This window comes from Ictidomys tridecemlineatus, chromosome 14 (genome assembly GCF_052094955.1).
Source record: "Ictidomys tridecemlineatus isolate mIctTri1 chromosome 14, mIctTri1.hap1, whole genome shotgun sequence".
Lineage (NCBI taxonomy): Eukaryota > Metazoa > Chordata > Mammalia > Rodentia > Sciuridae > Ictidomys > Ictidomys tridecemlineatus.
In genome coordinates, this window is record NC_135490.1 from 35,454,410 (window position 1) to 35,520,785 (window position 66,376).

At 38.0% G+C, this 66,376-nt stretch overlaps 1 protein-coding gene across 1 annotated transcript; it reads right to left on the minus strand.

Moving 5' to 3' along the window:
• Positions 1-17,877: 17,877 nt before the first annotated feature.
• Mtnr1a (melatonin receptor 1A) lies at positions 17,878-51,668 on the minus strand. Its single transcript, XM_005329190.4, has 2 exons — positions 51,146-51,668; positions 17,878-21,399 (listed from the first exon to the last, which is right to left on the minus strand). The coding sequence occupies exons 1-2, from the start codon at positions 51,336-51,338 to the stop codon at positions 20,531-20,533; spliced, it is 1,062 nt and encodes a 353-aa protein (XP_005329247.1). The 5' UTR covers positions 51,339-51,668; the 3' UTR covers positions 17,878-20,530.
• Positions 51,669-66,376: the final 14,708 nt, after the last annotated feature.

Genomic DNA, 66,376 nt, shown 5'->3' on the forward strand with positions numbered 1-66,376 from the left:
TGGTCTGTGGGCAAATATCGGCATGGTTAGGTCCCAGGAAGACAGATGAGGCACTGAGGTCATCTGCGTCATGTCTACGTTGCTCTAATCATTGTTGCTTCTTCATAGTAAAAGCTGGTCACAATTTCTTGGAAGGAAGAAAGAGAGGGAAGGAGGGAGGAAAGAGGAAAGATAGAAGGAAAGAAAGAGATGGAGTGAGAGAGAAGGAAAGGAGAGAGGAAGAAAGGGAGGAAAGAAAGGAGAAAGGGAAAGCTGGGTGCCGTGGCTCACACCTGTAATCCCAGCAACTTGGGAGGCTGAGACAGGAGGATTTCAAGTTCCAGCCTCAGCAACTCAGGGAGACCCTCTCTCTAATAAAATATATAAAAAGGGCTAGGGATGTGCCGCAGTCTGGCTGGGCACAAAATCACGAGCCACTCAAGCAGGAACAAACTTTATTTTTGAAACTGCAGCCAATGCCCCGAACGTTCCCGGGAAAATTGCCCACCGACACACGCAGTGTTCTCCCGGACCCCAACAGGAAGTCCCTCCTCCGGAAATTCCCTCCTACCTCACTTCCCCAACCAATGGGAACTCTCCAGGAGTTCCTTAGCAGGCCGAGGTAGACAGCAGGGGTCTAATATCCATAAGAATGCAGATCTTAACATAATCATATCATCTCAATGGCTTGCTGGCTTCACCTATCAACCAAAAATGCCATGCATCATACTACTTGGCTGTGGCTCTTAGCAGGAATGTGGCTCAGTGGCTAAGTGCCCTGGGTTCCATCCCTGGCACTTAAGAGAGGGGGAGAGAGAGAGAGAGAAAGGAAAGGAAGCAAGAAAAAAAGGAAATAAAGGAGGGAGAGGAGGAGGAAAGGAGGAAGGGAAGAAAGGAAGGAAGAAGGGAGTGAAGAAGAAAGTTGAAGATCAAGGTGTAAGCACATTTGGTTTCTTGTGAGGTTTCCCTTTGGCCTGCGGATGGCCACCTTCTTACTGTGTCCTCATAAGAGCCACCCTCTGTGTGTGTTGTCTGTATCCTATCAGCTCTCTTTATAAGAACGCTAAGTATAATAGATTACGGCCCAGCCAATGGCTCCATTTTACTCTAATTACCTCTTTTAATAACCTCGTGTTCTGAGGCACTGAAGAATTAGATTCAACGCAGGAATCTAGGAAGGGACACAATTCAGCCCCTAAGGAGGTGATCCCAATACTCTGTCTTTGATGGCCGTTTCTGAGTGATGTGGTTTGCCTCGAGGAGAAATCCTTGGTGCAGAGATGTCACCCAGTATCCTGTGCCAGTGACTCTGGGACACTGTAAAAATTGGACAGGGCAGGCCAAGACACACAGCTGGGGAAGGCACGCCTGGAACACATTTCAATGCCAGCGGGGAAGAAGAACGCCGCTTGGAATTAAAAGCTTCCAGAGTGATCATGTTGACGCTGCATGGTTGGCTTGTGTCTTTGAGGGTCAGGACCCTAGAGGAAGCTCAGTACTGACTCGGGATTGAGGAGTGTGACTTTCAGCAGTGAATTAGCCTGGGGAGAGGGAGCCTCTGCCGTTAATCAGTCTCATCCAGAGACTCTACTCCTGCCAGGGTTCCTAAGTTCACTGTGCAGCACTAGGGTGGTGCAAGCACAAGCTACTTCCTTTCCAGTCCAGGGGGGTTGTTCAGGGCTTCCTGTGCTTCCTTTGAACGTGATGTGGAAAACAACACTCTGCCTGCCTTGGGCTGACTCTCCTCCCACAAGTCTCTTTCCCAGATTAAGATCTTGAGATCTTAATCCTTCCTCTTAAACATCCAGCTAAAATGTTGGAAGTTTTTCCAGTATCAAATTTAGACTAGTCTCTGGCCACTTCTCCTCTTACATGAAGTTCATGACCAAATGCATGTTTGAATCCTGCTCACCCAGAGCACTGTTCCTGCTCATTGCCTTTCAGTGTCTTAAACAAAAGTTAAAGGGGACTGTGGCTTGGGCTAGGCTCCTGGACTGGGCCTGACAGACCACACTAAAAATCAAAACGGGTCATCACGCCTAGCTTCACATCCCCAAACTAAATTCCCCAACCTTCCTGAGAAATCAGGAAAGAGATAGCAGCCAAATATCCCAACAAGCCAGATTCAACTGGCACGGTCATGGAGTTCCTTCTGTTTAATCCTTACCAAAAAGGGTAATAGGAAGTAAGTGGATATTAACTAGTTTTTATTTGGGGAACCAGACTAGATCTAAGCACCCTACTCCAGGTATATCCAAATAGTTTGTAGGTTGTACTGATTTCTAAGAATCTATGAACCTAGAGGTGAAAAATTTCAAAAAAATAAAAAACTCAAACACTCTTTGAAATGGAGCTATATCAGTAATGTATAATAATTCATTATTTCTAAATTTAATCCAAGAAAAATATATAACTTGAAGGATATAGAATGCTTATGTCCTTCCTCTTTAATTTCAGAGTTCCGTCATCTCTATTCCATGGAGACAGGAGCAAAGGGGAGAGGTAGTCAGCAGAGATAGTAAATGCTCAGAATGGGAAGATGAGGGCTGATTATCAAAGAAGAGGAAGTCGGTTGCTAGCAACTAGCCTACAGGGTTGTACTTTGGAGGTGGGGCATGAGTTGCTAACACTTCCTGAAGCATTCCCACCCTCACCTCCAAATGGTTGCTAACACCTGGGGAGATCACACTTCTCCAGTGATTACCCACTGGGCTGCTCCTTCCTGCCCTTAGGAGAAGAAAAAGCAGGTGGGAGATTCTGTGGGGTCTATAAAAAAGCAAGTCACACCCACTCCTGCAGGCACCCAGCTCTGGGGGCTTTTCTCCAGAGAAGTCTGCTACCTCTGTTTTGTCTCTTTCTTAAATAAAACTTGCTTTCTACCTTGCCTGGTGTTTCCTCCACATGGTGGAAATGATTCTGACTTCCAATACTGGTATCACTGTCTCCAAACTGAACTCACTGCTTATAGCGTCCTTTCCAATAAACCTTGTTGCAACTGAAGGAAAATAAATAAGATAAATAAGTCACTCTGACTTGCACTCTTGGCTTAGATGTTACTCCTGAAATCTTCCTTGATTTCCACAATATCTTCTAGTCTTCATCTTGCTGACAAAATTGCAATTTCAAGGATAATAATTTCATATTCTCTTTCAGTCATTTCACTAAACCATAAACTCCTAGAATGGAGAAGGAATATATTATTTGCTTCTATGTCTCTAGCATCTGGCTCAGATAGGTTATAAATAATTTGTATTTCTTAAAATATTTATAAATCTTTAGTTTTAAATCATAGTTCTTATGTTTAGTTTTTAAAGTCAACTGAAAAACATGAAGTGATATAAAAGGTCCAATTATGACTATTTCTGAAGAGATTAAAAAATGCTCTATTAACTAGAAGCAAAAATGAAAAAGCTTTCAAAAGATAAAATTGTCTTTTTCTAAATCAGATCACACATATTTGCATTTATTTACTTACACAGTAAGCATGCTTTTTAGACATGTTTATTACCAATAATTCTTAGAAAGAAGAAAATTTCTTGTCTTGCATTCTTATTAGCTTATTCATCTGTTTTTATTTTTATCCATATGATCACTCATGGCTTTTAAATTCTCTTACAATCTGAAAAAACTAGATGAAGATAATGAGTCTTAATAGAAAAGACTCTGGAAATACACAGCAGCTCATCAGGGGATCTTTGTAACTTAGCAACCACCAATAACACTCTCAAAGTTCCTTAATAACCTTATAGTTTTGACAAATAATTTTGTGGTAGGGCAAATGTGTGTGATGATGTGTGTTTCGTATTTTCTTGTGTTGGGAGGACGATTCAACAGTGCTTTAAAAAGCACTCCTATTTCTGTGTGAGCCTCTATCCATCATGGAGACACACTGACTTCTTAAAGTCTCACCTTCGAAGGGAGTGATGCTTTTATGGAAATTACTTATCGTGCTCCATTTTTTCTCACACTTGCAGTATTGCTTATTGGGGAAAGCACGAGATCAGAAGCCAGAGGACCTGGAACATCTTGAGCTGTCTGGCCTACAAAATGTCAAGCTGCCTCACCTGCCTAAGGACTGTCCAGAGTGTTAATTGAGAGATGTATGAAAATGTATCAGGAAAGCACTGATACCGCTGGTTATCGGTTCTGCTCCCTCACATGTGAAAGTTTGAACATTAGAGAAGCACACCAAGGCAAGCATATAAAGCAGGGTTTATTTAAAAATGGGTAACATAGACTTCTCCCCAGAGGGAGAAGGGGACCATAGCTGGTATCTTAGTACCCCAAGAAGCATTCTGCCTTTTTCATATGTCTTAGCTTTAGGCTTCCTTTGTTCTGCTCTCTTCCCCTGATCTCTCTTCTTCCTGTGTAAGTAACCAGGCCTAGGAAATGCAGGCTGGGAGAGCCAAAAGGTGGGAAACCGGTGGGCTGAAGGGGGAAGGGCAGGATGGTGCAGCCCAGGGCAACCTTATAGCTCCCTGTAGGGAGAGGCAATTCCTGGGACAGGTTACCTTAGCAACAGGTTGGAGCTGGGGCTGGGTATCTTGATGGAGTGGAGGAAGGGCTCTGGAGGAATTCACATTTCAATCCCTCAGGGGACAGTCTCCAACTTCCCAACTCACAATTGGCCTCCCAGATCGGATCTGGACTTGATTTGATTTTCCAATCTATACTGACTGCCTGTCTAATTCTGGCTTCAGCACCAAGTATTGAAATGTGAAGGAGCATTGCTATTATTTTCAAGTTTTAAACCATGTTTTCATTCTGCTGGACAAAAACGATTCAAGTAGCTTTTTTTTTTTTTTTTTTTTTTTCTGCTAATGAAGCCAGATTTACAGATAGGCAGTTAGTATAGTTAGGTAAATTGGCTCTAATATTGAGTAAGATAAATAAAATGGAGACCATTACAGAGAATGGAGTCCAGGAAACCACTTGGGGAAAGTGAAATGTTAATGTCCCCAAGGCCAGAGCCCATCCTAAGGAAATGTTAATGAAGCAGCTCCCAGCACACAAGGAGGTGCTAATCAAAAACTGCCCCAGATTACTCCTTCAGTCCACCTATCTCCAGCCTTTTGGGCCTTCCCACCTGCATTCTATCACTGAAAGATAAAAGGAAACAAAAGACAGGAGCGTGGGAAAACTGAAAGAAGACCTTAGCTACAAAAAAGGGAAGACCTCCCCCTTCCACGGATTCCTCCTGTTGGGTCCCCTTCTTCCTCCAGGAGAAGTCTTTTCTTCTGTCCTTTAATAAAGCTTCCACTTTACACTCTACACTTGCCTCAGCTGCTTCTCTACTGTTGTACTTCAGCATTCGGGAAGCAAGGACTCACTCTCCAAGTGGTAACACTAGGAGATGCTGTATCAAGTTTTCTACTTAAAGAAAATGCCTTGTGTTGAGAGCCACAGCCCAGTCAGAATGACGCCTGGCATTTGCCAGAGGGAATGGTTGAAAGGTGACCCCAGCGAACCATTGAGATGATGATTTGAATTAAGCTACATATAATTGCTGTGATGCTGGATTGACTGAATTGTATATTTGACCTTTACTGTGGGGCTATAGGGCGGCTCGGGTGCCGCTACTTTGGAGTTCCCGTGAGTTCTCTTGCGGGGGTCGGTGAGATTGGACAGAGCCCCGTGGAGGGAGTGTGTCCCTGGGTGGTGTGTGCAGTGCCAGTGAGAGTAGGGGAATAAAGAGTTGCTGTTTGAATCTACAAGACTTTGTGGCGGCTTGGTTATTTGTGCCCAGCCAGACTGCCGGCAGCCTTGTTTAACCACAGGAACTTACATTGCTCTGATATTGTGTTCTCAAAAAATAGGCTCCCATTTTAATTAGTCATTTTTGCTTGTCCCTTTCAAAGTCCCAGAGTTGGAAGTGCCCTTTGATAATAAGCATATTTTAAAAAGTGTCAAAGATACATAAAATACCCCAAGACCCATTCTAGTCTCAAGAATCATCAAAACCAAGAATAAGACCTTAAAGTGACATGTGGGCCATCCCTGGATAGACAGGCAAGGTTGCTATGCCTCTGTCTGTGTCTCCCATCCTTCATCTTTGTTCTAGCATCTTGGCAGGTTTCCCAGTCTTTATAAAAAGGTGACCAAGGGAATAAGAAGGAAAGTAGGCAGGACAGGAAATAAATATGGTGAATGACAAAATAAATATATAGAGAGATTTGTGGTGGGTGTTTGACCTCATTTATGATCTTCTAAGTTGATTCTGGGTTAAAATAAAAAAAAAAAAAAGTGGGGGCAGAGCTTCCCTTGGGCATGGTACAGGAAGCCACAGATGCCTGAAGCCTTAGGCATAGATTATCATTCAAAGTGAAAGGTTGTGACAAAATAGACAATCAATAAAAATAATAACTAACACTTGCTTTGGCAGCAGGCACCTTAAACAAGCAGCTTACAGATAGTGACTTTCACCTGCCTGCTGTCATTTACTTCTCAAAATAACCATATGAGGTAGGTGCTAAATTTTTTTTTTTAAATCATTTTCCATGTGAGGAAAGTGAGGTCCAGAAATTGAAGTAACTTCCCTGTGTTCACACAACTGGTTAAGTAAAGGAGCAGGGAATGAAATAGGGCTGTCAGACTCCTGAATCCTGCCCATATTTTGCTAATCTGAGCTTCGAACTCTTCCTGTCACTGACGAGGGCACTGAGGATTTGGGGGCCGAGTGGTCAAATGTTCAGTGGCACAAACAGCAACTATAATATGAAGTCAAAAGAATGATGCATCATTGGCTGTGTGTCGACCTGAATAGGACTGCTTTATACAGACGATGTCCAAGGGGCTAAAAGGATTTTAAATGATGGCTCAGTGAAGTAACTGCTCCACAATGTGGGTCACAGCTAGTTCAATCAATTGTTTATCATTTTCCTGTCCATGGAGCCTTTTCAAGGTCCCATCATTCTGTGATGTCCACTTGACCGAGAATAAGACTGCTCTTGCCTTGGGCATCTCACAATCTACTAGAAGCAGCAGGACTTTAAATTGTTTTTATTTTTAATTGTCACATAATAATTGCACATGTTTATGGAGGCACAGTGTGATATTCTGGTACACGTATACAATGTGTAGTGATCAAATCAGGGTAATTTGTAAATCCATCACCTCAAACATTTGTCATTTCTTGATGTTGGAAGCGCTCAAAAGCCTTTCTTGTAGCTTTTTAAAAATATGAAATAAATTTTTGTTAACTGTAGTCACCCTATTGTGCTATAGAATGCTGAACTTATTTTCCTATCTAACTGCATTTTTGCATCAAATAACCAATTGTTTTAGGCAGGTTTTGCGTCACAGTGACCAAAATACCTGACAAGAACAACTTAGAGGGAGAAAAGTTTATTTCGAGTCATGGGATCAGAAGCCTCCGTCTGTGGTCACCGACTCCACTGCGCTGGTCCCCAAGGGGAGGTAACCCCTAATGGGAGAAGGGCCTGGTGGAGGGATGCTGATTCCCTCTTGGCAGCCTGGAAGCAGAGAGAGCAGGGGAAGAGGGGGAAAGGGCTGCAGGGGATGTGATGCTTCCAGGGCACACCCCAGGGACCCACCTCCTCCAGCCAGCCATTCCCCCCTGCCTACAGTTACCACCTGGTCACTCCTTTCAAGGTAGTATAAACTGATGGTTTACAGCTCTCATAATCCAACTGTTTTACCTCTCCGTATTCCTGCATTAACACGGAAGCTTTGGGGGGACACCTCACATCCTGACCTTAATACCCATCTGCCCCCATTCCTCAATCTACCCAAACTCTATTCAACTCTATTGAACAGTCTTTCTTCCTCATTCCCCAGGTCAGCTACTCCAGGTGTTCTGCTGATCCACTTGCCTATAACCCTGCCTATCACCATGGTAGTGGGGCTTGTTAGACTGTTCCTTCTCTCTCTCTGCACGTCTAGGGTATTCTTCAAGGGTGAGTTCAGGATCCACCTCCCATCTGGCCACACAGGCTCATAATGACCTCTTTTTAACAGAAAGACCACAGCTTGACTGGAACTCCCATTTGGTGCTTGTCTTGGTTTGCTACCACAAATTGGATGGCGGAAACAAGAGACACTTCTTGTTTCAAAGTCCTGGAGGCCAGAGGTCCAAGATCTAGCTGTGGATTACAGGTTAATAGAAGTCTGAACACATTTCTCAAAGCATATCAACTCAACCAAACATGACTTTTTTTTTCTTTATGTGCAAGTTAGCTTACATCATTCTCTAGAAGAATACAGCGCATTCATGTCAGCTTGACCTTCTCAGGGATTTACATGAAGCACTTCATTTTTCCATAATGATAACCAGGATTTACTTCCAAGTTGCTTTTAAGGTAACCAATTTTTTCACAGTATCCAGGTGCAATTATTCCTAGAGCTAAGAGTTCAAAAGACAGCCTTCTGAGATCTTTACACTAAAAAGCAAAATGATGGTAAATAACTTAATTTTATATACATATAAAAAAAAGTTGAACAGCTTTTAGAAACCTAAATATCACTTTTTCTTATTAAGATATAAACATGAACCACATGAGGTTAAGTATTGAAGTCGTTGGTACTTCAATAACCGAGCTAGTTTTGCCATGCCTTACTTGTTACGTTTCCTTTCTTCCCTACTGTGTATGCACTTTTTTATGCTCTGCCTGCAAGCATAATATACTTCTTATGTAAATTAGAGATTCTTCCAAGAGAAAAACTTCTGTCATAAAATTCGGAAGTTGTAAGACTGGCAACAGAAATTTTGGTAACTAAATAGGGTTGGTCAGCTTTTTATCACCATGACCAAAATACCTGACAAGAACAATTTAGAGAAAGAAGAGTTTATTTGGGGCTCACAATTTCAGAGATTCAGTTCATGGTCAAGGTGACCCCATTGTTTGGAGTCCCAGGTGAGGCAGAACATCATGGAGGAAGGGTGTGGCCCAGGAAAGCTATTCAGGCCCCAGCAACCAGGAAGGGGGTAGGGGGAGAAAGAAAGGGAGAGAGAGAAGCCTGGGACAAGAAATAAACCCCAGTGACCTACTTGCTCTAATCATGCCCCATGGGCCTACATGGGCTGATCCATTGATCAGGTCCCAGTCCTCATGATCTCATCATTTCACCTCTGAACATTCCCATGTTGTCATTAGAAGCTTTTCAGAGGACACCTCATATTCAAATCATAACACTATACTTCTAACCATTTTCATTTCTGACATTTTCTCAGACATTTAAAAAGTATTTTGTTTAGTTCTCATAATAATCTTTGGAGATTGGTAGGGTTTTTTTGTTTTGTTTTGTTTTGTTGTTCCTTTTTTTTTTTTCTTACATGTATCATAAGGTATTTCTCCTTAAAATCCAAATAGCAATAAATGTCATTTTTTTTTTTCAGGAAACAGCCAGGTAATTCCACTTCCATGCAATTTTCAAACATAATTCCTGTGAATTTTGTGGCATACAAATCCATCTCCTGACCCATACTTGGTTGGGCATCCTTTAGGTTTTCAAGACTTCCAATAATCTCTATTGTTTCGTTCAGGGTGTGATAGTGTTTTCATTTAAGATTTTGGCAGGAACAAGGAGGCGTATGGGCAAGGTCAGATGTTTCAGATCTTTCCATTTGTCTCTCCCCGCTGTGAGAGTTCTTACCGCACTAGCCAAGGTACGAATGTTGGGGTTCTATTGATTACAGAGTAGTCCATTCTAGGTACACAAGCTGGGACAAGTGCAATGACCATCAGGTAGTTCTGTAAGTCCCAATAGGTTCATGGTGAAACAGAATTGAGGCCTTTACCGAACCCTCATACACCTACAATCGAGAAAGAGAGGTATAAATGTCAACCAGGATCTGGTTTTGGTTCACCAAATGTTTGTATATTTTCCCTTTTCCCAGGGTACCATTGACTGAGGGAATAGTGATAGGTTCTTCTGGAAAAAAAAATAAATAATGGCAGAATCATTACCAGTTCTGTCATTACAGAACTGTCAGTCATGACACAGGACTTCATACATGAATATGAATGGATATGCTGAGAATCCCAGTAATGCCCTCTCCCTGTGAATTACTTATGGCTTCAGCATGTAAAATTTCCTTGACTGGGTACCAATGGGCATGGTCATCTGGTTGGTCTCCTGTTGTCTTAGTCATCTCAGGTTACTACAACAAGATATCATAGGCTGAGTGGTCTTAGCAACAGAAGTTTATTTCTCATGGTTCTGAGGGGCTTGGAAATCCAATAGGAAGGTGACAGCCCATTTGGTTCCTGGGGAGGACCCTCTCCTGGTTTCCAGACAGCCATCTTCTTGCTGTGTCCTCACGAGGAAGAAAGAGAGATGGTCTCATTTTCATATGAGAGTACTGATTCCATCGTGGGACCCTTACCCTCATGAGCTCATCTAAACCACTTTCAAAAGATCTCATCTCTAAATACCATCACATTGAGGAACATGGTTTTAAATATGATATCTGTCCACATTTCTCCTTTTTGTAAGATACCAGTCATATTGTATTACAGCCCACCCTAACAAACTCAACTAGTTAAATCTGCAATGACCTTATTTCCAAACAAGATAGCATTCTAAGACACTGGGGATTAGAATCTCAACATATGAATTCTGGGGAAATACAATTCAACCTATATCAGCAATATATAATTCAAAAGAAGTTCAAAACTTTAGTAACCTTTCCATAAAATCCAATAAAAATCTTTCTATACTCTATGTATTTTTTTTTACTTATTTATTTATTTATTTAAGAATGAGTGAGAGAGAGGGGGACAGAGAGAGAGAGAGAGAGAGAGAAAAAATTTTAACATTTATTTATTTTTTCTTAGTTCTCGGCGGACACAACATCTTTGTTGGTATGTGGTGCTGCTGAGGATCGAACCCGGGCCGCACGCATGCTAGGCGAGCGCGCTACCGCTTGAGCCACATCCCCAGCCCCTCTATGTATTTTTTTATCTGAACAATATTTCTAACTATTTATATATGTTTGTGGTATATACATATATATATATCCTATTTTTTACTGATATATATTTTCCCATGTATTTTTAAAGCAGATGTGATGATTATCATATCAATGTAGTCAATATCATACCTTTCCAGATTTGTCTTTAATAAATCTGTATTTCCTACTGATACATATAGATATATAGATAGATTATATATTTATATATAATAAATATATTAAATAAATACACATACTTATTTTCTACTGATATATATCTTACCTACTGATACACATCAGTAGAAAATAGGAATAGAATTGATGCCAATTCCTGCCAATTTTAGCAATAGGAACAAGCACCAGTTTTCAAGAACTTCAAAAGAAATACATATCACTAAAGTTTTTATTTAATAAGTATCAATAGTTTATATTCATTCAGTTTTGATTAACTACATACTACTGATAATCATAATCTGAGTTTGTCAAAGTGTGTTTTATATTTCCTACCCATATTTTTACAGAAGAATAGAATATTTGATTTATGGAGCTGAGGTGGTGGTTCAGTGGTAGAGCGCTTGCCTACCACGTGTGAGGCACTGGGTTTAATTCTCAGCACCACGTATAGATAAATAAAATAAAGGTCCATTGACAACTCAAAAAAATTTTAAAAAAGAACATTTGATTTAAGAAAAAAAACTTTACAACATTAGAAAATACATTTATTTGAGAAAATTATTTAGGGAAAAGGAATATATATTTGAAATTTTTTTAAATGAGGTAAAATTACCAAATATAAAGGGAAGCTTTTCCATGTTTTCTTTGAGATTTTCTATTTCTTCATGACGAGTCTTAATAGGTTGTGTTTTTAGAAGTTTGTTCACTTAATCTAGTCCTCTCAATTTGTTGGCATGCAATTTTTCATAGTACTCTTATAATCCTTTCGATTTCTATAAAATTTGTTTTGATATCTTCTCTTTCATTTCTGATTTTAGTTATTTTAATCTTCTTTTTTTATATTCTTCATTCTAACTCAAGGTTTTTCAGTTTTGTTGATTTTTTTTCAAATACAAAAGGATGTATTTTACCCTTATAAAAACAGACCAAGGCTGGATTTCATTGATTTTCTCTATTGCTCTTCTTTTCTCCATTTAGTCTTTCCTCCAGTATTTATTATTTACCTTGCCTGCTAGCCTTAGGTTTATATTGTCATTCTTTTAATTTCTTAAAATGTGAATTTAGGGCATTGATTTGAGAAGTTTTTTCTTTTTTTAAAATTTATTTATTTATTTTTAATTAGTTGCTCAAGACAATACAATGATCTTGACATATCATACATTTGATTCAAATAGGGTATGAATTATCATTTTTCCACGTGTACAGATTGCAGGATCACATTGGTTATACATCCATGTGTACACATACAGCAATACTAGTGTCAGTTGTATTCTGCTGCCCTCCCTATCCCCCCTCCCCTCCCCTCTCCTTCCATCACCTCTCTCTACCTATTCTACTGTGACACTTATCTCTCTCTCTTTTTTTCCCTTCCCCCTCACACCATCATATATGTATTTTGTGAACCCATGAGGGTCTCCTTCCATCTTCCGTGCAATTCCCCTTCTCCCTCCCGTTCCCTCCCACCTCTTTTCCTTGTTCCGTGGTAATCTTCTTCTCATGCTCTTCCTCCCTACTTTGTTTTGAGTCACCTCCCTTATATCAGAGAAGACATTCGGCATTTGTTTTTTAGGGATTGGCTAACTTCACTTATCATAATCTGCTCTAATGCCCTCCATTTCCCTGCAAATGCCATGATTTTGTTATTTTTTAGTGCTGAGTAATATTCCATTGTGTATAAATGCCACATTTTTTTTATTCATTCATCTGTTGAAGGGCATCTAGATTGGTTCCACAACTATAAATTTCCCTCTGAGCAAGGCTTTTGTTGCATCTCTTGAGTCTGGTATATTTTCTAATTTCCCCTTGTTTTTTCTTCTTTGACCTTTATTTATAGTTTTTCCTAACTTCCACACGTTTGTGTGCTTTTCAATTTGCCTTCTGCTATTGATGTCTAGTTTCATTCTATCATAGTTTGAATCATTTCAATCTTTTTAAAGTTCTTAAGACTTATTTTGTAGCCTAACATAAGGTCTGTCCTGAAGATGCCTAAAGTTTGTCCTGGAAAATGCTCCATGAATCCTAAAAAAAAAAAAAAAATTATGAGTTCTGCTGTTTGGGGGGTTTCATGTATTTTTAAAATAGATGGAGTGATAATCATATCAATATTGCCAATGTCATACTTTTCCAGATTTATGTATTTAACCTATCTGTATTTTTATATGATGGGAAGAAGAAATATAAATTAATTTTTATAGTTAATTTCTTCTACATTATACACAAAAATAAAAAATGAATAAAGGACATTATTTTTCATCACTACAATGAAGTATCACCCATAACCTACACCAAATTCCTCTTCAGACATGGTCTGTTTTTAAGTTCTCTATTCTACTTTATTGATCAATTTTCCTGTTTGGTTTAGTATGGTTCTGCAGCATGCCTTCATATGTGCTAGAATACATCCTCTAGAGACTTGGATCATTCCCTCTCTCCATCTTCTAAATAATTTATGCTTTTCATACAAATTTCAAAGTGCACTTTTTAAATTCTTCAAAACTATTTTCTGGAGATATGGTATGTATACACAAAGGAGTCTTACTCAGCCATAAAGAAAAATGAATTTATGTTATTTGCTGGTAGATGGATGGAACTGTAGAACTAAGCGAAATAAGCCAGACTTGAAAGTCAAAGGTGACTTCTTTGATATAAGGAGAGCAACTAAGAACAGAGCAGGGAGGAAGAGCATGAGAAGAAGATTAACATTAAACAGGGACAAGAGGTGGGAGGGAAAGGGGGAGAGAAGGGAAATTGCATGGAAACGGAAGGAGACCCTCACTGTTATACAAAATTACATATAAGAGGAAGTGAGGGGAAAAGGAAAAAAAACAAGGGAGAGAAATGAATTCCAGTAGATGGGGTAGAGAGAGAAGATGGGAGGGGAGGGACGGGAGGGGATAGTAGAGGATAGGAAAGGCAGCAGAATACAACAGACACTAGTATGGCATTATGTAAAAACGTGGATGTGTAACCGATGTGATTCTGCAATATGTATATGGGGTAAAAATGGGAGTTCATAACCCACTTGAATCAAATGTATGAAATATGATATGTCAAGAGCTATGTAATGTTTTGAACAACTAATAATAAAAATTTTTTAAAAAGAAAGTCAAGGGTGAAATATTTTCTCTCATACACAAAAGTTAGAGAGAGAAAGAAAGGAATAAATACAGAGATCTCCAAAAATAGAAGGGAGACCAATGGAGTAGAGGAAGGTGATCAAGAAGGAGGGAGGTAGGGTGTAGGGAATTGCTGGGGCATGAAATGTACCAAATTATGCTATGTCCATGTACAGATATAAATCCTGTATATATATATATATATATATATATATATATATATATATATATATATAATGCACTAGTTAAAATAATTATTAGAAGGGAAATCAGTAGCGTAGGACAAGTAGATCAGAGGTAGAGAGGATCGGAGATAAATGAAAGGTCCTGGGAATTAAATTGATCAAATTATGTGCATGTATGAATAATGGCATAATGAATTCCATTATTATTTATAATTATAATGCACTAACAGCAAATTTTAAAAATATGAACTGAAACGCAGAAAAGTCAATTTTAACAACTTTTAATAACTGATATGAAGAGACTAGGCCTTTGCGCACAATTATTTGGGGTAAGAAACTCCTTATTAAAAGACAATGGAAACTTCCTATATATTTAGAAATTAATCAAAACATTCCTAAATAATCTATAGGTTAAGAAAAAATACTATGTAAATAGAAATATTTTTATTAAGTTCTAATGAACATTCTGCATATCAAAACTTATAAGTATAGTAAAACTATGCTTAGAGGAAGATAGTAATGAATTTAAAATTAATAAAATGTATTGATAGGAAAGAAAAGTTTAAAAAATTAATAATTTAAGCATTCATTTCAAAAATTTAGACACAGGGGAGTAAACTAAACTCCTTTCTCTAAAATGCAAAGAAATAGCAAAACCAGGAGCAGAAATAAATGAAATAAATAAGCAAATATATTACAAAGAAATCAACAAAGTCAAAAGGTATTTTTTTTAGGGAAAAGAGAAACTATCAATTTGATAAAACCCCTGCAATAATGATCAAGAAACAAAAAGGCACAGATTAACAAAATCAGGACTGAAAAATGGGTAGCAATATATACCCTATGGGCACTAAAAAATAATGCTAAGGTGTAAGAATAGCACCTTGGTAATTTCATGATTTAGATGAAATGGATTCATTCTAATGAAAATACTACTTTAAAAAATCCTAACGCATGAACATTACTGGATGATTCTATATATTTTGAAAAATGAAAACATTATCATTATTATTCCTACAATTGAAAATAGTCCTAGAGGGCTTCATTATTGATTGGTGAATTCTGCCACACATTTAAAGAAAACTGACATTAACCTTACACAACCCACTGCAGAGAATAAAAAAAAGAGAGAGAACATTGCCAATTCACTTTATAAGGTCATTAAGTCCTTGATACCAAACCTAAAGAGATCATTCTAGAAGAAAAAATTATTGAAACTATCTTTTTCAAGAGCATAGATACTAATAGGCTAAAAATACAGTAACAAACTAAGTTCTAGAATGTGAAAAAGTCCAAGTTGGTTCTATCATAGGAAAGTTAACTAGATATTTGAAAATCCATCATTACAATTAACAGAATAAAGGAGAAAATCTACATGGTCATTTTAAAACCTAATTATGGTTAAGAAAGAAATTTAGCAAACTTTGAAAGAGTGGGGTCCCTCCTTTATCTAATATGGAAAATCTACAAAATTGTCTTCAAGAATACCCACAACGAACATGTTAACACCTGTTTAGTAATTGGAAATGAGATAAAAATGCCTCTAAGACCACTCCATTTCATGTTGCAATGGAAAGTCCAGTGTCATGAGACAATAAAGAAAAAGCATAAATAAAAGTTTTCTGTCAGGCAAAAAAAAAAAAGCATAAAAATTTAAAATATAAAACTATCATCCAAGATAATATAAATGCACTTATAATAAAAAAGAATCTAAATCTGTGAATTTTAAATTTACTTTCAAAATACAAAATATAAGAATCCATTATATTTCTATATTCTAGAAACAAATGATTAGAAGATGAAATTTTATAATATCATAACATTACTTGAAACATATCTATGAATACATATATGAATAATTTTCTAGTTTTGGTTTTGAGACAGGATCTTGCTGCACTGCCCAGACTGGTCTCAAATTTGAAGACTTCCCAAGTAGCTGAGATTACAGGAACACATCATTTTGCCTATCATAAACAATCTCTAATATTTTTTTAAAATTTTTAGTTGTAGTTGGACACAATACCTTTGTTTTATTTATTCATTTTTATGTGGTGCTGAGAATCAAACCCAGGGCCTTGCACACGTTAGGCGAGCACTCTACCGCTCAGCCACCCAACCCTAATCTCTAATCTTATATTCAGGGAAAAAAATAGATATTACCAAATGGAAGGTCATATCATGATATGGATCATAAGACTTAGCATTAAGATGACAATTTGCTTCATATCAGTCTATTAGAAGAAATGCAATACCAGTTGTTCAGGAAAAACTGTCCAAAACAGGAAACTGGAAAAAAAAGGATAATTGTGGAACTTTAAATATCATACTAGAATATTTTTCAATAAGCTGAAGTCATCTGACTTTGAATTAAAAATAGACATGTTTAAACTAAGTTTTTTTGTTTGTTTGTTTGTTCTAAATGAGAATCTTGAAGTTGACAATTTTATTGCTCCATAGATCATTAATGTGATGTGTAGTTAATGTAACAATCTTACTTCCATATTCCTTTCTCCAGTGACTATTTAAGTCTTAGTTCTTCATTTCATCTTTGAATGGTCCCTGTCACTCTTCAGGTCTTCTCATTAATGAATTAAATGAAGCTTAACTACCAGTTTCCTATGTATTTGTCTGAGAATTAGGGACTAAACAATTGAAAATGATAATCTTACTTTAGAGAGGTCCCACTGATATGTGTTGGATCAAGATCCTTGACACCATGTCTTTTGGGATTCTTTGTTTCCCTCTCCTTCTCTTACTGCTGAATGCAGCAAAAACTAGGTTCTACTCAGGGTTCTCATGTGTCAAAGTCAGATGGTCATTTATATGTCTGTGTTCTCAATAAGATGTTGTCTTTAAATCTTAGGAAGAGAAAAGAGGTTTCTATAGGATATGACTTCATACAGTTGGAAGCTGGTTTTTCCTCCAGGAATGGTAGTTTATGAAAAATAAAGGTGTCCAATATTTTCTAAATTTTTAACAAACTCAGGAGCTCATGGTTCAGTCTCATCTCTTCTGCTAACTTTAGTAGATCATTAACAGGACAATGTTTAATGAATCTCATCTTCATGGTTTGTAAAAATGAGAGAAATAGCTTGAACCTACCCTTTAAGTTCCCTTTAATGATTTTATGACAAAGGTCAATATAATAGGCTGTCTTTCCCCCAATTAAATTCTAGAAATGAAAGGAGTCCATTCTGTGCATGTGTACTGAGCAAGAAATAATGATTTCTGGGGGAAAAAAAAAGAGAAGAGAAACACATTTGTTAAATAGTGCAATAAGTCTGTATTTGGAATAGAACATAGCTTGTTGATTGCATATATCAAGGTGGGGCAAACAAAGTTCAGTTAAACTCAGTTCCCTTCCATGATGAACATGAATATATGAATATGTATGATATAGATGCATGATAGATGAACACACGTGAATAACCGAGTCATTGAAACTCTGCTGAGAAAAATGCCAAAACCAGAAAAATAAGCTTATTTTCCATAAACGGGTACACATCTTAAATAATTATCAAACCACCTTTTATTCTTAACCAATGTTTAATTCCCCCAAATAACATAAAAACTAAACACCTTGAAAATCGTAAGAAATCATATTCACCTTCATATATACACATGCACATGTATACATACATAATTTATCAAAACAATATATACAAGTAAAATCCCCACTGAAGTTCATCCTTGGCAGTAACAAGGTACATACATGGTAAAAAGAAGTAAAATAATACAAGTATACTCTATCATGGCTTTGTTTTCAAAAATATAAAATTAAACTGTCTTTTGGAAAAACAGACTTCCTACAGTTTTATACACATTTATACCCAGGCTGCAAGAAAATAGTGACAAGCAGAAAATAATGTCAGGATTGAGGTTAACATCTTATACTTAACTACTTTGAATTGTGTAAACATTGTCTATGCAAACATTTATTCTGTAGCTCAGTGGTCACAGAATTAATGAAGGTACTATAGTTCTCTAGGCAGAAATTCTATCAGCTCTTTTACTGGGTAAACCAAATAGCTAAACTGATTCTTAGTCCCACATCCTGAGCATGGAGGCTTATTTAGTATTTATTAGGGTGGTGCTCAGTGGATCATCACTTGCCCCTTTGCATACCAAAATTCAAGAGTTCTCCAAGGTGTTGAACATCATAGAAACTAAAAATAACATTCATTTTATTTTATTCCAAACTGGATATGTTTTCATTGCACACTGCAAAGTAACAGTTCTGCTAGCAATTAGAGAACCAGGCTACCTCAAGAAAAGAAAGGCCCAGTATCTATTCTCTAGATGAAATAGCAATCAACTGGGTTTTCAATGGGCATATGAATCATAAACCTGTAATCAGAATGAAGAAATGTGTCCTCATAATAAAGGAATACAGCATAGTCTTATTACTACTAATATAACACACACCTAAATCATCTTTTGACTTTACAGAGCCATAGAAGCTGTTCTTATTTCCTCAGAGCTAACTGGCCTGTGCACACAGTATACATGCCAACACACGTGCACAACCATACACAGGCACTTTCTCCCCATGGTAAACTCTATAATATACAAAAAATTCCTAAGTGGTTATTTCTATTAACTTAAAATGTCTGCTTCAGAGATAGAAAATAGAATAACATATGATTAAGGTTTGTGCTTCTAAAATCATTCTGTTTCTATATTCATGTGTGATTGCTTTTCCATACCTAAATTCAATTTTTTCCTCAGCACTATGAAGCAAGGTGATTGCACAATGACTCCATTATCCTTCTGGTGACAGATAAGCATAAGCTAAACCCAATTAGGGCATGTCCCAACATTTTAGAAATTTGATGGCAAGAGCATTCTCCAGGTACTAGCTTAGTTTGTTATTAAATTTTTATCCCACTTGTTATTGTTACATTATGGATACACTAAAACTTTGGTTAAATATCTGTCCCTTTTGGCCTTTTCCTATATTTTACAAATTTAGTTTATGTTCAGTCTTTGGTCTTCTGAAAGAGCTTCAGTAAAATAAGTACTCACCATTAACATAAATATTGAACAGCACTAAAATAACTTTGTTATTCTCTAAATTTTGACCCCCACACAGTCATAGGAGATTTCCCAAAACCTGTAATCAATATTGCAAAGCTGGTTTTACATTGAATTGTACATGATTTTTTTCCCAAATGAAGATGATTTATTTTCAAGCATAAAAAAAAGCATAGAAAAAAAGTAGTGGGGACTGGTGGCACAAGCCTGTCATCCCTGCTACCCAAGAGGCCGAGGCAAGAGGAACTCAAGTTCCTGGCCAGCCTCAGTAACTTAGCCAGACCCTGTATGTTATTTTTAAAATACAAATGGCTAGGTGGGGGTGGCTCAGTATGGTGGTGGTAATGGTTGTTGCCACTGCCACTCAGTCATTCCGTAATGAGTCACTCGTCTCGCTTCTCCTTTTTGTTCCATTTACTCACTTATAAATCAAATGTTCTTTTCGTTTCCCCATTAGAAATATTTTAACAAGTGAGGGGGAAAACAATTATACTCATCCCTCAAAATCTTTGAGCCCCCAAGAATATAAAAATTTGTTGACCCTTATATAAAATGATACAGTATTTGCTTATGACCTATACATATCTTCACATTTACAGTGTTTTGAATCACCTGCAGGTTACTTGCAAAACCCATAGCAAGGCAAATGCTATGCAAATGGCTATTATACTACATTCTTCAGGGAGGAAAAAGAATAAAAGTACATACATGTTCAGTACAGATGCAATGTTTTTTTTAAAATGTTTTCAATTCATGGTTGACTGAATCCAAGGATGGAGAACCCACGGAAAAGGAGGGATAACTGTGCTGCATTTTTGAAACCTATTTATGGTAAAATAAATGTTTTCACAGTATTTCTTCCCTTAAATTCATCCAGTATTTTACTTTAACCCCCTACTCCTGAAACATACTCTTCAACTAACATGATTCTCTGTATGTTCTGGATTTCTCTTGATAAGCAGAATTAGACACTTTGCCCCAGGGCATACTAGCTCAGAAACTTCGGGTGACCTCTTAAGAGCTTCCTTTTCTCAACTACTGTTTTCAAGACATCCATCCAGAGCAAAGCAGACAGGAAAAGGAGTATGATCTGAGCAGTATGGACACCGTGCCAGAAGTGTTTTGCTTTTCTAAACAGAGTCCACCTGGATTAAATTCTTGTTGGCTATTAATGGAGAGGGTTTACATTTAACCTTATCTGCTACATCATTCGAGCTATCCACAAAGAACATCTTGGCTGTACACAGTGAAACTATAATTCTTCTGTATTCCTTTCTGAAATTTTGGTTCAGAAGTCCATATATAATTGCATTGAGGCAGCTGTTGAAATATGCCATGTAGTAACTAGCCACAAACAGCCACTCGGGTATCCTGGGCACCATGCTGGCAGGGTCTGTGGCCACAACAAGACCAATGAAGTTGAGAGGAGCCCAGCAAATTGCAAAAAGGACGAAAACCACAAACATGGTGACAAAGTTCCGGAAGTCCTGTGGTTTCAGTTTGGGTTTGTTGTCAGATTTCACCCTCCGTCTGACCTGAAGAACCAGGATCCATATTCTTAGGTAACAGAAGATGACGATGACCATCGGGACTATGAAGTGGAAAACCACCACAGCTATCGTGTAGGCTGAACTGACTGACTGTGAAAACGTACAGGAATAGATCCTGGGGTCATACTGGAGCGTTTCTGTTCTCAAGTTGGGCACAATGGCCACTAGCGTCAGCATCCATATCAGGAACACGTAGCAGAGGGAATTCTTGTTACTGTACAGCTTGTCGTACTTGAGACTGTGGCAGATGTAGCAGTAGCGATTAATGGCGATCCCAGTGATATTGAATATGGAGCCAATGACACTCAAGCCCATCAGGAAACCACTAATTTGACAGTGCAGAGATCCCAGGTTCCAGCCATTGTTAAAGATCGATGTCAGCACCAAGGGGTAGGGATAAATGGCTACCACCAGGTCTGCAACTGCTAGGCTCACCACAAATATATTTCCTAAAAGAGAGAGATTTATAAGATATAAGTCAATACCAGTATTGCAGGAGTTGTAGTTTCTTCTTTTCACAATTAAAGAGCTGGTTAATATTTCCACAACTTGGTTGATCTGACATCATAGCTACTGTCCACACTATAAATGAAGTAGAGGCCATTTTCACCAGGAAGTAAGCCTGTTGTCACTCCTGTAAAATCAAGTCCCCTCTTCATAACTTTCCACGTTACCACAACAAGGTATATTCTATATCCCAGACTGTTGTCTTTAAAACTAGTTCCTCTTTAAAAAAAAAAAAAAGTCCCAAGTTTATTATATCTGTATTGCTTCTTTTGCTTTGGAACCATCTATATTAACTGAGAAATCTCATATTTTGTTATTCTCAAGTCAGCCGTGATTTCTTTAAATTCCAGGTCTTCTATCCTCTTTAGTTCTTCAACAGTTCTCAAATGAACCGCTAGCTTCTGTTGTTGAGAGCAATGGATCTTTGTCCACAGCACAACAAATTCAGGCAGAAAGGACTCTGTCACCTGTCTGGAGTAGAACACCAGCCTCATGCCTACCAGCTATGTAACTGGGACAAATGACTTCACCTTGCCAAGCTTCAGCTTCCTCTCTGAGAGGGGGGGATAACATTTTTAATGTATAGAAAAATAACTCAAATTTCATAAGATGTTCTACAAAGTATATTCTTTTCTTTTGTGGCTTTTTTTTTTCTTTTTCTTCTTGTAGTGCTAGTAATTGAATCCAGGGCCTCAATGTATGCTAAGCAAATGCTCCACCACTGAGCTACCCAGACCCACTTTTTGTTTTTATCTTTGTTTCTTACTATTCCTTCTGCCTCAAATGACTCTGCTCCATCTTTTAAAATGCCACCCATTTTTCTATGTCCATCCTAAATGGAGGAGACCAAAGGCCTTTGCTTATTTGACCAATCAGAAGTAAGCATTTCCTTCTTGAAAGGCTCCTAAGTCACTTTATACCACTTTTAATGTGGATTAAATTGTAGTAAATTCTGTTCAATAAAAATTTATTAAGTACATACACTAGATGCTGGGGAAACAGGAATGAAGAGACAGGAAAACTCAGAAACACAAAAGCACATAGTCAGAAGCACCAGAGTATGTAACAGAAAGAGGAAATGAGGAGGTTGTTAGGCAGGGATGAGAAGGGGCATTCTAGGACCTTCTACAGATGCAAATATTTAGATGTCTATTTGTGAACTTTGCTTTCCTACACTCCTCGACTGTAGCCCCTCAGGTTACGTCCGTCTTCCTCATTTTTATGTCTTACTAGAATCTCTAGTACAATGACTTTTGCTCATGTTTGATGATGTAATTAATTTGTCCCTTCCCAACATTTGAAATAAAATAGTCTCTGTACTTTATGTTTCTAATTCACTAATTTTATTCCCCCAAGAAATTGTTACAAAAAAAAAAAATGAAGTAAAACAGCAGTCATGAAATGAAACAAGAAAAGCAAAGCTTGCATCATTTATGAATTTCAGATAAACTGTTATAAAGCGAATTACTTAAAATTGGTTATATTGGGGCTGAGGATATAGTTCAGTTGGTAGACTGCTTGCCTTGCATGTATAAGGCCCTGGGTTTGATCCCCAGGACGTGCGCACGCGCGCGCGCACACACACACACACACACACACACACATACAAATTGGTTACACAGTTCAAGTTAAAGGTGATGGAAAACTAATTTTTCCCCACAAATACATTTCAATTACCAATGTAATATTTAAATTCCAAAGTCAGCATATGTTAATGAATTTTAACTGAAACTATTTAACACTTGAAAAATACGAACAATATGTGAAATTCAACTACAAATTAAAATGTCATCAAAACAATACCCTAGAATGTCACAATGACAAACTGGCTTAATATAGATTTATTTTTAAGGAACTTAAAATCATCTTTTATGGCTTTCATTCTGTGCTCTATTTATTTTATAGCAATTATGCTTCATTACTGTTCAAGTAATTATATTAATTAAATTGTTGGTTTAATTTTCTTTGAATTAATTTCATCTTACAAATGTTTGGAGAAAAAACTTAAGTTACAAACTGTATGGAGATGTAGATATCAGGTAGTTTAGCTTGAAAATTTATCACATCTGCTCATTTTGAAAGGTGTGAGTGTTGGGTGGGGAGGATGGAAAAGGAACTTTTTTCATTTAACTCATTCATTCTTGCAATTAAATCAATAATAATTACTCACACCAGAAGGTCATGTATTCTATTCTCAGTTCTGTGCTACTCCAGAAATTAGCAATCTACCCATTTTTACAGATATCAACACAGTAAAGAATTCTGAAGTTTAATATCTGTTGATGGTTAAAAATTTCTTTTTCATTGTATTTAGCTCCAATCCTCACTGTGGGGGAATTCTGGAATGATCCAGTTGTTATGGTGTAGAAGTGGTAGCCCTTGAAAGCTCACATGTGAGACAATGCAAGAAGATTTGGAGGAGAAATGGTTGGATTATAGCCTTAGCCTGATCGGTGAATTAATCCCTGATAGGATTAACTGAAGTGGTGAGGTGTGGTTGGGGAGACAGGAACTGGGGCATGGCTTTGGGGTATATGTTTCTATCTGGTGAGTGGAGTCTCTCTCTTTGCCTTCTGATCTCATGTGAGCTGCTGCCTTCTGTCACACACTCCACCATGATTCAGCCTCACCTCAAGCCCCAAAGAATGGAGCTGGCCTTCTATGAACTAAAACCTGTGAGCCCTCAAATAAACTCCTCCTCCCCTATAGCTGTTCTGGTCAGATTCTGTAGTCAGAGCAGCGAAATAGCTGACTAAACCACCAGTCAATATTGAAAGGTATATACTACTAGTGACCATCTTGTACCTTCCTACAAGACAAGAAAAGCAGAAATACTGAGTTACATTCGATGAAGTCACAAAACTAGTGAGAGCTGAGGGTACAACATGGTTTATTTGTTAGTTTTGCTGAAGTGCATTTCCCTAAAGAAGTTCCTGTGCTCCTACAGAGATCCAAGGATTATGACCTCTACGGGCATCATTCTTTAAAAGCTAGATCTAGAAAATTATAGAGATGAAGGGGGAAGAGAAACCACTTCGAGGTCACTTTACTAGGAACAGGAAAAAACACAGCCTCACAATGATTAAATGCACAAACTATAAAAATGCAGAGAAGTTTTTTATAATAAATAAAATTTTAAATTAGAAACAAAATAGAGCCCAGATATGCAGAAATTAAGAGACAACTACAGAGCCGCCTTGTCTAACTGCCTCCCTCAGAACGAGTCCTGTGACTTTCCTCTGAATGATCCGACTGGCAGTGCTTTTCCACCTGTGACAATGACTTCTTCACCTTCTGCTATCTCCCCACAGCTCATGTCATCCAATTCACCAGGGCAGTGCCTGTCCTAGACGTCACCCTGCTGCCACCACACTTTGAACAGTACCTGGCACTGAGTTACTTATAGTGAGTTCACATTGTGTTGACATAGCAAGGCTAAAAAGACACTTCCTTGTATAGCTCCAGGTTGGTATTCCCCACAAGAGACAATTTGTCGCGAGATTTTATTAAAAAGTGAAAATGAAGTGGTAGCCCTATTCTCTTTACACTCATAAGTTTTTCATAAAGCATGAGGTGCCACAGCTCTGGCCCTTGAGTCTCATCAACTGGCCTCTGGTGGTGGTTGAGGGGCAGTGGCATGTCCATAGCTTCTCCAGCTCCTGCTGAACTCCACTTGGAGAAACTGGGAGACTGACCCACCGAGGTGAGTTCAGTTCATCTTCTTGGGTTCCAGCCATTCCTCCAAAGTTCTGGTTCCCTGTGACCCCTCTTGACATCTATCTTGCCATTTCAACTACCTTTTCTGTGGACTTTAGGCTCCAAAACCAGAATTAGAAGCAATAGCCCTAATAAATTACTTTATCAATTCCCACAAAATCTAGAGATTTTGCTTCTTGAATTGACTGAATCTTGACTAATGCAGAATTTGGTAGTGGAAGTGAACTAAGAGAACCTTAAAGATGGTTAAACTGTATTGGTTCTGGGTTCTATGACAGGACCAGACTGAAAGTATTAAAAACCCTATTTCCAATAGCAAAAGGGGACACTGGTAGTTCATGACATTCAGTAGCAATAGTTACTTAAATTGTCACCTGTATCATCTTCTAAGGTAAAGAAAAAGTTGCTGTATTGCCCTGTTACCAACTGAAGAAAAATAGAAAAAACTATATGCACCTTCCTTTGACATACTACATAAAACTATGTACTGAGTAAACTCAAACATGACAGATTTTATGGAGCAAGAAAAAGCTATGAAAGGCTGCTCTTCCACTTGATCCATCGTATCCAATAGCTCTAGTCTGAAGGTACCCCCACAAATTCCTATCTTGAAATTTAATCACCAATATGATAGTATTGAGGTGAGGCTTTGAGGAAGTGATTAAGTCATGAGGATGGGCCTTATAAAACAGGTATGGAGGGGTGTTCATCCATTCTGCCCCTTCCACCATAGAAGGATGCAGCATATGTCCCCTCTAAAGGATGCATTGAGAAGGCACCATATTGGAAGCAGAGAATAGTGCTCGACAGACACCAATTTGCCTGCCAGTTTCTTGATCTTGTACTTCCTGGTCTCCATATCTATGAAAAATAAATGTTAATTATTTATAATTACCCAGTCTAAGGTGTTTTGTTGCAGCAGCATGAGTTAACTAAGATACCAATAGTGCTTGAATTATTTACAGTAGATCATGAGGCTGTAGGGAGACTTCAGCAGGCACATATAAGTGATTTATGACACAGACTCAGGATTTTCTTCAAAATCCTGAATCAGTACATACTGTCCTCTGCAGATAAGTATGCGCTTTTGAGACAGAGTTGACTTGCTACTCAGTAGAGTCTTAACACTTGACCATGAAAAACTAAGTGACCATGTGATTTGAAAGGTCCCTTATTGACAGGTATTTTCTGACCCACCACATCATAAGATTCTGCATGTACAACATCAAACAGAAGTGGTGTGTATTTATGGTTTGAGCAGGTCCCGGAAGGCAAAGTAGGTTACACAGATACCCATGTCCCATATTCCTGCCACAAAACCCCCTTCTCTCAGTGTGTACCTATGGCTTTGTAGGGATTTCCCTTTGACCAGTTAAATAAGAAATAAAGAATTTCTGGCCTAGTTTATGAAGAACTTAATAGTTCTTCATTATATACTGGCATTCCTGAAACTGAATGGTTGTAGCACTGCTGACCAAATCCAGAGTTGCTTTCAAGGACAAGAGCAAAGGAAAACACTCCTAGTAAATAAAACTTTGGTGCTTCAAATTGAATTTCAGACTGGTCATTCATTCTTCTTGGAGGGAGATATGGCCACAGACTACATTGATTCATAATGGCTATTGGTACAGCTAGATGGTCAAGAACTTGGAAGAAAGGGGATTAGAAAATTGGTGGCACAGAGATTTTGAAACCCTTAGTATGAAGATGTTTGTATCCCACATGAATGTTAACAGGAGGAGCTCAATGATGCAACTTGTGGACATCAGTTAATCCTTAGCCATGACTGTCCTTGACCAATGGGCTCAAAATTATCATAGAAGCAAGAATGGAAGTTATTCATGGGCTCAGTAACATAGTTAGTAAAGATCAATACATGAATATTGATCTGGCAATAGCCACTATTGTATTGATGAATGTTCAACCAACATTGGAGAGCAACATTAATATGGTTCCATTTCCTAGAAAAATCAGTCAATCACTTGTAGTAGGCTGACATAAGACCACTCACTCCCATCATCAAAAGGGGGAGCACACTGTTCTGACTGGAACAGAAGCTCACTCTGGACATGAAGTTGCCTTTCTTACCCTTTAATACCTTTAATTCTTCTACCAACCTAACATCCATGTACTTAAAAGGACCTTTGTTCACCATGATGGTATTCCTCCCAGCATTGCTTCTGACTAAGAAATTAACTTTAAAACAAATGGAGTATAACAATGGGGTCGTGCTTCTGGAAGTCATAAGACTTTCCATGTTTCCCATCTTAGAAGAGATGATTGATAAATTAATGGAGTGGTTTTAAAGATTCTGTTTCTCCACCACGGGTGAGTATAGGATACCATTCCCCAGGACGTGGTATGTGCCTTTAAAAAGTGACTAACATAAAGTGTTGTTTATCCCATAGTCATGATTCATGAATCAGAAAATCAAGGCTGGAAATGGATTTTCCTTTTACAAGTACACTAGCAAAAGGCTCCCAGTCCCCTGGCCCTGAAACTAGGGGGGTTTTTGCTTGTTTGTTTGTTTGGTTTTTGTTTAGTTTTTTTTGTGCGTGTGTTTTGTTTTTATTTTGGGGGTTTTTTGTTGTTGTTGGTGTTGTTGTTTTGTTTTGTTTTTTGGTCTAAAGGAAGAAAGGCTTCCATCAGGAGACATACCAATGATTTCATTAAGCTGGAAGTCAGGACTGCCACCTGGCTACTTTGGGCTACTCATGTAATTAATTAATTTAAAAAGAAAGGAATTACTATCCTGACCAGGGTGATTAGTCTTGATTATCAAGAGTAAATCAGGTTGTTATTATACAATAAGAGCAAGGAATTATGTCTTGAATGCAAGAAATCCCTATAATGTCTTATTACTCCCATGCCCTGTGATTAAAGTCAATAGAAAACTGAAATAACCCAATTATAGGCAGGTATATGCCAGAGATTTATGAATAAAGGTTTCAGCTACTTGAACAGGCAAGGAATTACAATGAGTGTAAGGCAGAGGGAATGGAGGATGGAAAAGGTAATTATAAATACCCATTATGACCATGTGACCAGCTGCAGAGATGAAGATTAAAATAATATCGACATTTCTTCTTTTCTATGATTAAATAAATGGTGAATCTTTTCCCCTCCGCTATTCTTTCCATCTAATATGATTAGAAGTGAACCATATATTTCAGTATTTAGGCTACAGTATATCAAATGTGGAATGTGACTCAGCGAGACAAATAATGAAAATCATGCAAAGGTGGACAAAAAGACTATATTGTCTTTTTGAGAAAATGGTTAATGTATTTTCACTTTTATGTTAATAAAATAACATTGCATTATGTTACATAAAAACATAACTTTGATGTTTTCTTTACTTGGATATATGTCAAGATGTCAAGGAGTGAACTGCATTGGATTTGTACTGTGTTAACTTGCTAAAATTGATTCCCAGAATTCCCTTTCTTGCACATCGATGGATTAGCATCATCCATGAAAGAATTTTGCATAAGATTCAGAAGGTGGAACTGCCCAGAGAATTCAAGAAGGGAACTAGATACTACAGCAGCTCTGTCATTAACTAGTAAAAGTCTTAGACAGATGCTTTAAGAATGACCTATTGTTGAGCTAAACTATAGAACCAACCTAGATGCCCTTCAACAGATGAATGAATAAAGAAACTGTGGTATATATACACAATGGAATATTATTCAGCCTTAAGAAGAATGAAATTATGGCATTTGCCAGTAAATGGATGGAACTGGAGAATATTATGCTAAGTGAAATAAGCCAATCCCAAAGAACCAAAGGCCGAATGTTTTCTCTGATATGTGGATGCTAATTCACAATAAGGGATGGGGGAGAAGAGAGGTGTTTTGGACTAGATGAAGGGGAGTGAAGGAATGGGAGGGGAAAGAGAGGTAGGAGTGATAGTAGCATTACCCTATGTGCATATACAACTATATGACCTGTGTAACTCTACATCATGTAAAACCAGATGAATGAGAAGTTATACTCCATTTATGTTTGATGTGTCAAAATGCATTCTCTCATGTGTAACTAGTTTAAAACAAATAAAAATATATAATCAATCAATCAATAGAAGATGGGCCATGTTACTCTGAATCACTTTGCTTTTATGTGAATTATTAAGAAATTTGTCTCCCTGACATAGCAAAGTTTGGGCCTTGAATTTAAGGTTTTAATCAACGTTGTTTCTATAGCACTAGGCATCTTGTTCTAATTTGATAAAATAATTGAAACTCTGCAAGGATGAAACCTAAGGATGATTAATTTCCTTCTGTGTGCTCTCTTTAACATACTGACTATAGGAACCCATTACTAAATATGCTTGGTCTTTAGCCTGCTTCAGCAAATCCTCTTTGTTCCATAGGCCTGCAGTAGATGCTGCTAGTGCCTGTCCCAGGTCCCCTTTTCTAAGCTGAGTTACTTATCCACAAGGTTTCTGAGTGCTGGATGCTTCCATTTGGCTTCTATTGCATCCTTCTCCAGAGATTGCCCTTGGTGACCAATCGAATGGCTAACTCTGGAATACAGAAGGCCAGTTACCTTGCCTCAAGTTACCTTGGCAATTTTTTGGATGGATTTATGTCCAGATACCCCAACTTTTGGATCAAGCCAAGTCTAGGTTTTACCTGAGGTTCCATTCTTGTTTATCTTTTCATCTATGCACTACTTTGCTTTCCTCACTGCTTACAAGTTCCTCTTGAGAGTAGATCTCAACAGCCTGAGAGCCAAGTCTGTCTCAGGTTCTGTTTCTAGAAATTTTAATATAGATCTTGCTGGACATGGTGGAGCATGCCTGTAATCTTAGGTTCTCAGGAAGCTGAAGTAGGAGGATCCCAAGTTTGAAGCCAGCCTGGGCAACTGAGCAAAATCCTTTTTCAAAATAAAATGTTTTAAAAAGGTGGCGGGAGGGCAGGTTCTGGGGAAATACCTCAGTGCTACCGCACTTGCCTAGCATGTGCAAGACCCTTGGTTCTATTCCAGTACCATAAGGAAAAAAAAAAAAAAAAGGAGACACTTTCAGCTCTGCGATGAAATCAGGTGGTTTTCTAAGGAGATCACCGGTTGGGCTTCCTGGTAGAAAAGGAGGAACTAGTTACTATGATACCTAACAGAAACAAAGCTTACTGAGAAGATACCAGTTCTAAAGGTTTCCCAGCAATGCTCTTCAATCTCTTTATCCTCACTGTGTGTAGATATATTTCCCATCAAAGCAACACAAAACCACAAAACCACACACATTTGCATAAGTGTCTGTCTCCCTTCAAAGGGCTAAGATCCTGGGGTGTAGGTCTGAATATTTATATTATCACTGTGAGCACAGAACTTGGCAGATGGTAGGTGCTCAAGAATAGTCTGCTGGGATGAATTAACTCTCCTAAGTCTCAAAGAGTCACCAATACAGAAGCAGAAATTAGTTGCAATTTTGAGGACTGAACCCGAGGTCTCACACATGATAGGTTAAGCATTCTGTAACTGAGCTATACCCCCTGACTGGCTGCTCTTTTGCTCTCATCTACCAGGATGTTGGTTTTCTCAATAGGTCCTATTCATTCCTTTTTTCACTTATCCTGTACTTTAACTATGTAGAAAGCAAGAGTAGTGACCCACTAAATTATTGTTTATAAGAATTAAACAAACAAATAAAAAAACAACTACTTGAATTCATCAAAGTGATAAAGACCAGTTTTAGTTGGGGAAAAAAAATGTACCTTAAACACTCTTGGAACCATGTTTCATTAGTTTTACATAGCAAATCCATGGATTCAGAGCTAAGAAGTCTGGCATAATTAAGAATTCATTTATAGAGACACCCCCCCCCCCAGCTCAGGTCCAGCCTTGATCTGACTGCGCTCACCTGCATGAGACCCTGGTCCATCCTTCCACCAACAGACACCCAACAGAGCTCAGGCTCCGGCACAGGACCGCATTCGCCAACCTGTGTGGGACCCAAGCCCAGGATAGGTGCAAGTCTGCCATCCTACCCACCTGGGAGCCCAGGCCTAACCCTATTCCATCGTGGGACACTGCAGATATCGCCATAGCCTTCCCCACGCAGTAGCCACTACCTTTTGACAACAGACAGGGCCTAGAAGCAGCTGCATCTCGGAGCAGGCATTCCAAAGACAGTTCAGCCCAACCGTTCAGCCCTATCTCTGAAAGACATTGCATTCATCTTGGGGAACCTCCACTGCTATCTCAAGATACCTCCACTATTGCTGCCACAACCTTTAGTTGCTGTAGCATACATCAAGGGACACCTGCAGGGTCTGGAAGCCCAACATCAAAGTGAGGAAAAGATAATCTTCACAGGTACTACAAGATTATAGGATAGAAGCTGTAATATCTCAGGTCCACACTGCAAGAAAGGAAGACACATAGACATCATGAAAAAACAAGGGAGGAAAGTGCCCCAAACTGGAATACTACAACAATAGAACCTATGGACAGAGCAATTGATGAAATGTCAGAGAAGGAGTTCAGAATGTTCATAATTAAAATGATCTGTGAATTAAAGAATGACCTAAATGAGCAAATACAGGCAAAAATTGATCACTCCAGATATAAAAGAGCAAATACAGGTAGCAAAATATTATTTTTAAAAAGAGAGAATTTACAAAAAAAAAAAAAACAGAAATCCCTGAAATGAAGGAAACAATAAAACAAAAAACTCAATAGAAAGCATCACCAACAGACTAGATCACTTGGAAGAAAGAATGTCAGATAATGAAGACAAAGTATACAATCTGGAAAATAAAGTTGACACACAGTGAATACAGAAACCATGGACAGAACATCTGAGAATTATGGGACAGCATCAAAAGACCAAATCTAAGAGTTACTGGGATGAGAAAGGTAAAGAGTTTCAAACCAAAGAAATACACAATCTCTTCACTGAGATAATATCAGAAAATTTCCCAAGCATAAAGAATGAATTGGAAAACCAAACACAAGAGGCTTATAGGACACCAAATGTACAAAATTACAACAGATATACACTAAGACACATTATAATGAAAATGTCTAGCATACAGAATAAGGATAGAATCTTAAAGACCTCAAGAGAGAGGAATCAGATCACATATAGGGGAGACTAATTTGTATCTCAGCAGATTTTTCAACCCAGACCTTCAAAGCCAGGAGATCCTGGAACAACATATACCAAGCTCTGAAAGACAATGGATGCCAACCAGGAACCTTATATCCAGCAAAATTAAGCTTTATATTTAATGATGAAATTAAAACTTTCCATGATAAGCAAAAGTTAAAAGAATTTACAACTAGAAAGCCTGCACCACAGAACATCCTTGGCAAAATATTCCATGAAGAAGACATGAAAAACAATAATGAAAATCAGCACAAGGAGGTATTACACTAAGGCAAAAACCAATCAAAGGAGAAACCAAGTCAAGTTAAATACCAAAAATGGCTGGGAATAAAAATTATGTCTCAATAATATCCCTGAATGTTAATGGCTTAAACTCACCAATCAAAAGACACAGACTGGCAGATTGGATTAAAAAAAAAAGACCCCAAAATATGCTGCCTCCAAGAGACTCATCTCATAGGAAAAGACATCCACAGTCTGAAGGTTAGAGGTTAGGTAGCTTTTATTTTTGAAATCATACCACTCATACGGACTGTGGAAGCAAGCAGGGGTTTCCATCCTCATACAAAATAAAGTAGACTTCAAGCTAAAGTTAATTAAAAGGGATAAAGGAGGACACATATACTGCTTAAGAGAACCACACACCAACAGGATGTAACAGTTATAAATATATATCCCCCAAACAGTGGAACATCTACATTCATCAACAAGCTCTTCTCAAGTTCAAGAGTCAAACAGACCACAACATAATAATTCTGGGTGACTTTAACACACCTCTTTCACCATTGGATACATCTTCCAAACAAAAGCTGAACAAATAAACTACAGAACTGAATAATACAATCAATAACTTAGACTTAACTGACATATATAGAAAATTTCATCCTTCAATGAGTGAATATATATTCTTCTCAGCAGCACATGGATCTTTCTCTAAAACAGACCATTTATTATGCCACAAAGCAACTCTCAGCAAACACAAAAAAGTAGAGATACTACCCTGCATTCTATCAGATCATAAGGAAATGAAACTAGAAATCAATGATAAAATTAAAAATAAAAGCTACTCTAGCACCTGGAGACTAAATAATATGTTACTGAATGAACAATGTGTTGCAAAAGACATCAAGAAAGAGATTAAAAATTTCTTAGAGGTAAATGAGAACACTGATACAATGTATTGAAAAATCTGGGATCCTATGCAGGCAGTACTAAGAGGAAAGTTCATTGCATAGAGTTCATTCCTTGAAAGAAGAAAAAGTCAACAAGTAAATGACCTAACATTACATTTCAAAGCCCTAGAAAAAGAAGAATAAACCAACACCAAAATTAGTAGAAGCCAGGAAATAAATAAAACCAGAGCTGAAATCAATGAAATAGAAACAAAAGAAACAATTGAAAAAAAATTGACAAAACAAAAAGTTGGTTCTTTGAAAAAATAAATAACACTGACAAGCCCTTGGCCATGCTAATGAAAAGAAGGAGAGAGAAAACTCACTGCAATAAAATAGAAAATATTGAAGGCATTGAAAAATTTTTAGAGTCATATGATTTGCCCAAATTGAATCAGGATGATATACAATTTAGACTGATGAACTTCAAGCGATGAAATAGAAGATGCCATCAGAAGCCTACCAACCAAGAAAAGCCCAGGACCAGATGAACACACAGCTGAGTTCTAAAAGACCTTTAAAGAATAACTAATACCAATACTCCTCAAATTATTTCATGAGATAGAAAAAGAGGGAATACTTCCAATCTTAGTCTATGAGGCCAGTATCATCCTGACTCTAAAACCATACAAAGACACATCAAAGAAAGAAAACTTCAGACCAATATCTCTAATAAACATAGATGTGAAAATTATCAATAAAATTCTGGCAAATCAAATACAAAAACCTATCAAAAAGATTGTGCACCATGATCAAGTGGGATTCATCCCAGGGATGCAAAGTTGGTTCAACTTACAGAAATCAATAAATGTAATTAATCACATCAATAGACTCAAAGATAAGAATCATATGATCATCTTAATAGACACAGTAAAAGCATTTGACAAAATACAGTACCCCTTCATGTTCAAAACATTAGAAAAACTAGGGATAACAGAAATATATCTCAACTTTGTAAAAGCTATCTATGCTAATCCCCAGGCCAACATCATGAACTAAATGGAGAAAAATTGAAAGCATTCCTTCTAAAAATTGGAAAAAGACAAGGATGCCCTTTTTCACCACTTCTATTTAACATAGTTCTTGAAACACTGGACAGAGCAATTAGACAGTTGGAAGAAATTAAAGGGATATATATATATAGGAAAAGAAGAACTCAAATTAACACTATTTGCTAATGACAAAATTCTCTGCCTAGAAGACCCAAAAAATTCCACCAGAAAACTTCTAGAATAAATGAATTAAACAAAATAGCAGGATATAAAATCAACACCCATAAATCAAGGCATTTGGGTATATCAGTGACAAATCCTCTGAAAGAGAAACTAGGAAAACTACCCCATTTACAATAGCCTAAAAAAATATATTGGGAATCAACTTAATGAAAGGGGTGAAAGACCTCTACAATGAAAACTATAGAACGTTAAAGAAAGAAATTAAAGGAGACCTTAGAAGATGGAAAGATCTACCTTGTTTTTGGATAGACAGAATTAATATTGTCAAAATGACCAGACTACCAAAAACATTATACAGATTTACTGCAATTCCAATCAAAATCCCAATGACATTCCTTATAGAAATAGAAAAGGCAATCATGATATTCATCTGGAAAAATAAAGGACCCAGAATAGCTAAAGCAATCCCTAGCAAGAAGAGTGAAGTAGGTGGCATTAGTACACCAGAACTTAAACTATACTACAAAGCAATAATAACAAAAACATTGACACCATATAGACTTGTGATGAATGGTACAGAATAGAGGACAAAGAGACAAATTCACATAACTACAGTTATCTTATTCCTGACAAAGGTATCAAAAACATACATTGGAGAAAAGATATCATCTTCAACAAATGGTGCTGAGAAAACTGGAAATCCATATGCAACAAAATGAAATTAAACCACTGTCTCTCACCATGCAAAAAAAAAAAAAAAAACTCAAAAAAGTGGATCAAGGACCTAGGAATTAAACCAGAGACACTGAACCTAATAGAAGAAAAAGTAGGCCTAAATCTTCATCATGTCAGATTAGGCCTCAACTTCCTTAATAAGATTCCTATGGCACAAGAAATAAAATCAAGAATCAATAAATGGGATGGATTCAAACTAAAAAGCTTCTTCTCAGCAAAAGAAACAATTAGTGAGGTGAATAGAGAGCCTACAGAATGGGAGCAAATTTTTACCACAGGCACATCAGATAGAGCACTAATCTTTAGGATATATAAAGAACTCAAAAATTTTAACACCAAAAAAAGCAAATAATCTAATCAATAAATGAGCCAAGAAAATGAACAGTTCTCAGAAGATGATATACAATTGATCAACAAATACATGAAAAAATGTTCATCATCTCTAGCAATTAGAGAAATGCAAATCAAAACTACTCTAAGATTTCATCTCACTCCAGTCAAAATGGCTGCTATTAAGAATACAAACAACAATAAGTGTTGGCGAGGATGTGGGAGTATAAGGCACACTCCTGCATTGATGGTGGGACTGCAAGTTGGTGTAGCCAATATGGAAAGCAGTAAGGAGATTTCTAGAAAAACTGGAAATGGAACCACCAGCTATCCCACTCCTCGGTCTATATCCAAAGGACTGAGAATCAGCATACTACAGGGACACAGCCACATCAATGTTTATAGCAGGACAATTCACAATAGCTAAACTGTGGAGCCAATCTAGATGCCCTTCAGTAGATGAATGGATAATGAAAATGTGTTATATATACACAATAAAATACTATTCAGCATTAAAAGAGAATAAAATCATGGTATTTGCAGGTAAATGGATGGATTTGGAGAATATAATGCTAAGTGAAGTTAGTCAATCCCAAAAAACCAAATGCAGAGTGTTTTCTCTGATATAAGGATGCTGATTCATAATGGGGTTGGTGGCAGGGGGAGCATGAGTGGATTAGACAAACTCTAGACAGGGCAAGGGGAGGGAGGGGAAGAAAGGAGGCATGGGGACAGGAAAGATGGTGGAATGAAATGGACATCATTATCCTAAGTACACGTATGAAGACTTGAATGGTGTGACTCTACTTTGTGTACAACCAGAGATATGAAAATTTGTGCTCTATCTGTATAATATGAATTGTAATGCATTCTGCTGTCATACATAACAAATTAGAATAATAAAAACAAATAATCTATTTATAAATGTGGTTTGTATAGATAAAATTCCATATGCATAAATATTAAGGGTTTGACAAGGGACAGCTAAGACCCTGAAGGTGATTGAGGCATATTCTCTGGCCCTGTGAAGGAATGGGAAAGGCTGTAGTTGTGGACATCAAAGAACACATTCTTAAGCTTCAAAGAACTGTGTTTTAGAAACTTGTCTTTTTAGATTACTAGAGGCAGTGTGGACTGTAAGTTTAAAAACAAATCTGTACCTCTGGATTCAAATCCTGGCTATGCCACATGCTAAAATAACCCAAGTAATTCATAGCTTCCCAGGACCTTGGACTTTTACATGCAATAAATTGAGATTATATTGGCCTTGATGAGGAGCTGAGAGAGTACAAGGCACATGTTTGGATCTGGATGAATGTTCACCTTTATTTTTCCCTCCCAGTACTGGAAATTGAACCCAGGCATGCTCTGCCACTGAGTTATATCCCAGGCTTTTTTATTTTGAGAGAATCTAGCTAAATTGCAGAGGCTGGTCCCATACTTGCAATCCTTCTGCTTCAGCCTCCCAAAGTGGCTGAGATTACAGGTGTGCATGCCACACCCACTTTCTTATTTCTGTTCCTCGGTGATGGAAACCAGATGTTCCACTTCACAGAAGATTCCTGCCCCTGACCAGAAAGTCACAAATGAGAAGGTTCCATCTATCATCTCTGCAATAGCAAGGGTCTGTCCAAGTCAAAGAATCCTTTTCTTATCCTCCTTCCCCCTTTGATTATCAGCCTCTTTGACTCTCTTCAACATTTCCAGCAAGGCTGCCCATTGCACAGTCTCTATTTCCTTTCTACCCATTTTTCATCCACCTTCCTCTAATATCTGCATTCTGCCCATACCACATTATGTAAACTCCCAAGTACTTCTTAAAGTCTCTGAAATATAACATCCCATTCATACAACACACCACCCATATCATTCTCTGTTCATATAACACATTGTCCACATCACTCCTGTTCATGCAACATACCATTCACATCACATCTTGTTCTACCACACATAGCTCACATAACGCATCCACATCATACCCTATTCATATAACATGGTTTTCATATACGCTGTTCACATCACACCTTGTCAACATAATACGTCATTCATACAATATACTACCCGCATCACACTGTTTATATAACACATGTCTACATCATATCCTGATCACATCATGCCCTGTGTATATAACACGCTGTTCACATAACACACTGTTAACATAATAATGTCATTCATATAATGTACTGCCGGCATCAAATTGTGTTTATAATACATATTATCCACATCATACCCCCATCATACAACACAGTGTCTCATTTGAGAGCGTCTTTGTTCTCTTGCTTCCCTGACCCCATTTGTCTTCCTAGCTCCTCAGTCTCGTTCTATATCTCACTGTGTCCCCAGTTCCTTGTCCTACTCTTTAACTTGATTGTTGACTTTGCTGCTATAAAGAAAATCGATTGATGGATTTCATTAACTGCTGTATTAATATAGTACCTATACAACAAAAGAGACTAGCACAAGTCATTTAAAATAAAGTACAAATAACCCTCTTGTTCTAGTCTGGATTGTTTTTGTTTGTTTGTTTTCTTTTTTTATATACCAGGGATTGAACTCAGAGTATTTTGCCACAGAACTACATCCCTAGTAGTTTTTTTTTTAAACAGGTATGTGCTGTAGTCAGTTTTGAAGGTGTTAAATCCTGCTAAGAATTCTGCTTATTTATTAATCTAGATCTGGTTACTCTTTTCTCAGAAGGATGGTTTAGGGAGAAACTTATAGTGTATAAAGCACCCATGTGATAGCCCAGTTGACTTCTTCATTCTTCAGCCTTTCCTCCTTGTGCTGAAGACAAATTACTGATGTTTGCACAATCACTCACCTTCGAGAATTTAAGATAAAATGCTAATGACAAATATGTAATATTTCAGCCACATAAAGAGGCAATCAATGTTGAGCTGGGGTTGTGGCTCAGCAGTAGACACTCACCTAGCACATGCAATGCCCTGGGCTCGATCCTCAGCACCACGTAAAGATAAGTAAATAAAGTAAAAGTATTGTGTCCAACTACAACTAAAACAAAACAAAAACAAACAAAACAAAACAAAAAAAAATCCACCGTAATGCCTTTTAAGATAGAGACTTTATATCCTTAGACATTATCCCCAACCTTGAAGGACTCAATAAAAACTCCAGTTTAAAAAAACAGATTAATTGCACTTGATAGATCTAAATTGTCAAATTCCAAAAGAATTGTCATTCTTAAAAGTAGTACAATCATAATGTTGCCAATTTATGTAATTAAATCAGTGAGAGACAAAAGAAGAAAAAGTTAAGATTCTCATAAAAGTAGTTTTTAGAAATTCAAAATTTGTCTCATTTTTGACATATTTACATAGTAGTTAAAGATCTGGAAGTGTTAAAATATAAATAAAAATACACTCACCTCAAAAATAAAAATATATAACATGGTATTCATTCACCCGTCATAACTTTATGTTAAATAATTTATTCTGTTTGTTGTAATGTTACATTTTAGTCATAATGAACTTGAGGTATAGCAATTCACTTAACCCTTGCAACATCAGTATTGTCTCAAATTAATGAGTGAGAAAATTAAAGTTCAATAACTTGCTCAAGATCACACATAATGGATGGCAGAGCCAGGGTTTTAGTTCAGGCCATCTGGTTCCAGAGGCCAGCCACATTCTTCAGAGGGAACAATTTTTTTAAAAATGTGTCTACAATAGGACTAATCTTCCATGCATAAGAAATACTTTCTCCATAAGATGATACATGTATATGTATGTGTATGTATAGCTAGATAGACACATACATACACACAAAATCTTTTTTAAAAACTTATTTGGTAAATTAATATGTGTAACACACACAACAATAACAACAACAGCAACAAGTAGAACAACAACAACAACTTAAGTAAAAAGGTACAGAAAGAGAGAGAGAAAGAATCTTATTTTTTTTTAGAGAATTTTTAATATTTATTTTTTAGTTCTCGGCGGACACAACATCTTTGTTGGTATGTGGTGCTGAGGATCGAACCCCGGCCGCATGCATACCAGGCGAGTGCGCCACCGCTTGAGCCACATCCCCAGCCCAAGAAAGAATCTTAAAAAAAAAAAAAAAAAACTAATAACAAACTCCTCAAGTATAGGGAACAATCAATGAGAAGCTAAAAGCATAATAAAAACAAGAACAAAAGATAGAAATGAAATTAAAATTAATTAGCAGACAAACTCTCAAAAGTAAAAATTAAAATGTACACCAAATATTAAATAAAAGCAAATTAACAGAGTTTGGCTTGTCACAGAACTGTGTCCCAAGCCCCTTGTCCTCCACCTGGCACATGGCGAAATCCAACAGGCCTTTAAATAGAGAAAAAGGAAGGGATGCCTGGGGGATGGAAGCACATATCCCTTCCCAGGTCATAAAAGACAAAGAGTTCTGTATTCTGAGGCAGGGAAGAAAGTAATAAAAAGGAAATCCCTAATCCTCTGCCGTGTAAGAGCTACATGAGAAGTTAAATAGCAATCTAAGTTAGCAGGCAGCTCTCAACCCATGCTTTGCCAACAGGTGTCCTTCAGGCTGTATTATTACTCTCACATCGTTCTGTTTTGCCTCCATCACTGGCTCATTTCTCTGAAGTTCTTTCATTAATTCTGACTCCAGTAGATGGTATTTTATGTGTGGACTAGTTTTCACATTTCCCTAGTTTTCATCTGTTGTTCTCTCATCCTAAGGTAACAGCTTTAAAAAACTTTCTCAGGAGTGCTTCAGGCTCCAGTTATCATCTACCAACCAACTTCCAAATTTCTCTTGAAAAGCTTTTCTGCTGTATGTTTCTATTCTTCTACTTTTGTTCTCTGTGTCTCGTTTTTACTTGATATTTAATAAAGAGAAGAAAAATGTTAATGTACTTGGATAGAAACATGTTTGAAAGTAGGAACCATGTTTTAATATAAATTTAGCACAATTTCTTTCATTCTGACAAATCATTGAATTTACTGATCAATCATATTCTGCCTCATATCGCAGGAATGCAATGACTATTTACTCAAATGAATAGTCAATTCAGTAAGCACCAAAACTGCTCAACATCAAAGTGGGTAAGTGCCCTTTTAAACCATAAGCTCAACAACTCAAAGTACCCACAATAAACTGAATGGTGTTCAGCACCAAGTAGATGTATTTTATTTTTTTGTCTCTTCTTCTGAGACTAACTCCTTCAATGTGATTGCCAGAAGTGTGTGCTCCGTAGCAGAATAAGCCCTTAGCATCTCAACCAGAAAACCCACAAGTTTACTTCTCATCTGTGGCATTATCAAAATTTTACTGGAAGTTAGGGAGAGACCAGAAAGAGTCCTCAGGAGTCAGGTCAACTTGATTGGCCAACCTATTCCAGAGGTGAGAAAAACAGAGAGCTGATTAAGGGCCTGTCTTTATGAAGAGGAGGAGATGAATGATTTGATGATACAGAGTTCTACATACACACAAACACATCTTTTTTAAAAATCCACTAATTTCCTTTTGGGTAACTGAGAAAACCCTAAGAAAGTAAGTGAATTTCTTCTTTTAAAGACAGAGTATATTGGCAAGCTAGTAACTTCAAAATAGTGAGGAAGAAGGGAAAAACTCCAGACACCAGGAAAAGATCTTAGTATTCACCTCAGATACTCTAGTTATTTTTAGAAGGTGATAATAAAGAATGCAGCATAAACTCCAAAGAGCATGTTGATTTAATATGGCTTCCAATGCAGACACTTTTCAAAGTAGGTATTTTAAAAAGCAGAATCATCAAATGCTAGTAAAAACTAATACGGGGAGGTTTAACATAGGACTATTTTAGTCTTGATTAACTTTCGAAATTTCCAAGAGAAAAATTTTATTCTACTTATACATGACAGTAGAATGTATTTTGACACATCATACATAAATGGAGTATAACTTCTCATCCTTCTGGTAGAGTTACACTGGTTGTGTAATCAAATATGTACATAGGGCAATAATTCTACCCCCAAAAGAAGTTCTATCTTATCCATAATTAATTTAATCCTCAAAACTGCTACCAGGAATAATTTCTTATGAGAGGAATAGCTGGTGGAACCTAAGATCAGACTCAAATTCAAGCATGTACTAAGGAGTCTGAAACTATTGTTCTAAAGTTTCTAGGGGATGATTGGAATTACTTTGGCAAATTCATAAACATTTTAAAGAGTTATATAACAATGTACTACACAAATCAGAAAAAAAAAATCCTAACACTTTAACCAGTTGCTATACCTGCAACTTAAAAAAAATCAATAAAATATCTTCAAAAGTAAAACTTGGCTTGAATCAGTAAATTCAACTATCACAGAGAGCTACTATAAGAAAAGGACATCAGTGCTAACAAGAAATCTATCAGACAGGAGACTGTTTGAAGCATGGACTTTGTTGACTTGAAGTCTTCTGTGAGTCTGCACAATACAGTTTAAGGCTTAATTTTGTGAATTGGTGTACTTGTCCCAAGAAAATTACTGTAGTTTCCAGAGATAATTCATTTAAAATTGGGGAAGAGTGTGGATAATAAAATAATTAGCCTGTGAATCTGAGACCTATTTGTCAGGGAGAGATAATGGTTCTTAAGAAAGGGAAAGCTGAGACATCAGAGAATTTGTGTAGTACTTGCATAACATCATTAATGAGCATTAGATCCCTCAATTTCTGGCTGATTTCACTTTTTTCTAGTTCCTAGTGTTTATTTTTTTAATACATTAAAAATCAAACAACCTAAAAAACGAATCATAGAATGTATAATAGAAATAATATAACAACACTATGATTTGTACAGTACTTTATAACTTAAAATAGTAAGTGGGGAAGAGGTGGGTGGATGGATGGATGGATAGATGGATGTATGGACATACAGACTGATGAGAATAAATGTATTAACCCTATTGGATAGATGGAGAAATTGAGTAACTATATCTCAAATATACTACAAATAAAAGTATGCAGATATAAGACTCAATTGGCCTGGATCATCTGACTTTAATTCCTATGTTCCTTTCACTGTACCACACTGGGTTGTATTCTGGAATAAGAATTACAGATAATTTAACTAAATTTGGGGTTCAGATCTCTTATCTATTTGAGGAGACTATTACATGAATGAATAAAACAAATTGTGGGAAAGTGTTTTGAAAGCTGAAAAGTGCTCTGAGCCTATAAATAGGAAGCATTAGACATTCTAAACAAGAAGTTATTTTTCTATCTTATAAAAGTCAGAAATCAGGTCAAACCAGCTTCTGTAAAAGCATGACAGGAAGTCCAATCCCACCAGTTTTGTACTTTAATTTTCTCATGGGAACCTGTGTAGGTCACAGAGCACTGACCCAGAATGTCTCAAAAATGTTTCAAATGCTAATTCATGAATAAATTTTTAAAAATAAAATTGTAGAATTAAAAACCTAATTTATATAATCATTGGGATTGTTTTGATAGGGACCTAGTAAACTATTTGGATTTTCCACTAAGTGGAAAAGTTCAACAACAAAAAAAAATGGTCAGCAGTTTTTGTAAAATTGACTATAGGCCACAAAAGGAAGAAGGAAAATAAAGTTTTATAGCATTAAATCAGATTTTTCAGGCATACTGTGAATCTGTTCCAACTGCTCAGTCCCAAAAGCTAGACTTTTATACCATTCTATCTATCAGATACTTATATCTGATATTTATTGATGGCAATTAATATGAGACAAGAATAAGGTACAAAGTGTCTTTATGAGAAAAAAAATATTCCTGATAGGATAAAATGATTTAGAGGGAGCATCCAAATGCATTATTATTTTTTTTTTCTTTCAGGATTTGGGCAACTATCTCCTGTATGTATATTTTGTTTTCTGATTGTGTTTTCAAAAATCTCACAGAGCACCAGTCTTCCAATCAGCAAACCATGTGGCTAGTCACTTTTATGACCCTAGTACAGACATCCTGAATTGACTCTGCAGGAGAGATGGTTTGATTCTTTATTTTGGAAATGCTCATAACATGGTGAAGGGCTTACTTTCCACCTTTCTTTGAATGCCTGGTGAGAATGATGGGCTCACCTGTGTGAACCTGAGCCCTGCTGTTCCCTACAGGTGTCTTGTTGCAAAGTGAATGACCCAGCTGGCCGCCTATTTAGGCCATTCCTCCCCAGTGCGTACATCTTGATAGGGTCACTACGCTTCTAATCTCTCACCTTGGCTCAACCAAAGTCACGAAAGTTAGTTCAGTCAGGAGAATTGCTCACTGGCACACACCATAGCTCATAGCTGATGGTGAGCACTCCCCACTCACCCTACCCTTGAGAACCTCGAGGTTCTGGAGCACCAATCCACGTGCCTTAATCAGAAACAGTCCCACAGAAGGAAGCTTGCATTTTCCTGTGTGGCTGGTTACTTCGTTCTTTTTCCAGGAGAGGAAAATGTGGCAAGTTTTTAAAATTTGTAACATTCCTTGGGAAGTAAAGTGGGGAAACTTGATGTCATTAAGAGATCATTTTCTTGCCAGGTACGGTGGCACACACCTGTGATCCCAGTGGCTCGGGAGGCTGAGGTAGGAAGATCGAAATTTCAAAGCCAGCCTCAGCAACTTACTGAGGCCCTAAGCAACTTAGCAAGACCTTGTCTCAAAATAAAAAACAAAAAGGAATAGGGATGTTGCTCAGTGGTTAAGCACCCCTGGGTTCAATCTCCAGTACCAAGAAGAAGATAGAGATAGAGATAGAGATAGAGATAGAGATAGAGAAGAAGAAGAAGAAGGAAGAGGAGGGGAGGAGGAGGAGGAGGAGGAGGGGGAGAGGGGAGCGGAAGGAAGAGGAGGAGAGGGGAGAGAAGAGAAGAAGAGAGGAGAGAGAAATGAACCAGAGACTTTAGGAAAAGGAAAGCATATTTTCCTCAGGACATACTCTCCCAGATCTCTGATGCCTATTATTCATGTATATTTACGTAAATAATATTGTATTCATGAAACTGTTCATAGCTAGTCAACTTCATAACATGATAATTTCCAACTCTGTAATAAGCTTAATAATCAGGAAAATCAAAGGACTTCTCTATATTATATAATATGATTGTCCCCAATAAAGGAGCAATTTATGAACATATACTTGTACAGGCATCCCTTGGCATCCACGCAGATTGGTTCTAGGACTCCTGTGGATATCCAAACCCAAAGGTGCCTATATCACATGACGTGATATTTGCATGACAACTATGAACATTCTCCTGTACACTTTACATCATCTCCAGATTACTCATAACACCTAAAGCAAGGTGGATGCTAAACCAGAAACAATAGCATACTCCTGAAGTCCCAGCTACTCCAGAATCTCAGACAGAAGAGTCCCATTAGCCCACAATCTGAGACCAGCCAAACAAAACAGTAGACCCCATCTCAAAAAAAAAAAAAAATGTAAATGCTATGTAAGTTGTGGTAGTATTGTTTAGAGAATATTGGCTAAAAATGTCTACACATGTTCAGTACAGATGCATTATTTTTTTTCTGAATGGTTTTGATCCGCAGTTGGGTGGATGTGGGGGGACGCAGAACACGTAGATGTGTAGAGCTGACTGTTCTTGTTTCTGCCCCATCTCTGACATAAATCCATCCTCCGTCATCTGTTTTTCTCTGAGCCCTCCCTCTCCTGACATTTCTGAGGCAGTAAAGGAAGCACCACTCTGTCCCACTCTCACAGAATCCCAAGGGGCTGGAAACTCAGAGCCAGGTAGGTTGCTTCCAGGGGTTCGCAGATCTCAACTGACTTGGCAAATCTAAATTTTATTACAGCTATGTGGCTGATTTGCATGACTTTGTGGGCTATTGTAAGAGCCAAAACATCATGTAAAACATTCCTTTAAGAAATTCACAAACGGGACTGAGGTTGTGGCTCAGTGGTAGAGTGTGTAAGGCACTGGGTTGGATTCTCAGCACCACATAGAAATTGATAAATAAATAAAGGTCCATCAACAACTAAAAAAAAAAGAAAGGAAAAAAAAAGAAATTCACAAATGAACTTATAGAATACAATGTGCACATAGGTTTAGGGCAGTCGTTTTTACTGATACACACAGATATAATTCCGAACCCGAGATATGAATGTGGTTTCTACTAAAATAGAATCCAATTACGGTGATGAGAGAAGAATGGAAGTCAAGGAGTCAGAAACAGAAAAAGGGAAAGAAGGAAAGGAAATGAATGAGGAGAAAGAAATGGGAAGGGAAGGAGGGGAAAGAGAAGAGAAAAACCAGGGTAGGGTGCACGATGGTCAAGGGCTCCATCCAAGCATCTCAGTGGGAAGGCTACAGCACTGACATCAGAGAGTAGGGCAAGGGTGACGAGCAGCCAGTGGGCTGTGACTCGTGTTGCCTAGGAATGAACACTAGCAGTCAAGTCCACACAGACAACGATTGACTCCTAAATGGTGAAAGGTAAAAAAAAAAAAGAAGGCTGATGCTTTTCAGAACTCAGGTTGGCCATAAATTCTAGTCAAGTTGTGCATATTTGAACTACCATTTCTCACTACTTTTTTTTCCCCAAGTCCTTTCTGAAAAGTGCATACATGTGTAGAAATACATTAAGCTGTAGACTTTAATTTTATGCACTTTACTATGTGCAAGTCATACTTCAATTTAAAATGATTTTTTAAGTAAGCATGCCTACGATCTACAAGCATCTTACAACAACCCTGCTGCATCCAAGGGGGGAACTCAGATCTCTGAGGCCACAAATCCATGTTTTCTTCATACTCTGTGCAGCCTCTCTGAGGGGTAATACAGAAGGGGTACAGACCATATTCTGGAGAAACCTGAAAGAAACAAGTACAAGAATGGCGTAGCAGTGTCAAGCACCTAGTTGTAGTGATTCTAAGGGATTTTTTTTTTCTAACAATTACTGACAGTTTATTCTGCTGTGCACCCAGATTTTTTAAAAACAATCTTGTATTGCTTAAGATGGGCATTTTTCTAAAATGTATTAAGATCTTATCTTCTAAAGCAGAGCAAACTGTACATAACTGGACCTTTCTTAGATGGATCAGAGTCATAATTAATAAATAGGCTACTGTGTTGCAGGGTTTCAGGAACAGTAAATAGTGAGTGGTGTTATCTGTTTCTTCAGAGCTCCTGCAAAAGGTTATGTTTGATCAGATCATCAGAACTACGGTGTGTGTGTCTGTGTGACACACAGACACACACACACAGGATTGAACTGAGACCCTTCACCCATACTAAGCCCAAGCTCTACCAGTGAGACCTCCAGCCCCTATACTTTCTTTTAATGAATCTATTTCCACTGTGCCATTTGCCAATATATGCCTATCTTTCTCTTAATTTACTGTTTACCTCAATAGGGATCTAGACCTTAACATCACAGTTTTTTATGGAACTCATAGAACAAACTGGCTGTGGGTAAGAGCCTGTTATTTTTGCCAATTTCCAAGTTGGGGTTGTATCCTACACAGGTTGGATCACCAGATAATTAAATTTTAAATAGGAAAAATTTTTTTAAATTCTTACTTTATATTTTCTTTAATAGAAGTTGTATGTATAATTTACATATAAAAAGTGTGCAACTCACAAGTCTGATTTTTAGCAAGCTAAAAAAAGTCAAAAAATACTCAAACACATGGCATTACCTAGTCTCTCCTTTCCAAAGTATTTTCATATGCATCATTTCAGTAGGTAACTGCAACAATCCTGTGAGGCTAAAAGATGAAATTAATATTTGTATTTGACAAAAGTGGAACATGAAGTTGGGATGAAAACTGATTTTTCAAATCAGAAGGTAGATAACAGCAAAGATAAAATCTTAGTATTCCACTGCAAGGATCCTCCCAGTATATTAAAAAAGTTACTCAGAAAATATAATGTGAATATCAATTCTAGTTATCAGATTTTGGACAGGATCAAAGCAAACATCCTGCCAGTACTTTAAACCTTAGAGGTTGTTTAGACACTGTCTGATCTGACTAGCCAATGTCTTCCCAGGCAAGCAGTTAAATATTTTGAGTTTCTTCCTTAGGAGGTCAAACACCAACATACTCCCTTAAGGGGAGGAAGGGACATAAATAACTCTACAAGTATACCAGATTTATAAGAAAAAAGTATTCTTTCAAAGCTTAGATGCCTTAGAATTCCTATCTTGTTTTCCCATTTTCTCCCTCTTTTTTTAATCTTTTCATTCTTAAAGCCAACAAAATAAATTTAATTGAAATGGGGAGTACTGAGTAACCATAAAAACTTTTTTTTTTTTTTTTTTTTTTTGGTACTGGGAATTGAACTCAGGGGCACTTGACCACTGAGCCACATCCCCAGCCCTATTTTGTATTTTATTCAGAGACAGAATCTCACTGAGTTGCTTAGGGCCACACTTTTTGCTGATGTTGGCTTTAAACTTGTGATCCTCCTGCCTCAGCCTCCCTAGCAGCTAGGATTAGAGTCATGGTGCCACTGAGATGGGCCAGTAAGAACTTTTAATAAGTTTAATTGTTTGGATGTGAAATGGTCCCCAAAGGCCCACACATTGAAGGGTTGGTTCCCCAGGGCAGCAGTATTCCGAGGTGGGGCTTTGGGAAGTGATTGGATCATCAGGGCTCTGACCTCATCAGTGGATTAATCACTGATAAATTCATAATGTGATAGCATGATTGGAAGGAGTAGAAACTATTGGAGGTGAAACCTACTTAGAGGAAGTAAGTCAATGAGGGCATGCCCTGGTCCCTTCCTCCCCCTCCCCCTCCCATTCCTCTTTCCCCTCCCATTCCCCCTTGCCCCCCCAGCTTCCCACTGACCATGAGCTGAGTAGCTCTGCTGCATCATGCCCTCTCCTCCAAGATGTTCTGCCTCACTACAGGGCCACAGCAATGGAACCAACCATGGAATGAAAACCTCTGAAACTATGAACCAAAATAAATCTTTCCTCTTCTGAATTTTTATTTTTTTTTGGGGGGGGTGCATTTTGTCATAGCAATGAAAAGCTGACTAATACAATAAGCATTCCCAAACTTGTATTTGAATCAGCTACTTCTATCACTATTTCAAATTACCATCTGTTCTAGAAAGCCTCAAATAATTTAACCATAACAGCAGTACCTTTAAACAAAAAGTTCCAATTACAAAAATATGAACGTTCAAACGTTTCACAGAAAAAGTTTTCCAAGTCAGATATGAGAATACAATATTTTATAAATGGTCCTCCCAAGGGGCTGGGGTTGGGGCTCAAATGGTAGAGTGCTCGCCTAGCACACGTGAGGCACTGGGTTCGATCCTCAGCACCACGTAAAGACATTGTGTCCACCTAAAACCAAAAAATAAATATTAAAATAAATAAATAAATGGTCCTCTCAAAAAGGTGCTGAGCAATAGTGTGGAAGGCCCATTTTTGGTAAAACACACAGGAATCAGAATTGTTCCAGGCACGTGAACATTTTTTTGGATGAAGATCACAAAGGATTCAAATTTCCCAAGGGCTGTAGTTACTGATGCCAACCACGCAGGTTGTCTTCTAGATAATCCTTCTGTGAGTTAAACCCTGCCCAGTGCTTCCAGTCTATAAGACCAATGTGTGTTCTTAGTTCCTCCTCTGTAAAGTGGGTAACAATGACACCCACCATTGGGCTGGCCCAAGAATTCATTCTATTAACACAGGCTCAGAACCAAATCTACCCCAAAAGCTGCTTTTTCCCTCCGGTACTGAGGATTGAACCTGTGAATGCTCTACCACTGAGATACACCCCCAGTTCTTTTTTATTTTTTATTTTGAGATAGGTCTCTCATTATGTTGCCCAGGCTGGCCTTGAACTTGTTATCTCTGTTATCTCTTGTTAGCAAGAGTGGCTAGGATTTTTTCACCTAGGGCTATGAACCCTTCTTTTTTTAAAATTTTTTTTATTTGTTCTTTTTAGGTATACATGACAGTAGATCATATTTTTAAATTTAAATATTATACACATATGGAGTATGACTTATTCTAAGTAGTATTCCATTCTTTCTTTCTTTCTTTCCTTTTTTTTTTTTTTTTTTTTGGTAGTGGGGATTGAACTTAGGGGCACTTGACCACTGCGCCACATCCCCAGCCCTATTTCCTATATTATATAGAGACAGGGTCTCACTGAGTGGCTTAGCTCCTTGCTTTTGCTGAGGATGGCTTTGAAAACTCATGATCCTCCTGTTTCCCGTCCCCATCCGCTGGGATTACAGTCATGGGCCAGGACGCCCAGCCTAGTATCTCATTCTTGTGGTTGTACATGATGCAACCAGAGTTTCACTGGTGTTGTATTCGTATGTGAACATAGGAAAATTGTGTCTGATTCATTCTGTTTTTTCCTATTCCCAACCCTCCTCCCTTCCCTTCATTCCCTTTTGTCTAATCCAATGAATTTCTTCTGATCCCTTCTTGAGGACCGACTTCCTCTAAATTAAGCCAAATATCTGTGAAGACAGGCTGATCAATACTAATTCAAATTCAATTCATATTATTAAGTCCCTTTTAGCTAATTCTTAACTCATGCACTGTTCCAAGTATTACAGAAAGCAACAAAAAGGAGGGTGGTCTTCTCAAAAGGAAATAAACAAAATTAGAGCTTTTATCAATATCTGGTTTAGAACAAAAATAGCCCTTTGAGGAAACATTAAAGTGTGCCATTTTCTCCCATCCCTTCTCCCAAAAATCTGCTTCCCAATAAGGGATAGTAAATCAAGCATCTCAATAATATTTAGAGGTGCGAAATTCATGGCTTATTTATAAATTGCCCACTAGTTCCTACCCTGGATAAACCAATTTCAATTCATTGCCAGGAGGAAAAAGCAAGTTTAACTGAAGCACAAATTAGCTCTGGTCCTATATTACATGTAAATGTATTCTTTACTACAACTATTTCTAAAATGCAAACTTATTTACTTGCAAGAGCCAAAGTGCTTTCCAAAGCAAGTTTAGGAGCATATGGGTTTTTTTATTCAATTATGTGCTAATAACAGAAAACCACTCCCGACAACAAAGCTAAAACAGTTGCTCTGTCATTTTGCCAGGTCATATATTTTCTCATATTTTAGCAAAGTTGGGAAAACTAATTTATATGTAAAACCAAGCATCTGATGAGTTCATTGATTTCATTTGAAAGGACGTCTGGAGGAACTCTCTCAATCTGGACCCGGTGCCTCTCCATCTAATAAACCCCAGAAATGTTCAACTGGAGAATGGGTTTAAAGAAGAGTGACTTTGGCAAACTTTTCTACTGGTTAAGGATTGGAAACTTCTGATTGTTTTGTGAAAAGGCATTTTTGAAGGGCAGGCTAAAGACAAAGTAAACCGACAGCCTTCACCCAGAAAAAAAAAAAAAATGATCCGAAGTCCCCAGTTTTGAAGGAAGAATGTCTTTGACCTTTACTTAGGGCCCAGGGGCTGCCTTAGGACACGGGGCCCAGCAAGGGGGCTGGCGCTGGGCGAGGCCGGGGCCACCTACCTGCGTTCCTGAGCTTCTTATTCCGATACACTGACAGGATGACCAGGAGGTTGCCCAGGATGTCCACCACGATGGTGAAGATGAGGATGAAGGCCAGCGTGGAGGCCTGCCACGAGGGTCGCACCCGCGCGCCCTCCGCGCCGCCGGGCACCTGCTGAGAGGCATTGAGCAGTGCGCTGCCGTTGCCCTTCATGGTCCCCCTCGGGGCGTCTCAGGGTCGCCCGCCCATCGCCCCGGCCGCCCCGCGCTCTCGGGTGTCCCAGCGCGTCGCGAGCCGCTGCCCCACTTTTTATGGCTCCCCCATCTACTCCTCATCCCGACAGTTCCTTCGCGACCGTCCTGTCCGCTCCACCCCCTCCCGACGGCCCGACACCCACTCGGCACTTGGCGGCCACCGCCTGGTGACACCTGCGGTCCGCTCCCAGGCCCCCGGGATACGTGCCAACAGCGCCCCCGTGCGGGAAGGTGGGGCCGAGTCGCCGGCGCCTCCTGGGGCCGAGAGCAGAGAGAAGCGGTTCGACCCAGGGGACCAGGCGCTGTTGTTGCTCGCCTTGGTTAGGTTTTTCCTCTCTAGAACCGGCCACTTCACCCTGAAGAGCCAGACTTCACGTGCTTGAGCCCTAAATGGAATTGAAGCAAAATTCCTTAACCACCACCATGTGCCCCAGTTTCTTATCTGCAGAAATGGAAATAAAATAGTACCTAACTCATCAACTTTACAGTTTGTAGGATGTGAAAAGAATCAAGAAATCTTTTCAGTCCGGTATTGCACCATTTAACACTTGGGCTGGATGTTTCCGATAACGAAATGAGATCATAAAAGAAAAATGGAAGAATCAGTATTTGCAGATGATAGGAGTACTTCCTAAAACACCAGAGAAAATGAGACAGAAGACATAATTATATAGGACTGACACAACAGAAATCGATGTAGGATTGCTGAGAAATGGCTTCACCAGCTAGGTGTAGAGTGAGGGAGGGAAAAAAAAAAAACCTTAAACCTTGCTGGGAAACTTACTTACGAGGTGAGCTATACCATTGTTCTCACATTGAAAGCTTGACATTTTCATGTTCTCTATAGATTTTATGCCACCCCAATAAAAATATCAACTGACCCTAAGATTCTTTTGAAAGAGTAAAGAGGGCATGTAGAGAAAGGAATTTGAATAAGATGAGCAGGTGAAAAGGTGATATATATATTTAAATGAACATTAAAATTACATTAGGTAAGCCAGGAATGATAGCACACTGTAATCCCAGCTACTCTGGAGGCCAAGGTAGGTGGATGACAATTTAGGTAGACTGTATCCCCAAATAAATAATGTAGCTTAGTAGTAGAACCATCGCCCCTGGGTTCAATCCCCAGTTTCCCAAACAACAACAACAACAAAAATACAATAAGTAAAACATTTAAGTTTATCAATATATGAAATGTACATTTGAGAAAATTAACATTTCAAATCAGTGGGGAGAGTAATTTACTATTGAAACAAAGATGTATTTAAAGAAAGCGTTGGTAAATTGGTATACAACCTCAGGGTGGAAAGGAACTCTAGGCATGGAAACAATAGCAGAGTGGAAAAAAATCATAACTATAGGAAGAATGATAGAAGCAATCGTTGACTAAGCCCTGGTTTCCGAGTACTGGGGTCATTATTTTCTATGCATTGCCTTGCACATTAATCTTACAAGTTTGGCTTCGCTAGGACCAGTTTATAGATGAGAGAGGTTAAGTAATATGCCACTAGTAATGGGTGAAGGCAAGATTTGAACTTTGCTCTCTCTGCCTCCAAAGCTATAAATCTCATCACTAAGCAATAGTGTTTCTTAGTAGTGATAGATTTGGCTAAAGAAAAGTTAAGGGTCTTAGCTGGGTGTGGTGGCACATCCCTGTAATCCCAACTGCTTCCAAGGCTGAGGAAGGAGGATTGAGAGTTAAAGTCAGCAATTTAGCAAGGCCCTAGGCAACTCAATGAGATCCAGTCTCTAAATAAAACATTAAAAAGGGCTGGGGATGTGGCTCAGTGGTTAAGCCATCCTGGGTTCAATCCTTGATACCAAAAAAAAAAAAAAAAATGATTGAAAGTCTTATATTTAAAAAAATATCATGAACTAGTAAAAGTCATATAGGTAAACTGGGGGAAAGGCTCTTATGTTATTATGTCATATCTAAGAAACAAAATCATTAATAACCTATTTATTTAAATAACTTTTCAAATTAACAAGGAAAAATAGAAATATATTTAATTATCATAATTAGACAATTAAAAACTAAAACTGGAGGATGTGGCTTAGTATTAGAGAATGGCTTAGTAGCAGTAGTAGAGTACATACTTAGCATACATGAGGCCCTGTGTTCAATCCCAGCACCCAAAAGAGACTGTGAAGTTTATATATAACCTCTCTTTTAAGGAAAAAAAGTGATAGTATGTTATTTCAGCTAACACTTTTAAAACAAAGTGTGATTCTTTAAAATCCAGGGGAAAAGCATTCCTACATATTACATATAAAAATCTTAAAACGGCATATACTTTTCAGTAATTCTAATAAAAAATAATTGAACAATTTTTCACATATATAAGGACACATAGTTGTTCCTCAGCATAATTTGTAAGATAGTCATATAGCACTTAATGATGAAGTGCATTGTTAGGCTGTTTCTCATTGTGTGAGCATCACAGAGTTTACTTACACTAATTAAGGTGACCCTGAGGTCCCTAGGGGATACAATCAAATGGGACCACTGTTAAGTATCTGTTCCATCCTTGACCAAAATGATATGTGTATTCGACTGCATTCAAAAACCTAAACCTCTTATAATTGGGGTTTTGATGAACAAAGTAATATCAATACATGAAATGCGATGGCACAGGTAGCTAATTCTCCTCCACAATGGGTGGCACACACAGTGGTGGGGTGTACATAGAACAGTTCTCAGAAGATGATATACAATTGATCAACAAATATATGAAAAAAGGTTCAACATCTCTAGCTATTAGAGAAATGCAAATCAAAACTACTCTAAGATTTCATCTCACTCCAGTCAGAATGGCAGCTATCAAGAATATAGACAACAATAAATGTTGGCGAGGATGTGGGGGGAAAGGCACACTCATACATTGCTGATGGGACTGCAAATTGGTGTAACCACTATGAAAAGCAGTATGGAGATTCCTTAAAAAACTGGGAATGGAACCACTATTTGACCCAGCTATCCCACTCCTTGGTTTATACCCAAAGGACTTAAAATCAGCACACTATAGTGATGCAGCCACATTAATGTTTATAGCAGCTCAATTCATAATAGCTAGACTATGGAACCAACCTAGGTGTCCCTCAGTAGATAAATAGATAAAGAAAATGTGGTATATATACTCAAAGGAATATTACTGAGCTTTAAAGAAGACTGAAATGGCATTTGCAAGTAAATGGTTGGAATTAGAGAATATCATGCTAAGCAAAATAAGTCAATCCCACAAAACCAAAGGTCAAATGTTTTCTCTAATATGCAGATGCTAATTCACAATAAGGCAGTGGGAGGCACCAGGGAAGAATAGTGTTACCTTAGATTAGGTAGGGGGGATTGATGAGAGGGGTGGGGAGGGGAATGTGGGAATAGGAAAGATAGTAGAATGAAACAGACTTTATTACTGTATGTATATATGTGACTACATGACTAATATGATTCTGCAACATGTACACTCAGAAAAATGAGAAATTATATCCCATCTATGTATGATATATCAAAGTGCATAAATGCATTCTACTGTCATATAAAATTAATTAAACAAATAAAATTTTTAAAAAAAGAATGAAAACGCAATAAAGACATATTTAGCTTTAAAAATCATTAAAATATGCCAGGCATGCCTGAAATCTCAGCACCATGGGAGACTGAGGCAGGGGGATCATGAGTTCAAAACCAGCCTCAGCAACTTAGTGAGGCTCTGAGTAACTCAGCAAGACCCTGTCTCTAAATAAAGTATAAAAAAAGGGCTGGAGATGTGGCTCAGTGGTTAAGTGCCCCTGGGCTCATTCCCTGGTGCCCACTCCCCGCCAAAATTGTTAAGTTGTTGCTAGCAGACATACTATCTAAAGAATATTAAAGAGAAGTTCTTTGAGGCTAAAAGAAATGGTGCCAATTAGAAACTCACACTCTCAAAAATAAAAGGAAGTGTCAGAAGTGATAAGCAGCTGGATAAATGCCAAGAACAGTTTTCTCCTTTCTCCTAAGTCTTATGTAAACAATATAATGCTTAAAGCTTATTTTATAACATTGGCTTGTGAGATTTATAATTATAAAGCCTGGGGAAAAGGCATGTACGTTTGCTAATTTCTATATTTTATATAAAACAGTATATTAATAACCATAGTGGACTGCAAAAAGTTGAAGATGGATTTTGTGATCCTTACGGCAGTCACTACAATATGCGAAGGGGCCTGAGCCCTGAGTCCCAGCTCCTTGGGAGGTTGAGGCAGAAGGATGGCTTGAGCCTGGGAGTCTGAGACTAACCTGGGCAACACAGTGAGACCCAACTATAAAAAGAAGAGACAGAGACAGACTTTCCCCAGAAGATGTTCAGGAAAAAGAATGAGGTTGTGCCAGTAGGACAAGGGGTTTGACTGTCAGCATAGGGTGATAGAGATCTGCTTCTCAAGTAGAGGTGAGAAATTGCCTCATTGATTTCTCAATGAATGAATGTATGTGTTGTTCCTCAAAAACCTTGCTGTACACAAGCACCAGTTCCATTAGGACACCTCTTTTTTTTTTTTCTTTTCTGTAATCCAGGGAGAAGATGCTGCGATTAGACACATTGTAAATTAGAATATTGCCCGCTGTGTTCAAATAAAAGACAACAATAAAGTACACACACACACACACACACACACACACACACACACACACACACATGAAAAACCCTCAGAGCTCGTAGGCATCCGGAATTTGCCTAATGTGCTAAAGCAACAGCAAGATTGAATCAACTTAATTCTGCCTCAGTGTACCATTGAGCCAGGAGTTCATTTCTCAAAGGGCTAAGCCCTCTTAATCTGTCGACCCTTTGATCTACATAGGGATATTTGTCCAGAGCAGCCTCCACAAACTCATATTAGCACCAGGACTTGCATTCTATGAGCCAAGTCTTCCCAAGCATCTATTGAGCATTTTTGAATAATTTCAGTAAGTCAGAACGTCAGTAACCCAGGAGGTACAACTGTGCAAATAAGGGTTTTTTACCACAGGAAAAGGATGTATGTGAATTGGCATGTGTGAACGTGTGCTGGGGGAGGGGACTTGTTCAGTGGAGCTCACCTGGTGCAAGTGTTTCATTAGCTACAGAAGACTGCATGGTGATAGAGTTGCCACAGGGCCATGATTCACTGTGACCATGCATGAACCCTGCCTCTGTTGGATTGTGGACTGAAGGTTAAGAGCTCTCACTCTGGGTTATTATTTCCTTTATGTGAACGCCATCAGCAATCCATACACGGCAAAGTTGTGCTTGTTATTGTCTTGAACTGCAAACTCCCACTTGTCCCTGGTTGTTGTCACTGTACAGGGCTCTGTTCTACAGAAAGGCAGGACTCAATCAGGATCACGTGCTTTAGTTTTGAGTGAACACAGTGAAAACTCATAAGTGATTAGAAAGACCTTTTGATTTTGATCGATGACTTCAAATGTATAACTGTCATTTCAGCAATAATATATACAAAGGCTTGTTAGGAATTTGGGAGAAAAAAGACCTAAACATAGCTCAGTTTTTAGTAGAAGGCTTGTTTCGTAGCACATAACTCTTTGACCACACTGAAAAAAGGTTTCTCTGTTGAAGACCATCACGGCTAGTGGGCAAGTTTGGTTCACTGTCATGTACAAGGGTGTAAGGGAGGCTAGAGGCAGTGTAAATATTTGTTAGTGCAGCTCATATACTAAGCAGAACAGAATGAATAAAAAAAGGCATAAATGAGGCCAAGGGAAGAATGAGTTTCAGGAGCCCAGAATCAGGATGAAATGGAGAGTGTGGTTTTCATTTTGTTGAGTGAAGCAGGGTGAGAGAATGAGGGGGCACAGGCTGGGAATTTGACCCCTTATTACACCCATATCTTAGTCCTAAAGACCAGGGTGACCTTGCTCATCCTTCATCTGATGGCAAACATAGTATTTCTGGTATTAATTGTTGTAGATGTTCAAATAAAATTTTGAATAAACGGATAGAAAATGCAAGCACTCTGAGACTTCACTGCACCCCATATCGTATATTGTCTCTAGGACAAAATGCACCAAAAATGTGGAAAATAACAAGGATTCAAATGACCAAGGCTCTTCTGGACTAGAGTCAATATTTGGCCAAATGACCTAAACTAGGAGTTTAGGAAACTCTTTGAGTTGAAGCATGCTCTGTCAGGACACTTAGAAAACTAAGCATTCTTAAAATGTATTTTTAAAATGTTAAACTATTAAAATTCATATATGAAGACTGGAATGGGGTCAAGGGAGAAAAAAGTAACAATAGGAAAAACATTAATTGAACATGTACTTTGTGCCTAAACCATTGTTGTGAGGGGCTTTACCCTCTTGAAGTTTGGTTCACTTCATGAGAGATGCATAAAAAGGAGGTCTGAAGGAAGAAGCTTGGAGGCCAGAGTGAGAGGTTTGCATTTCAGTTTCAACACTTACTTGCTGTGTGACCTTCCAAAGGGTTTTACCTCTCTGTGCCTCCGTTTCTCGATATGGAAAAAGGGGATAATGAGGAAGGCTGCTGAGTGGATTAAAAGTCCATGGCAGCAGGGCTGGTGAATAGTGAGCACTTAATAAGGACAGCTCTCCTTGGGATTGTTAGGGTTGATTCCTCACAAAACTCCTGAGAGGTATCAGTCATACAACTAGTGAGAAGCAGGGTAGCATTTTGAACTCAGGTCTGTGGGTTGAAAGCTGGCAGTCTCCACCTGCCTCTCTACCTGGGAATTAGAGTGCTCAGTGGCAGTCCTCCTGCTAATAGAGATAGAATGGACTGAACTAGATCTATGAAATTAGCTGAATCCAGAGGCTGCAAAGTAGAACATGCTGTTCTATTTAGTGATGGACACTCCATTGGAGTGAGGCAGGATTTGGGCCAGGAGCAGGGGGCTCTTGGTAAAGTCTGGGCTGTGCCACCACATCACCAAGGTTAGACACCTAACTTTACCACTTGTCAGATTTGTCATCAAGGACAAATGACTGTGTTTTCCACGTATAAAATGGGGAGGATGGTACCAACAAATACTACCCTAAACTATAGTTGTAAAGATTGCGTAGCAAAAGTTCATGCACTAAAGCATGGTATCCAGAATCAAGGAAGTTTATTATTGTTTCTAGTAAAGAAAAAACCTAGCTTTCAGTGAAGCTGATAACTGGAGGAACATGGTATGATTCACAACACACCCAGAAATTCCATGTGGAAACCTTAATTTTCAATGACCTGTGTATATTTTAATGTTTTGTGAAATTCCCCGTTAGTAGTTAAAATTCAGCATCTTTGGGGCTGGGATTGTGGCTCAGTGGTAGAACGCATGCGTAGCACAGGTGAGGCCCTGGGTTTGATGCTCAGCACCACATAAAGTTAAATCAATAAAATAAAAGTACTGTGTTCAGCTACAACTAAAAAATAAATCCTGAAAAAGTTAAAAACAAAATTCTGCATCTTTGAGAATTTATTAGTAAAAACAATTTCTACTAAGAGTTTTTTAGTTGGAGAATTCTTTTTTTTTTTTTTTGCATTTTGGTCATTTTAATTAACTAGAGGAATTTGTATTTTAATAAGCCTTGTGAATAAAATTTTATATTGTCTATGTAAACCTAAAATATCTATGTTGAGCCAGCTGCAGTGGTGCATGCCTATAATCCCAGAGGTTTGGGAAGCTGAGGCAGGATTACAAATTCAAAGCCAGCCTCAGCAACTTAGTGAGGCCCTAAAAACTTAGTGAGACACTGTCTCAAAATAAAAAATAAAAAGGGCCGGGGATGTTGCTCAGTGGTTAAGCACCCACAGGTTCAATCCCTGGTACTAGAAAAACAATATATACCTATATATTTTGTATATAACATATCTCTATTAAATATATATATTTTATATGTTTATATATTTTATAAAATATCTATGTATTTTAAAGTGTACTTACACTCAGGACACCAAGAAGACACAATTGGAGAAGGTTAGTCTCTTCAATAAATTGCATTGGGAAAACTGGATTTGTACACACAAAAGAATAACTCTATTTTATCCTATATCATGTGTAAAAATCAACTCAAAATGGATGAAAGACCTAAATGAAAGTCCTCAGACCATAAAACTCCTAGAAAAAAACCTAAGGGAGAAGCTCCTTGGTACTGGCATTGGTACGGACTTTTTTGGATATTTTACTAAAACCACAGGCAACAAGAGAAGATAAACCAATGGGACTACACCAAACTGTGGAGCAAAATAAACAAACAAGAGCAACCAACACAATGTAAAGGCAACCAAAGGATTGGGAGGAAGTATTTGTGAACCACACATCAGATCAGGGCTTGCTGTCTAAAATATCTAAGGAACTCATCCACACAATGCAACAGCAAAACCCAAATGATCCAGTCAGAAAATGGGCAAAAGACCGGAATAGATTTTTTTTTCCACAGAGGAAAGAAAACTGGGCAGAAGGTATATGACAAGGTGCTCAGTATCACTAACCTAGGGAAATGCAAACCAAAACACAGGAGATATCACCTCACACCTGTTGGAATGACTATTATCAAAAAGCAAAGAGATATCAGGTATTGGCAAAGGAGTGGAGACAGAAAATGCTGCTTGTGAGGATGTAGTTTGGTACAGCCATCAGGGAAATAGAACTACCAACCTTGGAGACCTGAGTGTGGAAAAAGGAAAAGAAAAGAACTACCATCTGGCCATGCTTTTCTTTTTCTGATACCCCAAGGTAATGAAATCATTTCATGTTCATTGTCACATTTTTCACAATAGTGAGATATAGAAATAAACCTGTGTGTCCACTGACGGGTTAAAAAAGTTGATACACAACCACACAGACACACACACACACACAGTTGAATGTTGTTCAGTCATTTAAAAGGAGATTCTGCCATTTGTGACCCAGAAGACATCATGCTAAGCGAAATGAGCCCACTGAAGAAAGAAAAATCCTAGCTGATCTCACTTATATGTAGAATATAAACAAACAAACAAAACCTCAAGTACACAGAAACTGAAAGTAGAAAAGTAGTTTCCAAAGTGGGGGATTTTGAAGGAAAAGGAGAGATGTAGGTCAAAAGGGTACAAAGTTTCAATGATGTAAGATGAAGAAGCCTAACGTATATCATCAAGAGTCTAGTTAATGGTATCATATTGTATACCGGATATTTACTCAGGAGGTAAATTTTAGGTACTTTCACCACACACATATCATATGATACATATGTTAACTGGCTTGACTGTAGTAATGAATCATTTCAGTGTGTGTGTGTGTGTGTGTGTGTGTCTATATATACATATAGGAAAACATGTGCACCTTAAATATGCATATTTTTTAAAAGTATACTTCTACTTGAAAGAAGAAACAAATACCCATTTAAGGCAAAAAAAAAAAAATTAAAACACCGTTATGGTTCAGATATTAGGTGCCCCCAGAAACTCACATGTGAAAGAATTCAAGAAAGTTTAGAGGTGAAATGATTGGGTTATGATAACCTTAACCTAAACAGTAAAATTAATCCCCTAATAGGGATTAACTGGGTAGTAACTAGGCAGGTGAAGTGTGACTCGAGGAAGTGGGTCATTGGAGGCATTCCTCTGGGGTATATATTTTGTGAGCTGAGTTTAGTCTCTCTCTGCATCCTGGTACCAAGGCCACAGCTGCTTTTCTCTGCTACACACTTCCTCCATGATGTTCTGCCTCACCTTGGGTCCAGAGCAATGGAGCTGGCTGTCTATGGATTGAGACCTCTGAAACTGTGAGCTCCAAAATAAACTTTCTCCCTCTCAATTGTTCTTTTTGGGTCTTTTGGTCACAGCAGCAAAAAACAAAACAAAACAAAACAAAAAAACACCTATTACAAAATAAGGGCATCATTTAAAAAGAACTCTCTGTAAACCTCATTTGCAGGTGGGCTAACATTTCAAATTTGGCAAAAGAATGAAACTGCTTCTTTGTCTAAGGCCTGAGGGGGTTGACACACCTAGATATATTATTCATTCCTTTTCTTATATTCTCCCTTTACCCGAAAACTATTAGTGGCCATAAACATTAAAGTGAATTGAAGTAATAGTCAATAGACTTTGAGAATTTCATTTTACTCCTTGACATAATTGGATAACAGCTGCAATTTAGAAAACTGAGCTCGAATTTATCATCTCTTCTCCATAGGCCATGTGCTGTTAGTTCTTTACAAGATGTATTTGGTCTGATGATATTTTCATTCAAATGTGTCATACATTTTCTTCTTCCTCTTGTCTAGCGTCATCTGAAATTATAGCCTCTTGGATGTCCATACTCTGTAATACCACAGTGACAAGTGCATTAATTATGTAAGTGTTCACACGGGTCATGGTTTTCTTGAGGAAAAAAAAAATACTTGTCATTCTTTTCCAGTGGCTCATTCTGTTTGCAGTAGAGGCAGTAAACTGCTAGTGAGGAAATTAAACTCTGACAAACAACTCTCCTCTCTGCTGGTGCACTAATTGAAACTGAACTTCATGTCTTTGATGAAGAGCAATCAGAACGTACACAGAATGCCAGTCTGCAGAAGAGAAAGAGAAGCCCACACCGACCTTCAAAAAGTTACTGACCAGATTTCAGCAGATCCATGTCAATGAGAGCACAGATTGCAGTTCAAGGGGAGCCCATCAACTGACAGACTGGAGGTGGTTGCAGAGAGAGAGGCTTGGATAGCTTTCCATGGGATCTGATGGACAACAAATGTTAACCTTACATTTTAAGAAGTCACTGAAAATTGAGTAAAAATCAAAGGTAACTGCATAAAGATGACAGGTCCTGTCTAGACTGTTTTTCATAGAAATAAATTCGCAGGAAGAGAAAGGAGAGCAGGATTGTCCTGAATTCTCTGTAGCACAGAGATGTGGATGTGATCCTCTGGGCAGGTGGGTGAAATCAGAATGCCTAGACCTCTGATGTAGAGAGGTCTAGCTCCTTTATACCACGGTGCAATAAAGATATGATCATTTTCTGCATGGCATGGGAAAAAAAATATTGTCCTAGCTATATCACAGCAGAGAACCACATCAATGTTAAAGAAATCTCCACACACTGCCCATCACAGTTCTACCTTTTATGTTATTCAAAGTTCTAGAATTTTGTAATGTTATATGCAATACAATGAAAACATTCTGCTTATCTTTAAAATAAGCAAAATTGGTAAATAACTAAGTTATGTCCATATTAAGAAAAATTATGCAACTCTTAAAAAGTTTTTGCTTGTTTGTTTGCAGTAACTGGGAATAAAACTCAGAGCCTCATGCAGGTCAAGCAAGTTCGAGGCCAGCTGGGGCAACTTAGCAGAAAGTTCCTCTGTCAAAATAAAAAATAAATAAAAAGGGCTGAGGATGTAGCTCAGTGGTAGGCAGAGCACTCACCCATCAGGGAAAGGCCCTGGGTTCTACCCCCAGCACCAAAAGACACATACGCACAGATACACACTCACACACATACACACCCACACACATACATACACAAAATCACACATTTTAAAGTGAGAAAATCAGGGTGCAAAGCTAGATACAATATGCCATTTTATAACCCACAAAGAGGCAGTACATTCAGAAAATAAAATTAGATTATGCACAGAAAATATATTTGTATTATAATCTGTACTTTTTCAAATAGTTAACTTTTCAAAATAAAAATTATAATGTGATATTTTATAGTATGACAGTTTCTAATATTGGATTCACTGTATTCCAGAAACTTTTAAAAATTTGAAGTAATCATTTGGTTAATTACATATTTAGAAATACAGTATGAATGCCTTTTGTTAAAAATTAAAATATATAAAACATTGCAAAGGATTTTCTTCTTATGCAGGTGAATGACAAAAAGAAGAGGAAAACCTTCCATTCCAATACTGACTACTAAGGATTTGAACAGAAATAAACAGTGCATAAGTCGGAACATTGTCCTGAAAGATAAAAAAGGGCACCATCTCAAATCTATGGGCCTTTAGGGATGGCCCAGTTTGAGCTAGTTCATCATCATCTCTGGATGTACAAATGCTAAAAGGTTATAGTGGAGGGAATCTGGTATTATTCCCTCTTCTGGAGTTTATTTTCACTGATTTTATTAAAGTCTGACCGACAAATAAAATACTAAGGTGTATAGTGCGAAGGATGTGAAGGATGATTTTGGTTTGCATCAACATCGTACAAATAATTACCTTTCCTGTATGTAGTGAGAACAATTAAGATATACTCCCTTAGCAGATTTTAAGTACACATTATTAAGTTATTGTTGTCCATTAAGTCTCCTTTAGCCAACATCTTTTTATGTTGCCTGAAGAGATTAAAGACATCTCTTAGAATGCTTACATTTAGATATTTTAAAACCCTAAAAATCTTCCATTATTTTTAGTAAGAGAATTATCCCTGGATTATTAGAAGATACCAACAAGACAGATTTCAGGGAAGAGAGTGCTTGTCAAGCCAGCTGGTGTCTGACATACAGTAAAGGCTCAAATGAATCTTTAGATAAATGCACAAATGAACACATCAACGGATCACCTCATTTCACACATCCCAATAAATTATACGAGAATGCATTCTCTTTCAAAAGCAATTATTCTTAATTTTCCACAAGCAACCATGCATTGTGATGAAGTTAGTATGGTCTTCCAGTTACTCGTGTCCAACTCTTGAAAGTACCCTTGAAACAAGAAGCTTGGTGAACTTCACTGGGCACCTACCTCACTTGTCTTCCCTGGTCCTTCCCAGAGCCCTGGCACTTGGGCCACCAACAATCCTCTTCTGTCCCGCTCTGTTCCTCCTACCCTCTTCTATTCCCACAATAGCCACCCTTCTCTCTTCAGTTGGAGACAGCAAGATTTATTCCCCCCCACCCCCGGCATCCCATCTTGAAATTAAGGAGTTTGACTGCATTTTGGCACCAGTCCTGGAGCATCATACAGACAAGTAATTATTTTAGAGGAGGCTTTTGACATCATGGCTTATTTACTGTGTTTCCCTAAACTTGCAGATGTCACAAGAAAAAGAACAAATATTCAACATTTCTCCTGATCCCTGTTGATATCTTGGCTATTATTTGTAGTTTTAGTTACCAATGAATACTAGCGTTAACGAAAGCAAAATTCCATCATAGTACATTTTGGTAATTCCAAGCACTGATTTCATTATAACTTAATACAGAATTTTCATTAAAAAGAGTATAAACATAACTGGGCACGGTGGCACACGCCTGTAATCCCAGCAGTTTGGGAGAGGATGAGACAAGAGGATCGCAAGTTCAAAGCCAGCCACAGCAATGTCAAGGTGCTAAGCAACTCAGTGAGACCCTGTCTCTAAATAAAATACAAAATAGGGAGCTGGGGATGTGGCTCAATGGTTGAGTGCTCATCCCTGGTAAAAAAAAAAAGAAAAAAAAAAAAAAGAGTATAAGCACAGGCTGTTGAGTTATCACTCATACTTAACAATGAATATCCTGAGTACCTGTTTCAATCACTATCTTTTGGAATTAATTCCTCGTTTCTCAGGCTAATGTTTACTATATATGTTGATGTTTTCCAGTGCTGGGGATTGAACCCAAGGCCACTTGACCACTCACTAAATGGCCAAGGCTGGCCTTAAATCTTTCATCCTCCTGCCTCAGACTCCTGAGTTGCTCGGATGAAAGTGTGAGTTTTGGTCCTCACCAAGTTGATACATAGTTTTTTTCAGAAGGTACATTAAAATGGGTGGTATCTGGTTTCCTGCTTCCATACATTAAAAGCAGCCCCCCAAAAGCTAACACAACTTTTGAAAAGTCATCTGACACCTATGAGTGCTAGAAAAATACTCATTTCTGCTCTCCCCAGGGCTGATTTGGAGACAAAAGGCAAAGTGAAGCAAGCAGGAAGTGAATGATAACACCCTCATTTCCCTTGGCTGACTTCAAAGAGCCACATTTCTCAGACTGGAAGAAGAGGATTCCTCCCCTCCTCTAGAGAAACCTGCTCTTCAAGGAAAAGACCTGCAGAAAATGGGCAAAGCAAACAGCCTCCCTGCAGGGAAGCCCAGGAGTTAGCAAGCTCCACCTGCAGCTTTCATCAGCTCAGAGGAAAGCTTCCAAGTGCCAAGGACTGCAAGGCCAACCAAAAGGAAGGGGGAAAAGCCGCTCAGAGGAGAAGCAGGTAAGCGGGGAGATTACTCTGAAAACATTACAATTAGAAAAATGAGATACCAGGGGTCCAAGTAATAGGGGGAAAAATGCCCGGGATAATCGGAACAAGATCAAACTCTCAAAAATATGTGAGTTGAAATATAATTTTGAACAGAAGGAATGGAAGATAAAAGTGGAATGGATCTTTTAGGAAGTAGAGCAAAAAGATAAAAATGGGAAGTTAGAATTCAATTAAAAAAAAAGAGGATCAGTCTAGCCAGTCATATAGTATATACTTACAAGTCTCAGAAAGAGGACTGAGAAAACACGTAAAAAAAAAAAAAAAAACTATCAAAGAAATAACACATTCCCCCAAATGTGGATTCCCACAATTAAACCTGAGTACCCAGTACAATGGAAGAGAAAAGGCCCACACCAAGATATGTTTTTGGGAAATCCCCCAACACTGGGAAGGAAAAAGGAGTGTTCCAAAAATAGGATTCCAAAGATTTGTGAGAATATTACGTCACAAACAATAAACAGGGAATGAAAATGGACAATTCAGTGGTAACTTTGGAAGCTGGAAGAGGGCGATTCAATGACTTCAGAATTCTGAATGATATGTACCTCCAAACCAAAAATCTATACCTCATCTATTTATTAATCAACTATGGGAGTACGATAAGAACATTTTTCAGACATATAAAGTCACATGCACAAAAATTATCGCCCATGCACTCATTCTCAGAAATAATCAGGATGTGTTCTATCAAAACAAGCATTAACCTAAAAAGAAAGGCACAGGAGGCCACAGTGGAACAATCCAGACAACAAAGGGAAGTTCCAGGGCGGCAGACATTCCAGAGGGATTGGGCCCCAGGGAGA

Excerpts from the sequence above, each read along its gene's own strand:
- Mtnr1a (XM_005329190.4), bottom strand. The coding sequence starts at position 51,338 with ATGAAGGGCAACGGCAGCGCACTGCTCAATGCCTCTCAGCAGGTGCCC. Across the intron at positions 21,400-51,145 it reads TAAGAAGCTCAGGAACGCAG|GAAATATATTTGTGGTGAGC; the intron begins GTAGGTGGCCCC and ends TCTCTCTTTTAG.